A 72,089-nucleotide genomic window follows, 5' to 3' on the forward strand; every position below is an offset into this window, starting at 1 on the left:
GTAAATACTATTAGCTCAAACCATATAGCGGAAGTAACAACAAGGTTGTGGAGTCCCAACAACACCAATGGCAAAGTTGAGTGTAGACATCGTAACCCTAACTTATCACTTACTCGTCGTAAGAATCCTGCAACATGAGACATTGCAGCCATATAGGTCAGTACATTGAATGTACTGGCAAATTCACACCATAGAATAATGATGAATAATAACTATCTCTATATGCATATTTGGCTGGTGGAGGCTCTAAGTTTAATTTTGCATAAAGCTAATTTTTCCCTACTACAAAGGAATAAATTCTATTTACTACTAAGTTAAAATTAACCATATTGAGAAGGTAACCCCAACTCAATCCCAAAATCACCAAATCATTAATAACCCAACAATTTCATTAAATAGAGTGATGAGATCAACCAATAATTCAAATACCAGATACTCAAAATGTCCATAACCGGGGACACGGCTAATCGTGATTAGTTTGTACACTCAGCAGAGGTTTGCGCATTTCCCCCCACAAGACTCGATCTCCTCCGTTGAATTTCTCGGACTGCATGATGTTTGAGAAACGGATGATCGAGACACAGTCTATCCAAAGAGGTCCCCTTAACCGATAGATAGGCCGGTACACCTACAATCCCCTACATCTGCTAGCCTATCATGGAAAGGTTTCCCACAACTTACTCAACTATGCCAGAGCCCATAATGGCTTGTGGCTGCACACGTAAGTTTCTAGGCATGAAATATCATATTATCCCTTTGAGCCTGGGTGGCATTCCATAGGATGATCACACGGGTCCCCGGGATCTTCTAGGACAACACTGGATTCCCCAGGTGTCCGGGCAATCGACTGGTATCCCAAGGGTGGCCCAACCATTCCACCCAGATGTGTATTAAAGTAGCCACCTTAAGTTCCCCTTAGTTATTATCTCTCACAGCTTGCATGTTTCTCACATACCAATCCTCGTGTACGTGCATGGCTAAGAAATATGAGCATAACGTATATTCCCGGGATGATCAAAGGTATTTGGTTCCTACCTCATCCACTACATAGCAATAACCACATGTTCCCAATCCTACTCATGCAATATTTGATGGGTGTATCTAATGCAAGTAAAACTGGGTATAGGAGAAGTATGATCAAAGTGTGAACTTGCCTTGTACTGTTGATGAAGATTCTTCGCACTCATAATTCCTGATAGTTCTACTCGTCACACTCCGATCAATCTATCGTAAGCAAGCAATTGCATACATAAGCACTTAAAAATAAAATTCGAAGAAAAGATTTCGAAAAACTTCAAAAACAGGCAAATAACTCTTGCGAACATAAAACAATTTTCAACAGTATTAAAATTATGTGGATTCATTCTTAACAGAAAGTTTAGATCAAGAGCTCCAATTTGCAAAAATAATCAATTAAATCAGAGTTATAAAACTCAAGTTATGATCAAAAGAACTTCAAATTCAAATATGGTTGAAAGCAAGTATTAAACTTTCAAAAACATGTTTAAGTTGGTTATCTGGATAGAGAGGATCGTAACGGAGAATTTGGCGTTGGTTACGTTGGATTTGGATAAACGAGCAAAAAGTTGTGAGGGTTTAAAGATCAGGGACTAATCTGTGAAGAAAATAATTACGGATAGGTCCATGGCCGAAAATAAACAGAAAAAGAAAAATCTATCGGACGAACATCTGCTAACAGAGACTAACGAATCAAAATGTTCGTTGACAGATCTAAAAGAACGAACGTTCGCTAACTAAACTAACCTAATAATAAACCGGCTATTCTAAAAAACCGATAACGAAGAACCGGATTGGGGTTCGGTTTATACCGGTTCGGCGGTTTGGGCGGAGAAAACTGGCGGCGAGTCGAGACGGCGGACAGCGGGCGGCGGGCGGCGTCTCCGGCGACGGGCGGTGCGGCTGCGTCGGCGGGAGGCGGTGCGAGGCGGCAGCGGCGTGCGGCGGCGGCAGCGGCACGATTTGTGTGGAGAGGGGGGCGGGGCCTCGGCCTTATAAAGGGGCCGGGGAGGGCGGCTTGGAGGAGGGGCAAAGAGGGCGGTGGGAGGAGTCCGAGCCGGACTCGGGCGGCGGCGCGGGCGTGTGGCGGCCGGACTCCGACGGGAGTCGGTCGCGGGGGAAGGCGCGACGCTGGGCCGGCTGGGCTTTGGCCTAGTCGGCCCGAAGAAATGTTTTAAACACATAACAGAAATAAAAGAAATAACAAAATAATAAAAATGATATTTATACATATTATATATCAAAAAAATTAGAAAAAGATTTTCTATAACATGAACATTTTTCTAGCGTCAAGTAAAATCCACAAAAATTTAAATAAAGCAAACAGTGCTACTAATTTATTTAAAACCAACTAGAAATATTTTAAAATACCAAAATAATTTCAAATTTATTTCTCACCAATTTTCTAATGTAGGGAATCATTTTACCCTAATTTCCATATATTTTATTTTTGGAGAAAACTAATTTGAATAAAACCAAATAACTTCAAATTGAAAATAATTTCAAAGGGAATTTATATTTGATTCATTGAAACTTCCAACTCATATTTCATATGATTTGAAGAAGTCATTTTATCTTCTCTCATGAAAATCATTGAGTTGCATAAAGTTTCTGAATTTGAAATATTTCCAAATGAAATTGAAATATTCTCAAAACCCTTTTTCATTTAATTAAATGGAAGAAGTCATATAATCTTCACTCTAGGGTTTTATGATGAAATGAATTTGAATTCATGGATATTATAAATGCAAGGTGAAAGTTTGGGAAAGTCCTTTTATTCCCTCTCATTTAACTTTCAAAAAGTTCCAAATTTTACTCAGTTTCACACAAGCAACCACACCACAATCAAACAATCAATCAAAACTATGTATTTAATATAACATTCCAAAATTTAGAATTTTGGGATGTTACAAAAAATTGAATGATGCCCTAAAGAAATTCAAAGCTGCGGTGCTTATGCTAAGAAAGTGAACGTAGGCGCCGGTCGTTGGATAATAGTACCTGATTCTCAGCGGCGTATGGGTATCGATGTTATACTTGATAGCTAAGGATCGTCGATGGTGCTCGTGTTGCGGTTGAGTTTGGGCCGGCTGTCGCCATCGCTGAAGCGGCTCCGGTGCTTCGGTTGCGGCGCCTGTCGACATACAAGAAAGCTCATCTGTGGTAAGTGAACAGTTGCACGATAAAGAAGAGAAAAACCGAAGGAGTACAAATCGAAATAACCTGGTCAGGCTGCGGCGTCAATAAAGCAGGGCCGGTGGAGTTGAATATGGCGTCCGTGGAGCAGGTCCGGTGCAGTGGACGAAGGCTTCGGCGGGCGCGGGGTATAGTGCTTTCGGTGAGGCGGATCTGTTGCGGCAGATGATGGCTTGTATGAAGGGCCAGCGATGGGGCGGACGAGGGAGTCAATGAAGGGCAAGCCAGTCGCTGAAGTGGCTCCGATGAAGTGGTGAGTTGGCAGTTGGGGGTTCCAAGGTGCGGAAGGTAGATCCGGCGGGGTGTGAGGTCCACCGCTACGGTGGAGGACTAGATTCGGCGGCTTGTCGTGGTTGGGGGGTCAGGGAGGGGAAGGGGAGGGGAGGGGCTCTGGGGAAGAATGTTGGGGGCAAATAGGGGGAAACAATGGGGTTACCAAAGTAGCCCTTTTCCATACATGTAGCAGGGGTAAAACAGGAATATCACAGGGCTAAACTTTTGGGCACGAGATATTTCAATGTGAGTGGGAAGTTTGAAAGCTTTTGGCGCCTGAAATTATAAGTGTTCTGCTCTTTTACGGCCGACTATGACATCATGGTCGAGAATTTATTTGTTTTGCACGCAAAAAAAGTGCAAGTTTCGAAAATCAATGTCTCCAACTCGAAACTTAGATTGTCCATTCAATTCAAATATGGATCATTGAGCTAGTGCAAGCAAATACCATCATACGGTCCAATTCAAATGAAATTCCAAATGTGTTTATCCTAAATATGATGACAAAAGCAAAAATGTGTATGTGTATGAATAAAGTGGATGATTATATAGTTTGAACATGCCCATATGTGTATATCTCTAGGTTTGATATATGAATTTGAAATCACGAAATCCCGGCTTAAAAAATGTACCTCCGTTTAAATGAATTACAAAAGCTAATGATGGAGTCGAATTCCAAAATTCCAATCTTAGGTTTGTAATTTTGGTACATCAAGGTATATCACGCATGTTCAAAAGTATCGTTATCTCATAGTCCAAACTGTGAAACAAATTGATCAACCATGAGTGCACACACTATTGACCATATATATCTCAATGACTCTAAAGTCCCTCAAACATAGACACCTCACTCTTTATCTGAAGCCAACCCCCCCCCACCCCCCGGTCGTCCCCTCCCCAACCCCCCCCCCCACACACACACACACACATTCGTTCTCTCCCCCAGACACGAACACACGAGCACATTAACACCCCCCTCTCTTCTAAAGTCCGGACCCCAATATAGGTCTCTTATCACTTTGTCTCTCGGGCATGCACACATCTCTTCGCCCACTCTCTAGATCTCCCAGCATCTCTCTTTCCCAAGCACATGCACTATGTAGAGTGTATCTTTCCCATACACACAAAACGTCGCCCCCAAACGTCTATCTCCCTAGTTATGTGGTTCTCGCACACTCACCTCACACACCACCCCCACTGCAAGCAAGCACACTTTGTCTCCTTGTGCACCACTCTCCTCTTTCAATCTGTCCCACATGCGGACCCGCCCAGCTCCTTCCCTGTATACATATATGCCGTGACTCTTTCCATAGCTCCCTAATGTATCATCGTTCTCAATCTCGCATGTTGTTCTCTACACCATTTATTCGAGATCTCTCATGAAGTCCCTGTCACACACACGATGACTCGATTCCCTTGCGTCTCCGTACATAGGCCAATTTCGAACAACATCAACATTGTCTCCCTATCTATACGCCACTTATGGACACAAACGACCCCTCTCTTCCTCTCTCTCTCTCTTTCTCGCTCGCTCGCTCTCACACCCCTCTCCCACACACACTCAATGTCTCTTCCAAATAGTCTGCTCCCCGCCCTCACCCATGCTATCCCGCTACTACACATGCCTTTGTCTCTCTTTGACACACATGTCACACCATTCCCCCTTCCCTTATACTAGGTTTACATCATTAGTGTGGTCTCTCTACTCCACATACACACACTCCCTCTCACACACAAACGCGCGCACAAACACACACAGACACGCACAAACACCCATCTATCTGGATCCTTCTTTTAAGACACACACCCTTGCATATTCTCTCCAGCTCTAGATATTTATATATCCCCCCTCTCTCTAGCTTAGATACACACCAAGATTCTCCATCTCTCTAACTCAAACATCTCTCCCCATGTCCCCATGTGTATCCCACACACTCACTCTCTGATTATGTCTATGTGTCTCCACATTACACAACGCAAAGCCCCATGTACATCTCTCTCTATCCTCCACACACATAGACACAAAGAATCTCTTATCATTGCCTCAGTCTCTAGACATATCACACACGCACTCTCTCTCTCACACACAAACACGCTCAACAAGGGTTTCCCCGTGAATAACTTACCGTCTATTCATCAATAGTCGTGGAGTACGGCGAACACGAGACATGAAAAAGAATAAATCTACACGTGCGTAGACCACCTAGTATGACTACTAGGACTAGAGCAAGCCAAAAGCGCACCACCGTCACCCCCTCCTTATCGGCGACGGGAAAACCTTTGTTTTACACAGTCGACAAGTCATTGTGCTAAGGCCCCACATGCTGAGCCGTTTAATAGAATGTAGATCCTAGTTTACGGAAACAAGTATCGATACTACGTTTGTATCTCCATACTTATATTTCTTCTCTTACAAAAAAATCGAGTTGGTGATGATGGTATGCGTGCCATCTTGCAATATAGACCGTCCGTTCTATATCTGACCGATGGAAATTAAACTAAAAGATACCTGCACCTCTCTCCACATTTACAGACAAGGTCTTCCCTCGTTCATCCTTATCTCCAACAACCTCATTGTTGAGCAATTAAAAAAGGAAGCCTCTGGAACAAACTGGCCTGGTGGCCACTATAGGCGTCGTCCATCCCCATGCCTCCGCTCAGTCCGACCACCAATCACCACCACGCCCCACTCCTCTTCACCTTATCTCCTCTTTCTCGAGATATCATTAGTTTTTACACATGGGATTACTCCTGCATGGGTCAATCACAACAAGTGTTTTATAAAAAAAATGCATCTTAATGTTCCATGCAATGCACGGACATCTTGCTAGTACTCCAACAGAAGACTAAGTTGGTGATGATGGTGTGTCTGCCATCCATCATTTCTAACCATTAGATCTACATCTAACGACTATGAGGTAAGTTGTTGCCTTTTGTCACCAACATCCCACTTCTCCGCCAGTTTGCAGAAAAAATCCATAATTAGTATCTTAAAACCAACCAGACCCCTCCCCACCTCACCAAAACAGCCCCAAGGAATATTTTCTGATTGAAACATACACTGGTACCCGTCGGTGCTAAACAAACGGTTTTTAACCCCTTTCCGCGACGGCATTCGGAACCGTCGCCAAGTGAGTGTAGGCGATAGGGGGGTCCTTCCCACACGACCCAGAAACCGTTGGGGATATGCCCTCTTCGCACACACGCTCGGCAAAATGAGGTCGTGTGCGACCAGCAAGCACTCAAATACAGAAATACGTACAATAGTGCTAAAAATACAATTATACAGGCAAAATTATTTCCGGTCGTAAGTACATCCCACACAGTCAGTCACCGCTAAACGTTTCCGTTCGTATATACATCCCACACAGTTACTCCAAGGAAAATGTTTGTGCAAGGTGGCGTAATGCAAACAGTTTTCAAGAGAATGTCGTGTGTGATTGTTCATTGATCCAACACGGTTTATTCCTAGAAACTATGTGCGTTGCCTGAGGTCATTGGCCACGGTGTTTTCTCATTAACCGTTTGCAATAGGAAAAACCTATTAGCAAGCTAATTGGCCAATTAGCAGGCTAATTACCCTATTATTATTAATACATTTACTAATCTAATTGACATTCATATTAAGCACATAATATATTCCATTTCCATATTAAGGAAGCAGGATTTCATAATTGAAATACATCGGAGTACAACATGATATAGCTTCAGCACTCAGCTACCCCATTACACAACTGCATGAGCAACAAGTTTCACATGCAACATCTAGAACCTTTTGAAATTAGCATCATAGACGGTACATAGAGAGATGCATCTAATCTGGAAAACTGCTGAAGCGGAAGGCGAAAATTGAACCTTCATTCATGTTGAAGGTCTTTGCAACTTTAGGCCAGTGCCTGTGGATGATTGACCGTCCATCCTTCGACCTCTTCAGGAACACTTCAATATTGAACCGTGGGTGTTGTACGAAAACTTTCCTCACCTCCTAACCATAGAGGTGGTTTGAGAGGTAATCATCACTGAAGCCTGAAAACAAGGATGTGCATAAATATCTTCTCTATATTGGAAATAGGGCAAAGGAATAAAAAAAGGCAAGGTATAATTGTTAGTACCATCTTGTAAACCTCAGTGCTCCCCATTGTTTCCCTGCAACACATATAAGGTAGTCAGTCATCAGGTTAAGTAAGGGTTCGCATGCTATCAGTAAAATATGTTGATGAAAAATAAGCGCATTGCAGATTCATCAGATTAATTCAAGCCACATGGAAAACCCATTTATCCAAACCAAGCATGATTAAGAACTAGGAAATATAGCACTTGAATATGTTTCTCATGTATTAAGTGCAGCCAAATTCGATTTATTCCTCACATGGTATACAATAAGAGAATGCAGCCACGACAATTGAACATTGCATTGCAGAATTGAACCAAGTAGTTAACTGAAAACCACAACAAATGAACCAAACCTTAACTGAGCACCACATTGCACAATATAACATACTCCTAATAGAAGATCAGACAGTTAACCAAACCAAGCATGCTTAACAACTTGGAAATATAGCAATTGTATTTGTTTCTCATGTATTTAGTATAGCAAAATTCGATTTATTCCTCACATGGTATACAATAACATAATGCAGCCACAACAATTGAACATCGCATTGCAGAATTGAACCAAGCAGTTAACTAAACACCACAACAAATGAACCAAACGTTAACTGAGCACCACATTGCACAATATAACATACTCCTAATAGAAGATCAGACAGTTAAACAAACCAAGCATGCTTAACAACTTGGAAATATTTCACCCTGAAGAATTGAACATCACATTTGCAGAATTGAACCAAGCAGTTAACTGAACACCACATTGCACGACATATATAACATATACACTATAGCAAAAGATTGCATGGTAAAAGTAGATAGCACAATTCACTAGAATTTCTTAAGGAAAGGCAGTAGCTAGCAAACTGAACATGGGTCCTTATAGTGGGCTAATAAGACAAGCTACTCCTCATTGTCGGAGATATCGATGACGATTGGCTCCTTGGACATGGAAGAGGGTGAGGCCTCCGCATAGTGGGTGCCCTCGTTGTAGTGGTGAGTTGTCTGAGCCGCTCCGGGCACCAACCTGCTGGCTCTCGAGATGAGGTAAGCATGTGCACGCTGAGAAAACACCTCGTAGTCTTCATCGAAGGCACCGACGGTGGCCTCGAGAAAACACCACAAACTATCGTTTAAAGCAACCAACCGTGTTGCGGCGTCGGCGCGCGAGGCGTCAACGGTGGCCTTGACGGCGAGGTGCTCCTCCAAGATCTGGGAGTCGACACGAATGGAAGTCATCGCGACCTCATCCGCGCGTGCGGCCGCGATTTGCTTCTCCGCTGCCAAATGCTCCTTGAGGTCCTGGCTATACTACGTGCACCATGGCTTAGGCCGGCGCATATTTGGTGGAGGGGTCGGTGATTTGGGTGGAAGCTGTCGTGCTCGCGCCGGCGGTTGGGGCATGTGGGATGTGGAAGGAGGAGGAGGATGGGGGTCGGGTGTGGATTACCTGCCTGGATAGGCGAGGCCGAGCAGCGTGAAGGAGGGTTGCCGGCGAGAAGGCGGTGCTGCAAGCAAGGAGTGAAGGTTTCAGCTTGGAAAGGAAGGCGGAAAGAGGGGAAATGTGGCCTTTTGTAAGGGGGAGGGGGCGGGGAGGTAGATATTTCCGCGAAAGCTGAAAATTTGGAATCGCTTCAGCCAAAAAACTGGCGTGCAAAGTGTCATCAGACACGGTCCCTTATTCGGAGCGGGCTGTGGACTGTAGCCGTCGCACCTTCTCGCGTAAGCCGTATGCGTACTATACTCCGATGGTGCTCCAAGATATTTTGTGCTGCATCTCACACGGTTGGCTATAATAAACTGTGTGGGATCTACTTGATTTTCGTCTTGATTTGAGTTACATAATGGGGTCACAGCGGCCATGGACGGTGTTTGAATTGCTAGACCTTTTATCTGCAGTGATCATAAAAGAATTTGAATTATTCAGGGTTCGTTTGGACATTTTTATGCATTAGCTGAGTTTACAATGCATTTTTGTGCATAATTCAAATTTGAACTACATGCACATGCTCGAGTGCATATAAATTGGTTGAAAATCAAATCTTTGTCCTTAGGTCCATGCTTAGGTCCCATGCAAGAAATGGGAATGAATGTCAAACACCAGGGCACCGTTGATTGCCGACAAAACATTAAGATACCTGGTTTTTAAATTCTAGTAAATCCAAAACTCGTCTGAAATTCATGAAACTTGCCATGCTATCATAGAGCGGCATCAACATGTCGTGGTAAATTGTTTGTCCCATTTGGGGCAGGTTTGGGTATATGCTTCTCACAAACCAGAGCTTCTCACACCAAGCATGATGGTTTCGGTAGGGAACGCCCAACCTTTGGGGACGAAACGATATCCATTGCCTCTTATTGCATTCAAAAAAATTCTCGTGTCAACATAGAACAACAGGAGTGTTGTGTTATTTTTTGTGATTTTTCGGGGTTCGTTTGGACATTTTTATGCATTAACTGAGTTTTCAACGCATTTATGTGCATAATTCAAATTTGAACTACATGCACATGCTCCAGTGCATATAAATTCGTTGAAAAATAAAATTTGTGTCCTTGGGTGCATGCTTAGGTCCCATGCAAGAAATGGGAATGAATTTCAAACACCAGGGCACCGTTGATTGCCGGCAAAACATTGAGATGCCTGGTTTTTAAATTCTAGTAAATCCAAAACTCGTCTGAAATTCATGAAACTTGGCATGCTATCATGGAGCAGCATCAACATGTTGTGGTAAATTTTTGTCCCATTTGGGGCAGGTTTGGGTATATGCTTCTCACAAACCAGAGCTTTTCACAACAAGCATGATGGTTTCGGTAGGGAACGCCCCACCTTTGGGGACGAAACTATATCCATTGCCTCTTATTGCTTTCAAAATTTTCTCAGGTCAACGTAGAACAACAGGAGTGTTGTGTTATTTTTTGTGATTTTTCAGGGTTCGTTTGGACCTTTTTATGCATTAAGTGAGTTTTCAATGCATTTATGTGCATAATTCAAATTTGAACTACATGCACATGCTCCAGTGCATATAAATTGGTAGAAAAATCAAATCTTTGTCCTTGGGTGCATGCTTAGGTCCCATGCAAGAAATGGGAATGAATGTCAAACACCCTGCCACCGTCACTCGTCCGCAAACATTGAGATACCTTGTTTTTAAATTCTAGTAAATCCAAAACTCGTCTGAAATTCATGAAACTTGGCATGCTATCATGGAGCGGCATCAACATGCCGTGGTAAAAAATTCCCATTTGGGGCAGGTTTGGGTATATGCTTCTCACAAACTAGAGCTTCCCACAACAAGCATGATGGTTTCGATAGGGAACATCCCACCTTTGGGGACGAAATGATATCCATTGCCTCTTATTCCTTTCAATTTTTTCTCGTGTCAACATAGAAAAACAGGATTGTTGTGTCAATTTTTGTGATTTTTCAGGATTTGTTTGGACATTTTTATGCATTAATTGAGTTTTCAATGCATTTATGTGCATAATTCAAATTTGAACTACATGCACATGCTCCAGTGCATATAAATTGGTTGAAAAATCAAATCTGTCTCCTTGGGTGCATGCAAGATATGGGAATGAATTTCAAACACCAGGGCACCGTTGATTTCCGGCAAAACATTGAGATACTTTGTTTTTAAATTCTAGTAAATCTAAAACTCGTCTGAAATTCATAAAACTTGGCATGCTATCATGGAAGGGCACCCGACATGTTGTGGTATTTTCCGTGTCCAATTTGAGAGAAGGCGCACTCGAATAATGATAGCCAAGAAAGGCATTTTGAAAAAATAGCTGCCACTTGTGCAAGCTCATCGGGGAGCGTACAAGATGTTCAACGCAGGATCTGTGCATCTCTTCAACGCAAATGGTTCAGATTACGGTATGCAAATTAAAGCCAGACTTTGGCGCTAAGCCAAGAGACACTATGATTTGTCAAAATATGCAGCTAAAAATCAATAGCACTATCTATTTTTTGCAACTAAAATTCAGTAATTAAGCATAGATTTCATTCATACTAGAGATTAAGCAGTCGTTCTCACCGGGAAGCGAGACAGCCTTGGACCGCCGCCGGTCTTGCTCCCTCTAGTCTATATTAATGGCGCCGCCGAGCGGCCGCACCCCCCCATCCTCGCCACACACACAACTCCTCTCACTCCGCCCGCATCCTCGACGCCGCTCTGAGTCCTCAATGCCGTCAGTGTATGAGGATGCCGCCGAAGAGCCCCATCGGAGGGAGTGGTGACGCCGGGGCGGCTGAACCACCGGAGCACGGCGTGAATATGGAGACAGAGGTTTCCGTCACCGCCGACGAGGTGGAGAAAGAGGCTGCCAACAAGCGGAGCCGGGTCGAGAAAGGACCGCAAGCGACTCCAGCAGGCCTAGACTTCATCAACAACCTCCCCGATGGTATGTTGATAGTCATCATATCCCTCCTCCCAATCAAATATCGGGCAAGGATAGCCGCCCTTTCTCGGCGGTGGCGCCCCCTATGGCTCCGCACCCCTGTCGACCTCCTCGACGCCCACAAGCTCTGCCATGGCTATCACCAAAGCTTGGATGCGTTCTCCCAGATCCTCGGCAGTCATGATGGCCAAATCAAAGGCCTTATCACGGGCAAGTTCCGTTCCAATGGCAAGGACCGAGCCAAGCTTGACGAGTGGTTCCGATCCCCCGCCATAGATCAACTTGAGAAGCTAAGTTATAATGATGGGCATATGCACTTGCTGCCAACGTCCGTGCTCCGCTTCGCGCCCATGCTGCGCCTCGCCAACTTCATGAACTGCCATTCCCCCCCCCCCCCCCCCCCGCCCCCCCCCCCGAATGACGCGCCCGCTCTTTTTCTACCATGACTGAAGCACCTCAAGCTCGTCGTCGTTAGCATCCCAAAGGATGACATGGAGCGCCTGCTCCGCGGCTCTACTGCACTTGAGTTCCTTCGTCTTCAGGCGATGAATTGGTCGAGTACCTTGCACATCACCTCCAGGACTCTCCGGACTATTTATGTGTGTTGCTGGTGCTGCAACGAGAGATCACAAAAGGTGGACCACAATATGGTCATCCAGGACACACCTTCACTTGAGAGATTACTTGTAGTTGATCAACAAGGTCCAACAAGAATCAATGTCATTTCTGCGCCGAAATTGAAAGTGGTGGGCTACTCATCTGTCAAATACTACAACTTTCAGGTACAACAGTCGCCTTATATACCTCTCCTTCTTGATATCAATGTTATTTCTAGTTTCGAAGATGTATGTTCATCTATCATCCAGCGAATCTTCACGCGGACTCTGGGCAAAGTGAAGGTCTTGGCACTAGAATCTGTCGGCCCCAACCTGGACCAAGTTGTCAGTTGCCTGAGATGCTTTCCGTGCCTGAAGAAGCTGTATATCGAGGTGATGTTCCTTTCCTGTTAAATGTTAACCATAAGGGAGTTCAATTTTTTGCACCTTTTCCCAAGTTTACAATGACAATGTACTACGATTTCTGAAGGAATTTTGGAGGATTTTAAGACATACACCCCACCCCATATTGGTTGCTTCATTCATATGGTTACAATCGTCCATAAGCATTTCTCCTTTGGATTCATCTGTACTAGTTTTCTTAGGGAATTTTTCATCCAATCGAACCTCTTGTAAAGAAGGCTACATGTTTCTAGATTGTAATCAAATGCCCATGTTAATCATGCCAGATCGAAGATGGCACATTGGTGCATTTTACAAATCCTGCAAACCAAAAGGGCATGTAGCAGTGTTCAAAACTGCATGTAGGCACTAACACGTTCTCTTCTTTTGCAAATAATAATAGGCCCGGAGGTGGATAATGTTTATAACGACAATCACATCCAATGCCTGGATCTGCATCTCTCAAATATTACTTTGAACTCCTACCGAGGGACCTTACCGGAGATTACACTCGCCAGGTTCTTTCTTGCCAGAGCAAAGGTGCTGAGGGTACTGAGGTTGAACACACATTTAATTAGGAAAGATCAATGGTATGATTATCAGAGCTGGCAGGTACTGAGGAATGGAAGTGCCTCCAAAAATGCCAAACCTTGTATTGGAAGAGCATATGGCAAAGCAATTGGAAGTTATTGTGTCAAACCCATACATGACTTATCAGTGGTTGATCCCTTTTCAGAAATGACGCAGCTTGCAATGTTTGAATTTGGGCGTTGTAATCTTTGAATTTGAACCTTGCAATATTTTTGGTATTTTTTATATTGAACCGTTTCTGTTCCCTTGTCTCAATGCAAACAGTTCATCTGGGTGAATCGCATGTCGTACATCGCACATACCTTAATCTGGTTGACCGTTTCTTTTGTGTTGCCTAATCACAAACAGTTCATCCGAGTGAACTGTATGTTGTACATCGCACACACCTTGATCTGGCTGACTGTTTCTTTTGTGTTGCCTAATCACAAACAGCTCATCCGAGTGAACCGTATGCTGTACATCACACACACCTTCATCCGGCTGCCGTTTCTTTTGTTCCTCCTCATCGAAAACGGTTAATTGAACTGAACCGTATGCCCTGAATCGCACACGCAATTAAAATCTGAACCGTGTTTGATGCATCCGTCATCGCAAATGTTTTGCACCCTTTTTGACGTTTTTTTACACCACCGTTTGCGATTATTGCATCGCACACAGTTTCGTCGAAGGGTCTCTGATCATAGTGTCGCGTTAGCAGCATCCTGCAGTAGTGATAATATATCTCTAGTGATATATGTATATCAAAATTAGAGTGTTCTGTATCAAGTTTGTGAATAAGTATTATTCTAATTATGATCTGTTGCAACGAACGTGAACATTGCTAGTATTTCCAACCATGCCAAAAAAATGCTAGTATTTCCAGAGTTTCGAGTTTTCCATCAAGATATTAGTCACTCATGGTTGATATTTACTTTCAATCACTTACACATAGGCACTATGTAACTAGCATTGCTTATTGGCTTCCAAAGCTTAACTTTCACTCCTACTTACAATATGTAGAGTATTAACAAAAAACTACCACTTTCAACCAGCCCTAGGAAGAAACTATTGTACAAAAAATAGCAAAAACATACCCAAAATTTCTTAATCCGCAGCAAAAACTACTACTTAGTGCTGACTAGGCTCGTTTAAACCCGTTTATGACAGGGTTGGCCCACACGTCCGTGCTGACAAGGCAGCTTAAACCAACATATTTTGTTTGACCGTTGACACGAGGACCCACATCTGACCTTCTATCCTGTTATTCCCCCTCAAATCATTTTTTTCTGAACATTACTTCAAATAGTAGTGATGCGTGTTTGTCGGTGGCGCCGGTGATGAGCGAGTTGGTCGCCACTCCGCCGGACGGGCCGGACGCCGCGCTAGCCTCGGCACGGGTTGGCAGGCTGGCCTGAGCGTGACTCACGCGCGAGCAAGCCACCGTGCTGGCCTTCGCTCGAGCCAGATGGCTAGCCTTAGCGCGGCTCACGCGAGCAAGCCGCCGCGCCGTCGTGCCAATCTAGCTAGCAAAACTTGCAGACAAGCAGCTGGACGGAGCTATCTTGGCTAGCTAGCAGCCGCGAGCGCCGGATGGAGCTAGCATCCGGGCTGCCGCAAGATGGGCTCCGCACCGCCGGCGGTTTTGACCTCGCCTTCTGCCGGCGGCGGTAGCTGCGTCCCATGGCCGAGGATGACTAGGTGGACGGGCCGGAGGTAGGAGGTCACTCGGGGATTTTTGTGCAGACAGACATGTAGGTCCCACAAGTCATAACGCCTAAATTTCCGGTCGAATAGAAGGCGTTGACTTAAGGGGCGACATGGGTTGAAACGTGCCTAAAATGGCACTTTGTAGAGTAGTCGTTTCTTGGTAGGGCTGGTTGGTAAGGGCATGTACAATGGTTGATAAGGTAGTCTTATCTTAAGTCTGCCACGTATGCAAGTGGTAGTAGTTTCTTGGCATGATTAGTGGTTTCTTGTAAGGAACAATGTACTACTAGCGACGAAAGGCGATTGTACGTTGTGTTGTACTCCAACGAGTACTACTAGTGGTCGTGGGAGTGTATACCTCGTTTTGTGGGTTCGATCCCGGCCGAACGCACGTCGGCCTTTTTTTAAATAGTAACTTTGCTGCGAGCCAATATTGTACACGGGTAGTTTGAGTTTTGAAGTCGGACGGACATGTTGCACCACAATCTGGGTGCACTGGATAGCCTAGCCACGTGAACGGGTTTTCCTTCCCATCATCTCGTGGCTCGCGTGCTCGCCTTAGCCGCACCTCGCTTGCAGCTTCCTCGTCAGCTAGTAGCATATTTATACTAGCGCCTCCCAATTAAGCCCGAGGAGTCAGAAAAGCCTGGCACGGCATTGGGAAATGTGCAATATGGCTCTATATGTAAAGTGCTAGTACTCTACTACTCTGTAGCTTGTGGCGTTGCACGCATGGACTTCACTCTATTATCAGCTCTATAAAAGAAATTCCTCTTGACGTGATTTTTTTTGAAGCGGAGGCAAAAGCTTTGCCTCATCTCATTCATAAATAAGGAACTACTAACAAAGTTCGACGAGATCCATTACACCTGCACAAATGGAAGCGAAAAGCCTAGTCTTGCCATATCAAATAACTCAAATGTTCTGCCCCTGCAGTAACCGTCGCTGATAAACAGGCTGCTAGTGTGTGTGTGAGAGGAGCGGCTGAATAGGCCAGCTACATGCTTGAATAGACCACCGAGAGTACCCACTACGCAGGTGTACTTTCCCTGCATTGATAGTACGGCGATGGTTCTAGCGAACAGTACTAGCCTCCACTTCCAACTGTAGCTCCTTGGCCCCGAGATTCAAGAGTTCTAAACTGGCGCACTATACTAGAAGTACGGTACATCGCACTACTAGTTGAGATAGTAGTACTAGTACTGCTATAGTACGAGTACATAGTAAATAATAGCCGCACCCCTTCGCTAAGGAACGATCGAGGAGCTATAGTTGGAGGGGACGAGGCCCTACGGTTACTACGCTCTTATCTCCTCCTCGCCAGTTCCCCTCCCCCCGAAGAGAAGGCAATTCGTCGCTGCTCCCATGGATTTGCCAGGCGGTTCTCCTCCTCGTCGGGGCTAGGAGACCTTGGACGACGATCCTCTGGGAGAAATCGCATGCCGCTCTGACGTTCTCACCGCCGCAAGACTCGGTGCTTCCTGCACCAACTTTTTCAAGACGGTGCTTAAACAGGCCTGGGACAAGGCCGTGCTTGTTGGTCTTCCATGCATCCTTGAGGAGAAGGTTCTTCTATGGGACAATCCTTTGAACAGTCCACCGCTCCCAGGCCATGGTTGCACGTTGACTCCGCTAGAGTTGCTGACCTTGAGAGCTAGTCGGATTTTGTCCGATGAGCAGGTCAGTCATGGAGTTTGATCATGTAGTACTTAGTTATTCCATTCCCATCCCGTAATTTCTCCCCTACCCACCGTCTTATATATAGGTCTGGGTCGGTGCCAACGAAGATTAGCTAGGATACCTCCGGCCGGATACCACCATAATTTTGCACAACATCCACAGCAGTGCGGCCGTTCCCGTAGACCCCTTCTCCACCATTGGGATCGGCCTTCCGGACTGGCTGGGCTTGAATACGTATGATGATGCCTGCATGAGATTGAAGAAGATAGCAATTGCGGGCCCACCGACAAATCGACGCGGCTACGACAATTACTATCTCATTGTGGTGTTCGACATAAGGATTTCCATCAATACAAGAGGCAGTAACGGCGGACAGGGCAGAGGCTGGCGCATGTTGGCCGTTGAAGATTTGTACCCCTACACGTTCGAAGACGCCGTGTTCCATCTAGGCCGCATCTTCGTGGTGACAAGCCAGGGGACTTGTTTCATCTGGTTGCCATCCTATGATACGGGAGATTACAAACGGAATGCACAAACCATCATTTGCATCCCTAACGGTACTCCATTATTTTGCAGGGACCAGTCATCCCCCGATCAAAATAAGATCGCCGATCCTAGATGTGCATTTGCATCCGCGATTCGGTCTAACCTGGAACCTTGTAGCTAACTTTGGCATATTGGGATCAACTATCTTAGTAGTCGTTACCCATGGTACCACTAATGTGCAACATGGTCACACAATCTACCACGATCGGAGCGTCACCATCTACCCAGGTATTCCATTTAGTATTATATTTTTTAACTCTCTCGCCTTCTCTTTCATTGTTGTACTATTTACTAGTACTAGTAGGAGTACCTTTTACCTTGGAGGACGTGTATAGCTAGCTAGGCCCTTTAAGACTTGGACCCACTAGCTGCCACCATTTTTGTTTTTCCATGTCTTACTATCTCATCCATGTAGCCAAGAGTGGCTATATATAATAAGCCGGTTATTTTACTTCCTCTATACCGGAGTAGTACTATTTGCTGCACAGTATTACTAACCGCCATATTTGAGCACAACATTATTATGCATGGACCTTGACTATGTAAGTCACCATGTGTCCCGATCTGAGATGCCACGTGTACCAAATGAACGGTGCCGAGTTTGACCCTCGTGATGCTACGTGGGTGCCGAGGAACACTCTTGGAGAGTACTCTCTTTTCATTGGGGACAACTACCCCATTGTGAAGCGGATGCCACCTTCCGTGCACGACACCGAAGGCCTGCCGTTCATGAAGCATGGTTGTGTCTTCAATGCGCACCACCGGATGAATGACATGCTGGGACACGCTATCCCTGATTTATGCTGCTTCAGCTTGGATGAGTCTCCATCATGTGGAACCGGACTAGAAAGCTGCGACAATGATTCCCATTACCCACCGCTATGGATCGTGCCATCCATGAAGAACACCTGGGACTGGAACCTGGAGGAGGACATGTAGCCCATCTATAACGTGTAAGTGGAGTATGGTAAATTGTGAACGGTAGCGCTGTGAATATACGTAGACTAGTCGTGCACAAATTTATCACATGAATTGGAGATGAACTTGTGTGGCATACTGGCATTTTTCCTTTAGAATTTATTACTAGTAAATGTGTTATGTGTACGTGCAACTTGTGTGGTTGTTGCACGGGTTCCAACACGCTCTTTGAGAAAAAAGGTGGCACGGCTTTGGATATAGGTGACGTGGCGGCATCATATAGTAGCATCGTTTGCTATAGTTGTAGTATACCCCTACTAGGACGACAACTCCTATAAAACCTTGTGCTTGGCTCTTTGCCTCTTCGGGAGGTTCAACAGTTCGTACTCGTGTGAACCTTGCACATGGCTCTTCGCCTCTTCGTAAGGTCCAACAATGATGATACGGCAGTATAATATGCTTCTGGCAATCTGACACCGATTGAACTGCTGCACGTCCACCGCGAGGGCGAGCAAGAGGGAGAGGGAGAGGGCATTGTAGTCAAAACCCTCTCCTCGTCCTGCGAGCCACCGCGTGCGTGGGCGAGGGAGAGGCGTAGTAAGCAAGCTTCTCCTCGTTCGGCGAGTTGACGGGGCACATCAAAGCAGTACTAGTACTAGTCCATACTGCTTCCTTTCCAGTTAATATGGCTTAATTTGAAACGAGAAAAATACACATGCGGTCAACGTATGTAACAATACGCTCTTTACGGTCACTATATATAGTTTTGCGGTGATTATACGATCACTAGCTCATTGTAGAGCACCGTATTGCACCCTACTGACCTGCCACATAGTCGACGTGGCACTTTGTTGACTGGTTATATTGTCACCTGGTTTTTGGGTCCCACCTGTCAGTTGGCAGAGCAAAGAATTCAGTTAAAAAAACTTTACGCAGACGGGACAGGAGTGCAACCCTTGGGCGCGAACCACCCTCGCTGTGTATGTGAGTGCATGCACGTGTACTCCCTCGGTCTTCCAACAAAGAGTGTACATTGGCTAAAAAACAAAGAGTGTACATCTACACTTCCAATGCATTTAGCCTTTAATCTAAATCGATATTGATTGACTAATGCACCAACTTGTGCTCTAGCTATGGGCTACATGTCTATCCTTAATTACAGCATGCAATAACCTTCATTTAATCTTGTTCTCTCAATGGTCGCATGCACACATAAGTCTGCTACTTTTGGGCGTTAATTATGCCCTGGTGAATGTGTAAATCTCTATATGTACAGTCTTTCACGGACGTAGGGAGTAGGTTGAGCACTTGAGCGTGAGCGTGTGTGTTGCGTCGTGTGCTGTGTGCCGCATGGGTGCGTGAGTGTTGCGTGCGTCCATGTGTACGTGTGAGTGTTGCATGTTGCATGCATGCATGCATGAGGCTTTTACTCCCTCCCATTGACATGTTCATATTTCAAGCTTCCTCTGTTCCCTCCATATGGTGATACTCCCTCTGTTCCCAAATATGGAATAAAAGCCTCCCTCTGTTCCTAAATACAGAGTATTTGTCTTTCTAGAGATTTCAACAAGTGACTACGTACGGAGCAAAATGAGTGAATCTACACTCTAAAATATGTCTACATACATCCGTATGTTGTATTCCATTTGAATGTCTAAAAGGACTATATTTAGGAACGGAGGAGTAGCAAATAAATATTAAGTTCTCTTGTTTTTCCCTCCTTAGTCACGGTGCACAACCAAAGATGACTTATTCACCTGGATGGAGGGAGTAGATGGTCAAAGTTCGACACAAAATTAATGCATTGGTAAACATAATTTTCTGAGAAAAGCGAGTGCATTAATTGACTGTTTTTGCAAACTACAAAAATTATTCCACCACTCATCATCTACCTTGGTTGATGAGATTTTTGAATTGAGCCCTATAAACCGGAAAAGAGGTAGTACTAGTACTCCTACATTATTGGCGCCGGTGCCTTGGCCAATGTTTCATCTTGTTGGACAGGATGAGCGTACATGCATAGGGATACTGTAGATAGGAATTCTTCGCGATCCATTATTCCCCATCTCGGTCAGGGAGAACTATTCAACTAGTCTTCACAGTGAAGTGACAATACATGCTGTAGTAGATGGGACACTTAATTAATAAGCTCAACCAGCGTGTTGGTGTTACTAAATCAGCCTTACCCAGTACTGCCATCATGTTTGCCAGTGGAGCACGCTTCCGCAAATACGCCTACGCACCTCTCTCCTCCATTAACTGGCATATGGGCCCTCTTGAGGTAGACCCACATGTCATCGGTGTAACTATTTACACTCCGAAGGACGGTATATCCTGGTAGTAGTACTAGTAGAATTGAGATTTAATGCAATTTCTTCCCCATCATTCACTCTTCTTCCTCCTATCTTCTTCCTCCTCTCTTCTTCTTCCTCCTCTCTTCTTCCTCCTCTCTTCTTCTTCCTCCTCTCTTCCCCATCGTCGGCCGCACACAATTTCCCCCCGCTCACTGCTCGCCTGCCCGGGCCATCTTCCTTGGTAGCTCGCGCGTACCATATCCCCCCGCTCACTGCTCGGCCACACACGCCATCTTCTTCGCTCGCCCGCCCGAATCCACTTCCCAGCTGGCTCGCAAGCACCGAAAACCCCAATCACTCAGTTCCCTAAAAAAACCTAAGGCAGAACCGACTGACACGCAGATCGGCGATTGGAGTTCCCTCCTCGATGTTCTCTTGGAGCAGATCTGTAATCATATGGACCTGCTCAGCACCGTCCGTTTGGCCGCATGCTCGGTGTCTTTGTACCGTCTACTCGTCTGCAACCAGCCGACTCTTTTCAAGACACCCTGCTTGCTGATGCCCGATCCTCGCAGGTGGCCCACACACCGACTTGACGATCCTACAGAGGTTGCTGTGGTGCCCCTCGACATGCTACCACTTCCCGTCCACCTGTCCTTCATGCGCGGCCACTATTGGGCGGGCATGAAGGCCAACTGGATCGTCCTCATCCCCCAATCCGGTAGTCCATGGCGTCCCGTGGATATCTACACCCAGCAAGAGATCACCCTTCCATCGTTGGATGCCGTCGCCATCGAGCCTCGCGGCCCGCCGGACACTCCTGCCTACTACGCACGAGATGCGTCGAGCTTTTGGCTCGACCTCTGTTTGCTGAAGGTTGTAATCTGCGAAGTGCCCACACCATCAGAACAATATATGGATTACAAGCTCATTGCCTTGTTAAACATGGGATTAATCTATCTGGAATCCGGTCGCCATACATGGTTATGGCTCATCGTCAATCCTCTTCAGCGAATATTTATGTCTGATGCTATAGTGCATGATGGCATCGTTTACGCGGTCGACGCACAGATTGGCTGCTTATACTGGTGGAATCTATCATCGTGTAATTGTTCTATCTCATCTCATCTTTACCTTATGAATACGACTCCGTGTTCATTGTTACAAATTTGGAATAGATAGTATGTCTATAACCACATCATTGCTATATGTTCCTCTCATTTGCTAGATTTTTATGACCACACATGTTATTGTTAGAGTTGACATGAGAACAATTGGCATCTAATGATTGTTAGAATAGATATTATGAGTATAACCTCATGATTGCTATATGTTACTCTCATTTCCAAGATTTTTATAACAACGCATGTTATTGCTTAGAGTTGATATGAGAATAGTAGTAAGTACTATGGTAGAATATGAGTAAGCCCTGTCATAGCTGTGTTCCTCTCATTGTTACATGATGTTTGAACCATGATATATTGCTAGAATATGAAAGCCATTGGCTAATTTTTTTAACTTGGGGTATGATTATGACCACAGCATTGCAATTCTCTGTCTATGATATGTGTCACTGTTATAATAATCTTAATTCCATACATACTCTGAACATGATTTTTTATTTTTGTCCTTTTGGTCTCTTATTTGAATTGTTGCAGCAGATGCAAATGCGCTGGCCTTCATGATTCCAGGACCTGGAATCATACCAGCTGATGGGTGGTGGTTTATCGCTCGTTCAGCTGACGGCGGTCATTTGATGCTCATTTGCACTTACCAAATTGACCAAACCATTACATAAAACCACATGCAGTACAGTGCCTGGGGCGTTCGTGACATTGATGGCTATGGCTGCTTCGCGTTTGAGAAAGATCCCAGCTCCGTTGGGCCAGAAGTACTCAACTGGAGGCGGGTTTACAGCCTCGGCAACCACTCCATGTTCCTCGGGCTCAATTATCCGATCATCCAACCAATCATAGATCATGCTATGCAACTTCCATTCGCCAGGGTGAACTGTGTTTACACATCATACCATGGGTTTCATGAATCACCATATTCAGAGATTCGTTGACACAGCTTGTTGCCAGATAATCTTTAGTGTGTGAAAGGCATCAAGCTTCCATGCGATGGATGGCTTTTGCAAACCCGACATGCGGCGATGTGGTTCATGCCAACAGCAAATATGCACAACTTGATTCATACTGATATCTAGACTGAGCCATGTATCCTACTGCTGTAGCATGATCCTTTTTTGTTGGATATTATGTAATGTTGTTAGTTTGAAGCACTCCTCTGGTTTGAATGATAGATACCTTTCTAGGATCAAGTGCATCCTAACTCACCTGCGTAGGATGTACTGATAATGATGATGGAGATGTTGTGCAAAAGCCATATATATATATATATAGACACACACACACACACACATAAACACTATTCTGATCACGGGATCAGAATAATATTCTGATCACAACCTGAACTGCCTGAGTAACACGCCTGAACTTCCCTCTGTACGAACCCGACCTTTGGGTTATCTTCGCAACCGTGGCTTCCCCCGCGAATTATTCTGGTTATCGTGTTCTATATGATGTTAGTGTAATCTAGAAACGTTTTTAGCAACTAAATACCGGTTTTAAATAGGAATCTCGCTCATTGGCGGATTTTGTTCTCGGGTCGTGATGAAATTGCATTTTTTTGCAATTTTACTGCCTGAGTTGTTCGACCAGAACTTCTCCTAGTGCTAGGCTGAACTTCCACCAAATTGCCCAAATGGGGCTTGCGATATACCGTTGGAAAGCTATGGACACTAGTATAATGACCCAAGTTAAATTTTTTGCAAAATGTAAGTGGTTTAAGAGCAGTTTTGAAAACCGTTTTTTCTTCATACAAAAAACGTGAATCGTATTTTCGATCGCATTTCTAAACTGTTTATCGGAATGAGGCAAATAATCTGGCGTTGGAAAGTTGCTGTAAAACTGCTCCTTCCACATGTTGAAAGTTTTCTCTAATTCCTTATGGTTAAAGAGTAATTCGGAAAATTGTAAAATTTCACAAACCGAACAGCCGAGTTCGTATTTTCGATGTCATTTCTAAACGGCCAATCCAATTGAGGAAAATGATACGGCGTTGGAAAGCTTATGAAAATGTGCTACTTTCTCTTGTTGAAAGTTTTTTCTAATTTTGAACGGTTCAAAAGTAATTTAAAAAACGGTACAAGTTCCACCGAGTTCGTATTTTTGAGCAAATTTTTTAACCTTACGTCCGAATGCAGCAAATGATATGGCGTTGGAAAGCTTGAGGAAATTAAAAACTTTTTGGTATATATTATTTCTCCCAATTCATTACGGTTTTATGTCAATTTTCAAAATGTCTAAAAACATATTTTCGCTATAATTTTTACAACTTTTATCGGAACGGGGAAAATAATATACCGTTAAAAAGCTGCGAAAATGCGCAACTTTTTCATGTTGATGGTTTTCTCTAATTCCTAGCTGTTTTCAAGTAATTTTGAAAACGGCGGGATCATTTGTTCTGCCTTTATCGTGAAACATATTCTTCAAAAATGCACCGCGTGAAGAACTTGAACTTCTCGGCATGTGTACTTGAACTTCACTCTGTTTTTTCACGTGCTTTTCTTGCTCGTAACTCTTCATCCACTGCTCGTAGCTCTCCATCCACTCACTGGAATTGAGCAAGTGATATACTGATGGAGAGCTGTTGTAAACACGCAACTTTCCCGTGTTTATCATTTTTTCATACTCGTGACGATTTTAAAAGTTTTTCATCTGAAATTCATTTAGTGTAGTTGGTGAACTTCCTGCTGTTTTCACGTTGAACTTCTGTGACATATTTTCGTTTGTACTTTTGTCATACATTTCGTCAGTGTTACACAAATGATATTATTTTTGTACAAACCTCTCTCACAATATTTTTTTAACTTTCTCCGTCCGAGGACTTGAACTTACACAAATGATATTCCTGTCGTTTTGAAGTAAATTAGAAAATGACGAGATCATGATTTCTGCCTTCATCGTGAATGGAAATGCACTGCGTCAAGTAGTTGAACTTCTAGGCATGTCTGTTTGAACTTCACTTTGTTTCACTTTATTGTATTTTTCTTATATGAAATACACACCATGTAGTATGTGAACTTCCGGTTGTTATCACTTTGAAATTCTCTCTGGTTTGAGAGAATTATTTTGAAACACAAAAAACAACATATTTTTTATGTATTTTGGACATCTCAATACACGGTGAACCTCTCTCACAAGAATTTTTTGAACTTTTCCTCGCCGAGCACTTGAACTTCTAGCAACCATTTTTTTTTTGTTTATGAGTTGTTTTTAGAAGTGCAAAAAATGGCGTTGTGTTTTTTATTTTTTGAACATGTAAATCCTAGGTTTTAATAAACTCAGAACTTCTCTGTTATTTCAATTTGAACTTCACCTTTTTATATTTTGAGTAAAGAATAGTATTAGATTTTTATACGAAAAAAAATCGAACATGGAAACACAAGGTGAACTCTCTCGCGAGAAGTTTCGAACTTCCCCGGATAGAGCACTTGAACTTCTAGCAACAAAGTTTCCAGCCTTTGCTTTTTCATTATTTTTTTAATACAAAATGCACACCGTGTACTACGTGAACTTCTAGTAGTTATCAATCTGAACTTCTCTCGGTTACGTGAAAATATCTTAGTTTTTTCAATTTGTTGGTTTATCATTTAGTAACGAGGAAAATTTAGGTTCTTCATATACATCGAACTATTCTATTTTTAAAAATTCAAGTTCTTGGTTTTTACAATTTAGACTTCTTGGTGTTATTCATTTGTAACGGAAAAAATGGGGTAATATGTATTTTATAGAGTTTTTCAAGTGCTCTGTTATTTTAATATGACCTTTGCTTTTTTTTAACGTGTAAAGTGTGTTTTTTGTTACATTTGAGTTTATCTGTGATATAATTAAAAAAAATTGTCATCGCTTTTCTTCGTTACACTTTGATTTCTTCCTTGGTATAACATCGAACCTCTTTATTTTTTTAATATGAACTTCTCGATTTAATCTTTAGTGATGGAGAAATTTATATTCGAAATGCTTCTTTATATTCACACCCCAAAGATGTATATTTTTTCGAAATCAGACATTTCGAACTTTGTGCGGCACAAACTATGAATTTCTCATCCACTATTTTTTGTGTGTATCCACATATTTTTGAAGAGAACACATATACTAGGATTTCTAATTTGTATTTACAGAGAAGCATTTTGATCTCTGTCTAGAACAACACATAGAAGCAATGTTCAGGCCAAAGTGGTAATTAACAACCACTAGACACCAACTGCTAACATATATACATATTGGTGCTCAGTGACCTTCATGCAAACACAGTGCCCCATGTACATTCCCATACATACAAATTGAACCTTTACAAAGTATAAGGCTAAACTTCCTCGTGCAGACCGGAACAGGAGCACAAAACACAAGCTCCCACAAGGTGAGCACGCACACACACGAGACACCAGACCCAACACACATGCCCTAGGACATGATGCTCTTTTATTGACTTGGGGTCTTCCTTTTTTAATAAACACACGGAGAGAGAACCAGCTGCTGCTTACAAGTGTGGTTAGAGGAGCAGTGATGCACATGAAGAACGAGCTGGCCAGCATCCAGCATGGCAAACATGCATCTTGCAAGGCACACATGAACCAAGCACACCATACTGGCACCCGCACACACGAGCCCAAAGTGTCGCACAGCAGTAGTAGAACTTCACGGAACATCTCCGAAGAACATGACGTATAGATGTAGTGGGACTTCATGGAACGTCTCCGAAGCCGAGCACAAATTTGAGTGTCAAAAACAATAGTTACGCACAAAGTTGAACTGAACTTTTAACACCCGAATTGAAGCCATGAACAAACTTTAACAGAATTTTCTACCTATTCCCAGTAGCAGCAAGGGCAAGCCACGGTGCGAGACACATAGCTGCGCACAGATAAAAGCAGTGGACGGGAGGGCACACTGGTCCTGTGGTGGCACCAAGCGAGGGTGCGTCACAATTTCCCATGTAGCATCGTATCTGCCACAGCCACCAGTAGACAAACAAACAAATTGTATGAACTATGTACAAGTAGAACAACCAAAACTATGCATTTGTAGTGCCAAAATGGGCTAAATCAATGTTTGTACATACAAGCTATATACAAACACTAATTTTTGCAGAAACATTAGCTAGCTGATACACACATGAGGCACTGCACATATGGTATCCTGTCTTTGAAGTGAACATGAAGTGCAGCCCATGTGCAACAAGTCAAGGTTCTGCTATAGGTAGCGGTAGCCTAGTCGCTGAGTATATCTGAACCCATAGTTGCGGTCATAACTGAACCTTTTAAACAATTATACTTGAACGTCTCAGAGAAACAACAAGGTTAACTTCGATCAGATGTACTCACGCGCATGGGATGAGCAAAAGGTTGGGATCTAGCTGCGCGGTTAATTTCATTGTTCCAGTAGCAGAGAGTTCCCATCAGCTACACATAGAAGAACGCCACATCCAAGAGACATCTGCAGAGCTTGGGAGTCTCAAGTTGCTGCTCACAGAACAACAAAATTAAATTTTCCACCGCACAACAGAGCAAAAAAAAATTTATGATGAAGGTCAACATCATCAACTAAGAAGGTCATCTTTTGGTCTAAGGCCAAGGTGGGAAGGGGATGGCCGGAGATGCATCATGCACCTGACCTTCTCAACATCAGACCTTCATGGTCGGCCCTGTGACAATGGCTTTTTCAGTTTTCTTCTTAAAATGGTGCTATTTTTTTCCTTTTCATTCAAACTTTCAACTTCTGTTAATTTTTTTACATAATCATCAACATCAATATCTCTAAATTACAGGAGTAGAACCACTTGAACTTCTGTCCAAAACTTTTCTGTACTACAACCTAGACAATCAACAACAGCGCCACATTACCCAACTTCTTCTGTGACGAGGGAAAGTTTGAGGCTACTGTAGGGAGAGGAGGGTGGCCTCACCAGAGCGGTAGAGATAATTGGGAGTACCTCACCGGAGCATCGGAGAGCCACGGCGGCTTGCTCCCACTGGCCCTAGGTGGACGGCATCCTGTCGAGGAGGAGGGCCTCCAGCAGGGCTCCACGCAGAGGAGGGGACAAGATCCAGTAGCCCACCATGGATCCAGCATTGGGACTGGTGGAGCGCCGAGCTGTCTGCCAGTGGAGGCGCATTGGGTAGGCGGCGGCGGCGTGTGGGGATCCTTTGGCGCAGCGGCGGAGTGTGGGATCTAGGGCCGTGCGGTGGCGCACGGGAATCCATGGCCCCGTGGCGGCGCGCCGGGATCCTGGACCGGCGACGGCATCTGGGGTTCCAGGCCCCGGTGGCGGCGCGGGGATGCGCGTAGGATTTAGGGCGCTGCTGCGCTGATGAGAAGATGAGGAGAAGGAAGAAGGAGAGCTTAGGCGCGCGGCGGCGGAGGTCCGGCGGTCGCCGGCGAAGGATGATGGGAGGTCGGGGGATCGGAGGTCGGTCGAGCTGGGGTGAGGTCGGCGGTGCGCCGGAAGGAGGCGGCGTCGGTTGGGGCGGGGTGAGGTCGTCGGCGCGCCGGAAGGAGGTAGGTCGGTGGCGCTGGTTCTAGGAGGAGGCAGGGGAGGCGGCGCCAGAAAGCCGCGCGACAGCGGGATCTGGGAGGTCGCCGCGGCGGCAGGGCATCGGGGGGAAGGGGGGCGGGTGGAAGAGTGGGCAGTTCGTGGCCTAGTGTGTGGGTGTTTTTTCTTTTTTTTAGTTGTTTTTTTTTCTTTTTTTCTTTTTTTTAGTTGTTGGTTTTGCAAGTTCGGGAATATCAGATCGCTCTCTATATAGAGCCGGCCGTATATATATATATATATATATATATATATATATATATATATATATATATATATGTTAATATTATTTGCACCGTCCGATCAAAATAATAATGGCTGAGATTTAAAGGTTTTTCCGTAACATATTAGTGTGTACATACCAACATATTGAACTATCACGTTGTCACATATACAGCCCATCCAATGTAATTAGACTAGGCAAGGAAGCGTCAGCACATAAAAAACGACTAGGCAAGGAAGCGTCAGCACGTAAAAAAAGGTAGGAAGAGTTAGGTTCACGTACGAGCATCAATATGGTAAAAAAATCCTGACACGTTGCATACAAAAGAGATGTCCAGGTTTACGTCCTACAGTTCTACCGAAACCTCAAAGCCATATGCCTCTCGAGCAGTCCAGGTTTTAGGGTTTATGATGGTCTGCCCTAGGGCCGAGCTATTCCTCCTGTGCAACTGCAGCTCACCTCCTATAGATCCACCGAAACCCCAAAACTATGCCTCTCGAGCAGCCGAGTTCTAGGGTTTCTGATGGTCTACTCTAGGGCCACACTATTCATCCTGTCCTGTGGCTGCAGCTCACATCCTACAGCGCCACCAAAACCTCGAAGCCATGCCTTCTGTGTCCACTCTCCACAAGATCTTCTCCTCAATCGGTTAGGTGTTGAAGATTCCGCCTCCCGAGCAGCAACCAGTCGCGTCTCATCATCCTGTTCCTGTCCATAGGAAAACACTTGACAAGAATCATGTCGCAAAGTAGGAAGAATACTATCGTGCTATCTTGGAGTTGTGTCATACACAGGTCGATCAAGGCATGTAGGACTGTCTGCAAGAGGATAGATCAGCATGGTCTACAAGCATAGTAAGATGACCACCAAGGATGTGACTTACAAGTGGCATAAAGAGAACCAAATCGACCCCCAGATGCAGGTATTACTTGGCGTAATAAAAAATTGTTTGAAACATGGCCGTATCCTCTTTCTAGATTTAATCAACTCCTCGCCCTCCTCTGTCTAACAGTTAGTTAAAATTTGGACATGCTTGCCAAGTGTTTGACAAAATGTATAAAGACATGTATATCCAATGGTATTTTTAGCAGATCATTGTGCATATTAGATTTACAGTTTGAAAAAGGATAAATTTATGTATACAAGCTATCCTTAGGACTAATGCGTAAAGGTCCTGAATTCAGGATATAACAGATCACATATTATACAATGTGTTAGTAACAGCAACTACTATTGTTTGCAGAATTTTTATGATATACAAGATGCTATATGCAACTCTTATCGTTGAAAAATGAGCATAATAGATTATTTTTGTAGTCATTAAGTAATAAAAGCTATTGTATTGTGTGTAGATTTTTCCTAGAAGATGATATGTGTGTGAATCCTTATAAATTCAAGTGATTTCCATTAATTCTGAAATTTGAATGGTAAGTAAGAGTTGATCTCAGTAATCAGTTCATCCATTCGAGTTAAGATATTTTCCATAGGTCACCAATGTACAATTTGCATATTTGATCCCTGCATGCATTTTCTAATTACATTCATTTTTTTAATAATTCTAATTACATTCATGTTTACTATGGAAGGACTATTATACATTTATCCGGGTGGTCAGAGACAATCGTACTGTTGCATGTTGTTTCAGTTCTGCACCTGAAGGCTATATTCTACTAGATATGTTCCAATCAGTCTATGTTTCTATGACAATAACTGTAGTTTTTCAGTGTCTAATATAAGTGAAAGGCAACGCTACAATTCTATTGCACAATTTTTTTTCCTGTACAACATGCTATATGCTATTTCTTATCGCTGCAAAATGAGTCTAATAGATTATTTTGTAGCCCTAAAGTAACAGTAGCTATTTTGTTGTCTGCAGAGTACTTTTGTAGAAGATGACATATGCGACAAGTGATTCCCGTAAATTCTGAAATTTGAAAGGTTAGTAAGAGCTGTTCTAAATCATCAGTTCATCCATTCGGGTTCAGATATTTTCCATAGGTCATCAATGTACAATTTGCATATTTAATCCCTGCGTGCACTTTCTAATTACATTCATGGTTACTATGGAAGGTCTACTAAATTCAGACATGCACTTTAGTGAGTTTTATGTTCTTGGTAACAGCTCTTCTGTCTAGCCTTTTCAGTTGAGGAGAACAATGAAAAAAGCTCCAGTGTTATATGCATCACCTACAACACATGTGAAAACTCTATTGCATATCAATTAACACATATGGACCAAATTCAGTTAATAAATGCAAGCCTTTTTCTTTTGTCTTAAAGACACATATTATTAATATAACTTGCTAATACTATATGGTAACAACAAATAGAAAGAATACACCTTTTTATCAAACTACAGGGAGGAAGCATACCTGTGACGAATCAGCCGGTGTGCAGCAAGTAGTAATGATGCAAAGTTGTAGCACATTACATAGGTGGAAGCTGACAGCAGTAGCGAGCCCACAACACGCCTCCACCCATGGACTCTCTACAAGACAATGAAATATTGAACACTTTTTGCTATACGAAACTTCATATAATTAATATGGATGTGTTGAAGAGACACTAACCAAAGTTCGGCACAATGTTAACTAAAAAAATAGAATAAGCTCAATTCCCTAAAGCAACGCAAGGCACATTCAAGATAAATAATTCTACAATTTATATCCTAGAAATAGTCAGAATGTACGAGCTTATTGTCTGAATTATAATAAAACAGAAGAACTAAGTAACTCAACGTTATCTCTGAATAAATTTAACGGATCAACTAAGCAAACAAGCTTTTATAAAGTACATATATACTGTGCGCAAAAAAAGAAGAATGCAAAGGATGTTGGGAGAGTAGTAAGGCAGTCATTCCCATCCCTACTACTCTGCCATAGACGACGAGGAACACTATGAAGAACATGGCTGTCGAACCCGACGGCACAGCTCTCGGCCCAGTGGCACAAACAGGAGAGCAGCGCCACTCAGCAAAACGGATTTATCATATTCTCCAGTGGCCTCCCATGCGACCGCTTTGCCTCACGACTCGCTGCTAGGGGCGCAGAATCGGAGGCTGGAACGCGTGCCCCAGCGTCGGTCCGATCTGGCCTCAAGAGCATCTCCTTCGCAGCTTTAGTGATGCACGGGCAGGCCAGTGGATGGATTTGGTGCAGCCACTCGCTTTCACATGGACGAACAAATTTCTCATAGCCATAGAAAATCTCCATAAAAAACCAAAATCCGCGCCATTGTTGGAGCCTAGAAGACCAAGCATCTGGGAAGGGAGGAGAAGGAATGGGAAGAGGAGAGATTACCTGGAGGAGAGGAACCGCTCAGGTTCAAAGGGGCCCAACTCCACGGCCATCCAATTGACGGCGGCGGCGAGCAGCAGGCACGTGTGGTCGAGCTGGAGGACCTGCCGTCGCCGAGAGCATGCAGCCACCGCACTCCGCCGCAAATCCCCCTTCTCACCCCGTCCTCCTCCCTTGGCAGGATCTATCAACGAATGTGGATGAATCTATGGATCAGGCAAGGAACGGTGAAAAAGGAACGGGAGGAGAACGAGAATTTGGGTTTCTCTTTTTTTTTGGCTGGGAAGGGTAGCACGCTGAGTCGTTGACCCACGGTTAGCTGGCTGTAACTTACAGTGTACTATAATATATCACTTCGTTCTTAAATATAAGTCTTTGTAGAGATCTCATTATGAACCATATACGAATCTACAAAGATGCATTTTAGAGATAGATTCGCTTATTTTGCTCCGTATATAGTCCACAGTAAAATCTCTACAAAGACTTATATTTAGAAACGGGGTACTTATGAAGTGAAAACTAATATTTATTAGATTTTTCTATTTCATTTATTCACTCATATAGTTTCATTTCATTTCTCACACAATTGGGTATATTACGTACAGAATATATTGTGGGGAATTAGATCCAGAATTTTCTCACAGAAAAAAGAAACATAATTCAGTATTCCATGATGGATTAGGAACATGTAGTAAAGAAACAAAGAAAGAAAATGTTGGGCATTCACACAAAATAATTTTTTGGCAAACTAAAATAATAGACAGAGATAACTGAAACACAAAGGATAGTATGAAGAGGAAAAATGCATATAGAGGCGCTCAACTGAAACACAAAGAATAGTATGAAGAGGAAAATGCATATGAAGGTGTTCAACTAACAATAAATATAAACTTTTGAGCAATGTCAAAGAATAAAAAAATACATGTCCATATGAGTAAGAAAAACAACAAACACATCTCAATTATAAAAAATATAAAATGTACCAATCCTAGCTGCGCAATTAATGGCTGCGATATAAAAATAGATGCGCGATAAATATACTTCTGCGGACAAACAAAGATGGGTGTATCGATATAGGACGTACCGATTTGGACACGAAAAGCTATATGAGGCACACCATTGCCGTGGGCCAACAGCCCATCGCAGCAGCTCACGAGAGAAAAAAAACAGGCCAGGATAGAGTCTGGCTCGGAGACACCGCATATTCATGTCTACGCGATTCTGAAAAAAAAAATCATGTCTACACGTACGTGCTAATGAAGGGTAGTCTCATTTTAAAAAAAATGATGGTTTTTCCTCATACAAATCGGATTGGGTGTCAATAGTAAATAGGTGTATGAGAATCATGCCCTTGGCATTTAGAAAAAAACATCCATGCGAAAATAGCATAGTATGAATGCGATTTTCATGAGGTCAAATTGAGTTTTCTATTTGGCATCTGGTATTACAGCCCAACTAAGTTTACCGTGACACCTCAAGTGCATTGCAACCCGTTTTCATTTGGCGTGCAGGTTTGCTGCCGCTCGTAGAATCGAGCAGTGGACATTACGTGGCGCCGAAAGACCCCGAGAGAACATTCGGTCGGTAGAGTTTCCTTTTTCTTTGCATATTACTCAGATAGAGTTGAGTCTATATAGAAATGATTATGGTATTTTGACTCTCAGGAGTAATAAAATTATAACGACACACTTTTGTAAATTATAGAAAACAACATGCACAGAATTGTGGCATGCCATATTACCTCAAATTCTTTGTGATTAAAATTTGTATCTAATTTTATTTGATTTCAGCACAACAAAAGAAAATATTCTTTCGAAGATATTTGAGTCCCATGAAAAATAAATTTGTATAGCGAAAAATCCTTAAACGAACCAATCCTCCAAAATGTTAAGAAAAATATCCTACAAATCGAGGAGTCTGTACAGAAGACAACCATACTACCGGCGCCACACATTTAAACCTACAAAAGATAAAAATAGAAAAAAGAACATGTCGTGCAAGCAAACCGATATATAGATCACTAAAGTAGTGATCTAAACACTCTTATATTTCTATACTGAGGGAGTAGTTAGTTAAAGCAAACAAACTTCTATATAGATAATACATTTCCTATGCATAAACTTCTCACCATGATCGATCATATGCACATGAATTAAAAAAAATACGTGCACGTGGATTAATTTTAAAAGCAAATGAATAATGAGACGGATAAATCAATGCAAATTTCGTCACTATTTCAGTTATAAGGTATAGACGATTATTTGGTTATGTAATATAGCGATGTGGGCTGACTAAATCTAGAATAATACAAAATGCAACTCTTTCTACTCCGTGAGAAAAAACATTCTCAACATCACGATAGCTCATAGTATTTTAGAAGTGTCACTAGAGAAAAGAAAAACAAAGTTATTGCACTAAGAAAATATACTATACCCCGTCATATGCACCTGAATTAATATGGAAGAACATATGTATCCTAACCAAATATTGCAGTGTTCAGTACTATGGGTATTTCATCTATAAGTGATACATACATGTTTTTGGTTAATTCATACTATGATTAAATCTAGAAAGTACAAAACCAAAATATAAATTTGCTAGACATGTATTATTAAAATAATTGGAAGGGACAAAAAAATAATCGGCTAGGGAGACACTTCAAGAGTACCCATATAATGAGGCAAGTTACTAACCACATTATCGTCCTTTATATTAGTATCTCATGATCCTTACAAACAAACTAATACGGCTAATGAAAGGATTTTACTGAAGTTAGACATTTTTTTACAACATATACATGCTTTCTCTTTTTTTTGGGTAATCAGGTGGTTCTATTGAATGTTACCAGCATTACATTCAGTCAATATAAGCTCGGAGATATAACCTGGCCGACACTGCATCTAATAAGCCGTGCTACGGACCGTGCGAGCATAATTGGCCAGACAGTGTGTGGACCCTATTTTCATCTTTTTTTAAGCATCCGATTTTGATCTCTTAAAATCTTAAGAGGCTTAATCTCCCTAACCGCTATAAAATTCTTAATCTCCTTGACTAAATTACCAAACTCTGACTTGAGAAGCGTGATGTACAATATAGAACACAGTGCTACCATTGAATCAGATAGTACTAGAATCAGAACAATTGAGCATTTAAGAGCAAGGTTCATCCCTAGCATGATTTCTTGGAATTTGGCTTCCATGGCATTCTTGCAACTTTTCACAACATATACATGCTTTCTCAATCATTCTAATATATTGAGCGATAATTTATATGGTGCAAGTTTCCAAGGGTAAAAACCATTTTTCTATCAAATTGTAAATGTTTGCCAAAGGTATTACAAATCTAATAACTACGAAAACATAAATAACAACATACAAATCTAGCCGCGCAAATGCGCGGGTCACACCGCTAGTTTTGTATTACTCATGTAGCCTACCAAGTCTGTCGCACAGCCTTGTAACTTCTTACTCCATTGCTAAATTTGTACTAGTCCTGTATACCGTATAGTGCGCTACTCATACTACTACCTCCCCCACCCCCGGTTTATTGGCCCCCTTCGTAATTTGTGTCAAATTTTGACCATAAATTTCACTAACTAAATGTTAATGCATGTCACAAAAAAATATCGTTTTATTCGTATTTGAACATAGTTTCCAATGGAATAATTTTCGGTGACATGCATTAACATTTTGTTAGTTAAACCTATGGTTAAAATGTGACACTAAATACGACTAGTAAGTAGTACAATAGCTGTACTAGTATACGTCAGTCAAATTATTCATCATGTCCTCACATTGAATTGACGTGACAACACGCTGCGCGTGAGGTGACACAAGAATCCCGGCGGCGTGTTCGGGTATTGTGGACTTCAGATTTGGAGTACTACCTCTTATCTGTCGAAATCTTTCACCATTCATAAAACAGTCGATTGATCATACATTGAGTATCATATAACTGGAATTAATTGATGCAACTCCAATAAGGAGTGGTCGGTGCCGCCAGCTGGCGTCAAGTTCGATCCAACGGATCAGGAGCTGATCGAGCACCTTGAGGCCAAAGTGAGTGCTGACAGCGCGAGATCTCACCCTCTCATCGATTTGTTCATACCAACCATCGACAGCGAGCACGGCATATGCTACACCCATCCTCCGGGTAAGACACCGATCGACCGTCTACTTGCACAAACATATTCCATTGTTTATAGCTCTATTTTTCTTTTTAGACGCAGACCTAGTGAAGCAATTACAATTTGATAGTTAATAAAAAGTGAAACAAGTGACTGCAATATGCCAAAGATGTTATGAAAATGCCAACTACGTACACTAAAACTTGTATTCGACAATACTGCGGTTATCACACTGAGTGGCCGAAGCAAGCATTTCTTCCAGCGCAATTCGAGGGCGTTCAAAAGGGGCACGTGGACGCGTTGCAAGATACAGTCGGAGTGCGGCATGCATGCGATGTGGCACAAGACCGGCAATACCTTGCCGGTGATGGTCAACGGCCGGCAGATAGGCAGCAAAAAGGTTCTGGTGCTGCACACCAACAAGAACTTTGACTAGCAGAGGACCAACTGGATCATGCACCAGTACCACCTCGGGGACCTGGAGCAAGAGAAGGAGTGGGAGCTGGTCCTCTGCAAGATTTTCTACCAGACGAAAACTAGGGCCAGGACTAAAAAGATTATAAGTTACTTTGGTATTGATACTTGTACTACCTTGTCGTCCGCAAGTTGGTATTGTTGTTAACGATCTTTCGGTATGAACTTGGCATTTGCTTCCAACCATCATGCCGAGGGTCGACATGGATATAAAGCTAAATCATTTGATTCAAAACGAATTTTCAGGCACCTGATTTTTATTTGATGGGTAGCATAAGCACCCACCGTTCGAATTCACAGTTCTCCAAATTTTTCGAAACAAGTGCATGCACTTATTATCACGATGAAAAACAATAGACCTACTGCATCCCAGTTATCAGTCTGTACTTGCAGAATTCTCTTGTTTATTGAGCAGGTATATTGTTTTTTCAGGTCGAGCAAGTTTCAACTGGGCTGTAGACTGCCCAGGCTTGGTTTTGTTTTTTACAGGCCCAGCCTATGACGACAATGGGCCACAAAGATCCAATAGGTATCTACTGGCCTCTGGCCCGCCAACATTCGTTATATTTTGTCTTACAACATCCGTAGGCAGTTTTTTTACTGAATGAAACACACAACCCAGTTCTATTTTCCTATTGGAACGCCATGTCCTACTTCCGTTTTCTTATCAACGTATAGTTTTACTAGTTCATATACACGTATCATTATATTGAAAATACATAAAGTTCCCTTTTCATATTTACATCCTTATTTTTGTTGTTGTTTTCCCTCCCAGGGCTGATTTTTTACCATTGATTTTCCTTTAAACCAACTCAATTGCCCCACGTCTGGTTTGCTTACAAAAACAAAACAATTTTTTTGGCAAATCAATAAGTTCTTAAAAAATGTTTATCATTTCGGGATTACAATAGTCTGGACTCCACCGAAATATGCAAAATAAGGTTGAACTTTTTGACCGTGGTCCTGGGCAGAAAATGGGCTGTAATAAATTACTTAATAATTAGCAAATGGGCTGCAAATTATTAAAAAGTAGCAAATGGGCTCTATGTTGTCTGCCACAGATTTGGAGGCTGACTTGTGGGCCTACTAAGTTCATGCGTACACAAGGTTTCTGACTTTGTTGAGCATCACTTTAGTCACTCTGACTTTGTTCACTTGGACCCCACTTAACAGTGTGGTGGTTCCTATGACTCAACAAAGAAGAAAAGGAAACTACGAAACAACTATGTCTTCGCACTCCATAGTCTTCACGTGAATGTCTTCTCGAGTCATAATCTTCGTTGTGAATATCTTCACAGACCACCATTGTCTTTAATGTCTTCACACATTTTTAGGGGTCATCTCTGGTAGGTAAACCGAATCAATGAGGGACTACTACATGTGTTATCTTGCAATTCTCACAAACACATTAGTCCCTCAACCAAGTTTGTCGTCAATTCTCCAAAACCAACTAGGGGTGGCACTAGATGCACTTACAATCTCCCCCTTTTTGGTGATTGATGACAAACTGGTTGAAGTTTTCAACGGGGATAAAAGTATGTGAAAGTTTAAGGATTAAAGCATTGTCTTCATAAGTGGCAAAAGGCTCCCCCTGAAGATGTGCATATAAGTAGTTTGCTTTCGAATGCAAATGCACATGGCAGGTTTTACTTTGTGGAGATCCTCTTCAACTTATGAAGACAATTCATCATGCATATAAAGATATAACGAAGATAATGGCATGCATAATGAAAAATGGACGTCTGCGGAATGACTTCATGCGAAATTTATCATCGCATCACATAGTAGCAGAAAAAGTAGCAGGCGACCATCAAGTTTAAGTTTTACAACCCAAAGAACCAAATGTATCAAAAGACAAGAGTTGTAAACACTTGGCAAAATATAGCAACCACCCATAAGGACCCACTTGAAGACTATCAACTCATATGCTTCTCCCCCTTTTGTCAGTAAGGACAAAAAAGGTTTGAAGACGTAGAGTATCTACTCGTTCCCATCAGGAGTAGATGCAGGTGCAGGGTCGACGTTGGAGTTCGGTGGTGCAGAGGGGCCTGGTGCAGTGTTGAGACGCAGTGAAGCCATGGTTGGTGAAGTGCCATCGTCTTCTTCATCGACGACTCTCGCAACAACAGTTGCAGCCGAAGATCAATACTCAGAGTCTTCAATGGAAGGAGTCCGACGCCATCTTGCATTCTGGGGAGGCTTGGAGTCAAATTTGAAGCCCTCTGTGAAGTCGTCTTCGCGAAGATCGTCTTCAGAGCATAGCAGTGTGAGACTCTTCCAAACCCGCCGACAGGCTTCATGAGCTACGAATGAGTTCTTGGTGGCAAGATTGCGAATGCGATTGACATCCACCAGGATGCTCTACATCTGACGCTTTAACCAGTCATGGTGCCTATCATGTTTCTGATGTAAGGCCACAAGAAGCTCTCGGTCATTGAGTACATGAGATCGCTTCCGAGGCCTTTGAGCAATGGTGCTTTCAGTGGCTTCAGTGTTTGCACGATGAGGTGCACGCATATTTCCAGCCAGAGGATAGACTCGAGTTGCAGCAAGAAAACCCTCCATTGGTTGCGAGAAGCTTTGGTGATCAGCATTATGAAGATAAAGTGGCTCCTTGGCAGGCTCAGGGTAGATGGCTTCGACGGACATATCAACCTCAGGCAAAAAGACAAGATGGTTGCGCGCTGAGGGCTTATAGTCGACAGAGGAGTGAAGCTTGATTAGGCGCATTACCCATGGAGCATAAAACTTCAAGCCAAACAGATCAATTCCAGATGCAGCAAGTTGTGTGATGAAGAAATCCTAGGGATTGAATTTGATGCCATTGACAATATAGAATACCAAAGTCTTCATGGCTCCTTCAAGTTTGGCTTCAGCTGAGTGTCCCTTGATGGGCCAGAGAGTACGCCTCAGAATATGATAGACTGTGCGGGGCAGGTACTCAAGGTCCTTGACGAAGAATTCCTTGGGATAATCAGCATCTTGAGGCAATGGCTTCACCATGCTGAGCATCTGACTCATGTTTTGTTTAGGCCGCTGAAAGATACTCTGCAGTTCATTTTGGTGTAGCTGACAACCAGGCTCATACAAGTCACCTGGAGTGGGCAGGGAAGTAAACTCAATAATGTCTTGAGCTTTGGCTTCATGGTGCACATCGCCTGGCATCCACTCAAGGACCCATGTCTTCGGATCCCTATTGTAGCCACGAATGTGAAGTGTGGCGTCGAACTGCAGCAGGAGCTCTTCATTCCAGTGTTCTTTGTCAATGACGAACTGTAGAAGACCAACCTCCCTGAAGCAGTCAAGAGCTTCTTCCAGACAGGGCAGCCCAGCAATAGCTGTTGGGAATCGTAGCATAATTTTAAAATTTTCCTACGCTCACCAAGATGCATCTATGGAGTATACTAGCAACGAGGGGAAAGGAGTGCATCTACATACCCTTGTAGATCGCGAGCGGAAGCGTTCCAATGAACGTGGATGACGGAGTCGTACTCGCTGTGATTCAAATCACCGATGACCGAGTGCCGAACGGACGGCACCTCCGCGTTCAACACACGTACGGTGCAGCGACGTCTCCTCCTCCTTGATCCAGCAAGGGGGAAGGAGAGGTTGATGGAGATCCAGCAGCACGACGGCGTGGTGGTGGATGTAGCGGGTCTCCGGCAGGGCTTCGCCGAGCTTCTGCGAGAGAGAGAGGTGTTGCAGGGGGAGAGGGAGGCGCCCAAGGCTGTCTTTTTGCTGCCCTCCCTCCCCCTTTATATAGGCCCCCTGGGGGGCGCCGGCCCTGGAGATGGGATCTCAAGGGGGGGGGGGGCGGCGGCCAAAGGGGGGAAGGGGGTGCCTTGCCCCCCAAGGCAAGTGGGAAGCCCTCCCACCCTAGGGTTCCCAACCCTAGGCGCATGGGGGGAGGCCCATGGGGGGGCACCCAGCCCACTAGGGGCTGGTTCCCTTCCCACTTCAGCCCACGGGGCCCTCCGGGATAGGTGGCCCCACCCGGTGGACCCCCGGGACCCTTCCGGTGGTCCCGGTACAATACCGGTAACCCCCGAAATTTTCCCGGTGGCCGAAACTGGACTTCCCATATATAATTCTTCACCTCCGGACCATTCCGGAACCTCTCGTGACGTCCGGGATCTCATCCGGGACTCCGAACAACTTTCGGGTTTCCGCATACATATATCTCTACAACCCTAGCGTCACCGAACCTTAAGTGTGTAGACCCTACGGGTTCGGGAGACATGCAGACATGACCGAGACGCCTCTCCGGTCAATAACCAACAACGGGATCTGGATACCCATGTTGGCTCCCACATGTTCCACGATGATCTCATCGGATGAACCACGGTGTCGAGGATTCAATCAATCCCGTATGCAATTCCCTTTGTCAATCGGTATGTTACTTGCCCGAGATTCGATCGTCGGTATCCCAATACCTTGTTCAATCTCGTTACCGGCAAGTCTCTTTACTCGTACTGCAATGCATGATCCCGTGACTAACGCCTTAGTCACATTGAGCTCATTATGATGATGCATTACCGAGTGGGCCCAGAGATACCTCTCCGTCACACGGAGTGACAAATCCCAGTCTCGATCCGTGCCAACCCAACAGACACTTTCAGAGATACCCGTAGTGCACCTTTATAGTCACCCAGTTACGTTGTGACGTTTGGCACACCCAAAGCACTCCTACGGTATCCGGGAGTTGCACGATCTCATGGTCTAAGGAAAAGATACTTGACATTGGAAAAGCTCTAGCAAACGAAACTACACGACCTTTTATGCTATGCGTAGGATTGGGTCTTGTCCATCACATCATTCTCCTAATGATGTGATCCCGTTATCAACGACATCCAATGTCCATAGTCAGGAAACCATGACTATCGGTTGATCAACGAGCTAGTCAACTAGAGGCTTACTAGGGACACGTTGTGTTCTATATATTCACACATGTATTACGATTTCCGGATAACACAATTATAGCATGAATAATAGACAATTACCATGAACAAAGAAATATAATAATAACCATTTATTATTGCCTCTAGGGCATATTTCCAACAATAGCTTCACAATCAAGACGCATGTGTTGAAAGATTCGCTCTTGATTGTATAGGATGCAAGAGTGGTAGCTGCGCTGCTGATAGCTCCAGAAGCGATCAGAAGAGATCTTTGGCTTCGAGTAAGGATTCTTGGCGCTATCAAAGAAGGTGTTGTGGGCTATGAAGCTGTTCACACTGAACGATCCTGGGGAGGTTGCAGCACCTGGAAACATTGGTAGCCTGGGCTTTGGCTTCTGAACTTGTGGCCTCTGCTCCAGATGATAGTCATATTGAGGTCCGGGAGCAGTGGGAGGCACCATGATGGGCCACCGAACTGTGACAAGTTCACCACGATTATAGGCCTGTTCAATTGTGTGAGGCCTTGGGGCTGGAACAGTGGCATCAGCATCCACATGGGCTTCAGGTTGCACACGAGCTTCAGGCACAACATTGGCTTCAGGCTCCACATTATCTTCAGCCATGACAACATCATTGGCTTCAGTATCATTGTTGGTGGCAGCCTCAGTGTTCTCAACCTCCATGTCTTCAAGGACAGGAGGGTCGGGCACAGACACATTCTCCTCGAGAATGACTTCTTTAGTGGCAGGGGTGTGGCAACTCTTGCTTCTTCTTCTCTTGTTTCTTGATTTTCTTCGGTTGATGCAGTCGGAATGTCTTCAACAACTTTTGCTTCAGACACAGAGACATTCGCAGTAGGAGTGGCTTCAGGGAACACTTGGCGTGCTATTGAGCTTTGTTGCACTTCTCCTTCTGGAATGCTCGACATGGTGACCTGTGGCCTAGGGCATTTGCGAAGCCTGCGGAATGCGGGTGACGCCTGTGGTGATGGAGTGGTCTGCACCATGTAGTCATCGTCAAGCACCGGAGTGGTGACTTGAGGTGTTGGAGTTCTGGGAGTTTCATCATGAACGGGGGTGTCTTGTTGGGGGCGATCCGCCCACGAATCATCCTGTGCAATTGGCGTCAGAGGACGACCAATGCTGATGAGTTCGCTATTCGTAAGAACAGGCGATGATACCGGTTGGTGCTCTAGTTGAGGAAGGACTTCATCATCTTCTACATTGTCGCCACGACCAATGTCTTCAGCTGTGATGGGGTCAACAATTGGTACATCTTCATTTTCAGGAGCCTCTGTGAAATCAGGCTCGTGGACACAAGTTGACGCTCTTGGTTGGTGGAGGCAGGACGAGCAACAGAAATGGGCTCGACAACTAGAGGCTCAGAGGCCGCGGCACGCTCTTTCTTTGAAGACTTTTTCAGTTTCTTCTTTGATGGGGCATCATCAAAAACATTCTTGTGCTTGCGCTTCTTGGCTTTGGCTTCATCTGCCCTTGTCTTTTTGAGTTCTGAAGCTGCTGTGGGGACCTTAGGCTTCGAGCCTGTCATGCTGGCAGGGAAGACAATGCGAGGTGCTTCCTGCCTTGATGCTTCAACTTGGGCCACAACAGGCTTCTTCTTCTGTTTGGCAGCCATCTTGGGGTCAATGCCAGGACGCCCAAGTGCCTTGCGCTTCTCTGCCTCATTGTGTGCTTGAACACATTTCTCTGCGAAGTATTTCATCCGCTCTCTTGAACCTTTTGCTTCTTCACGTTTCTTGTGAAACTCTTCCTTGAGGTCATGCAGCATCTGCTTGAAGCTTTGAACATCAGCCACGCTGAGCTTGGCCAAGTTCTTCTTGAAGTGAGCCTTCTCATAATCGATTTTGTTTTTCAGCTCAACAATCTTCTGCGCCAAGGCCAACTCATTAGCAATGGCTCCATGGAAGGTGATGCTGATGGTCATTGGCAGCTGAAGATCATCAATGCTGAGGCTTGGATCATCAAACCATTCGTCGATGAAGTGGTTCAGAATATCCACATCAAAGAGGGGCAGATCGTTGAAGATCTCCGCCTCTTGCTTGCTCTTGCTCAGTAGCTCAAGGGCATCATCACCAAGATCATCATCGCTTGACAGATCAATGGTTTCATCTTCGTCCCGCAGAACGGCGGCTGGAGTAAGTTCATGCCCAGAAATCTTCATGGGCTTCTTCTTCTTGGGCTTCTCCGTCTTCTTGGAGACACGAGAAAGATCTTCTGATTGCACACTGAGTTCAGGAGGTGCAGTTGCCAATGGCTTTGCACGCGAAGCTTTCAGTGCGACAGAGGGCTTTGAAGCCTTTGATTTCTTCTGCCTCTGCGACTTAGGTGGAGCTGGCGCTTCATCAAAATCTGCATCGTCAGTTGAGTGCTCCATGGTGGCCCCCTGTACAGCTATGTGAGTGAGAAGGCCATCGAGGTTATAGAAGGGGTCGATGACATTTGGATTGGCATCACGGGTGCCATCAGCCCTTGGAGCAGATGAACCAGGGTTGAAGTTGAGTCCAAATGCCTTCTTTTTCTTAGCCGTGGACTTCTTTGCGAACTGAAAATTGCGCTTGAAGAGATTGTCTTCACGACACCATAACAGTGATGATGGGTCAGCATTCTCTGGCTGTGGTCCTCGGACCATGCAAGGTTAGAAGCCTTAAGCAATGGCTTCAGACTTGCACTTGGGCTGCAGACCTCTGTAGATGATGTCTCCCCATGGTCGCTTGATGGCGTTCTTTTCAGCATATTCAGCAGTTCCAAATCTGTACTTGAACCATTTTCTGCCCAATACCTTCGAATTCATTGGATTCGAGTCTTGCGCTGGTTGTAGCTTTCCTCAGGATCTGACTTGTATAGCTCAAACAGATCTGGTGGCAAGTCCTTGGCTGTATCCCCACGGCACTGCGTACCGCCCTTTCTAGCTGATTTCTTAGTGACCATTATATTCAAGCTGAATGGCTTCCTTTTGCTGGTCAGACAGGAACTGGCTTCAGGAGAGTTGATGTGGTGCTGTAAGAATTCTGCAAATGAATGCAGACTATGAGAACCAAGGGATTCCCCCACGGACATGTACATGTGACAGCATTAGAGTTGCGAGGGAAGGGGAAGAGGTCATATGCATTCTTAGAAGATTTTGAAGATAAATCAGTTTGAAGACATTGACCTCATAGTGCGAAGACATTCACTTATTCGATGAGAGTTGGTTCCAGATTTATACGAATCCATGAATAAGTACAAGTGAGGAATCTAACTAGTTGTGAAGCATAAGTGAATATACTTGGCATGATATGAGATACACGACAAGATAGATACAGATTTGGAAGTTTAGAAACCACTTTTGGTTGAAGTGGATGGATCTGACGGATCAAAAAGGCAGTAAAAAGTAAGTTTTAATTACCCTTGACGAACTGCTAGACGAGGCGAAGAGGGAGGCCGACCAGTTCAATCTCTCGTGCCCTAACGTGGCGACGGAAGACACCTACGGCGGCGGTGGAGAGGACGAGGTCCGCGGCCGGCGTGAGGACAACGTCGAAGAAGTCACGGCAGATAAGCGCTTCGTCTCTGGTGTCGACAAGAGCTAGCGGAGGCGCTAGGGTTTGTGCGAGGTGGCAAGGTGGGAGAAGAGATAATGATCGCGTTGAGTTGTGTATTTATAAGGAAAGGGACAGCACAACGTAATTACGCAGGTGCCCCTGGCGGTTCACATCTGAAGGACATGTGGCATGCATGCAACTCATTGGAAGTTGTTCAATGTTCCCACGCATGCCTGGATTGTCAGGTGGTCGTTCCGGCTTCTCCGGTTTTCAGGCAATAAGGATATAACATTAAAATAGATTTAACTTTTGTCTCTATGTCTTTTGCTGACAAGGACTCAGAGAAGACAATCGACAGTTTCTATAGAATCCATATGATTTGGATAGATATAATCTGAGGTAGAAGCATAGAAGGGGTTAGGGTCCGATCACATTCACTTAGATCAAGAAGATTCAAACATGAAGCCATAGCTATAAGTGAATGTTGTTGAGGACAAAACACGAATATATGTATATATCAGCATAAGACCAAATCAACATTGTGAAGATAAACATGAAGTCAAATCAAAGTTGAAGACAAACAACATGCGAAGATTATGCAAATGTGACACCAATAAAAACACTTCAAACAAGAGTTTGGTGGTGGCGTTACCCACCGTATAGGAAGTATTAGACCCAGACACGGCACACAATTATCGTGGCGCTCTGAAGTCAAATTCTGTGTTAATGTATTCACACTTAGAATGTATGTCTTCATTGATTGAAGATATACGTTACTTCGTGTGTTGCACATCTAAGTCATCAACATGCATCAGCGTTAGGATGTGTGTCCAATCACAGGACATTTGAGGATTCTAGGATATTTAGCTGACACCGCAACTTGCAAAACCTTTTCTCATCCAAGGGCTTTGTGAAGATATCTGCCAATTGCTCTTCAGTGTTGACGTGAATGATATCAATATCTTCCTTCATTACATGATCTCTAAGAAAGTGATGACGGATCTGAATGTGCTTTGTCTTCGAATGCTGAACTGGGTTGTTGGCAATCTTGATGGCACTTCCATTGTTGCAGTAGAGTGGCACTTGCTTCATATGGATGCCATAGTCTTTGAGAGTTTGCTTCATCCATAGAAGCTGAGCGCAGCAAGATCCAGCAGCAATGTATTCAGATTCAGCAGTGGAGAGAGACACACAGTTCTGCTTCTTTGAAGACCAACATACAAGAGATCGTCCAAGAAAGTGACATGTGCCAGATGTAGACTTGCGATCAACCTTGTTACCAGCATAATCAACATCTGAGAATCCAACTAGATCAAACTCTGAGCACTTTGGATACCATAATCCTAGTGTTGGGGTGTAAGCTAAATATCGAAGAATTTGCTTCACAGCTAGGTGATGCGACTCCTTTGGTGCCTCTTGGGATCGGGCACACATGCAAACGCCTAGATGAACATAAATAGAGTAAAGAACCAATCATGGAGCGGTATACCTTTTGATCGAACTATTTACCATTGTCGTCAGGACCCAATTGACCTTTGATTGGCATTGGCGTCGTGTACCCTTTGCAGTCTTGCATTCCAAACTTCTTCAGGCAATGTTTGAGGCATTTCTCTTGAGATATGAAGATGCCGTTGCTCTGCTGACGGATTTGAAGACCGAGGAAGAACTTCAGCTCACCCATCATGGACATCTGATATTGCTCTTGCATCATGTGTCCAAACTCATCACTGTATCTTTTGTCAGTGCAGCCAAAGATAATGTCATCCACATAGATCTGGCACACAAATAGTTCACCATCGTATGTCTTCGTGAAGAGAGTGGGATCCCGGGAACCAGGTTTGAAGCCTTTGCTCTTCAGGATGTCTTTGAGTGTGTCATACCAAGCACGAGGGGCTTGTTTGAGGCCATAGAGTGCCTTGTTGAGCTTGTATACCATATCAGGATGTTTTGGATCTTCAAAGCCAGGTGGTTGTGCAACATACACTTCTTATTCAATCTTGCCGTTGAGAAAGGCACTCTTCACATCCATTTGGTACAGGAGGATATTGTGATGGTTGGCATAGGCTACCAGTGTGCGAATGGCTTCAAGCCTAGCCACTGGAGCAAATGTTTCATTGAAGTCAATCCCTTCAACTTGAGTGTATCCTTGAGCAACGAGACGAGCCTTGTTTCTGACAACTTGACCATGCTCATGTTGTTTGTTGTGATAGATCCATTTGGTGCCAACGATATTGTGCTTGCGAGGGTCAGGACGCTTGACTAATTCCCACACATTGTTCAGCTCGAACTGTTGAAGCTCTTCTTGCATAGCTTGAATCCATTTAGGTTCCATGAAGGCTTCAGCAACTTTCTTGGGTTCAGATATAGAGAGAAATGCAAAGTGCCCACAGAAATTTGCTAGCTGTGTTGCTCTTGAACGAGTGAGGGGACTAGGTGCATTGATGCTATCAATTATCTTCTCAATCTGTACTTCATTTGCAACACGAGGATGAACTGGACGAAGATTTTTCCCTTGCTGACCATTGTCTTCTTCATCAACATTAGCTTCAGGCTGAGCAGCGTCTTCAGGTTGATTTGGTGTAGAAATGATAAGTTCCTCTTCAGGTTGTGCGGATTTCTGGTTCCGGCAAAACCCTTGAGGTTCGAACACTGGGGTGCGCACGAAGATCTCTCCCTACCTAATCGCGCCCTCACCCTCACCGCGATCTCAAAGCCTAGCTCGACGAACTCGCAACACAAGAGACACAAGATTTATACTGGTTCAGGCCACTGATGTGGTGTAATACCCTACTCCAGTGTGGTGTGGTGGATTGCCTCTTGGGCTGAGGATGAACAATACAAGGGAAGAACAGCCTCCTGAGGAGAGGTGCTCTTGTGCTTGGTGAGTGTGAGGATGGAATGGACCCAGTCCAAGATCCCTTCGCTCCTATGGTGGCGGCTAGTCCTATTTATAGAGGCCCTGGTCCTCTTCCCAAATATTGAGCGGGAAGGGAGCCAACAACAGCCAAATTCGAAGGGAGACAACTAGTACAAGTTATCCTGACTAAAGGTGGTCTTCTCCTGCCAAATGCTCTGGTGGTGACACCGTCTTGGGCTCCACGGTGACCTCCGTCTTGCCGTCCTGCTGGTCTTGGTCTCGTCGCACCGATATGGAAACCTTTGCCTGATGCCTCGGGACTCCTCGCATGCGCTTGCCCCTTTAGCACCAAAGAGGAAACAAGGACACTGCGCGCGCTGGCGCCCGCCTGGCTCCAGTCGTCATGGCTTGCGTCACAGGAACCTCGCGAGGTGTCCCTTGCCTTGATCTCTCCGCCCCTCGCGAGCCAGCCTGGTGAGGTCACTCCCGAGGAGGTCTTGTGTCGTCCGCCTCGCGAGGGTCTTGAGTGTTTGCTGGTGAAGATGGGCCGTACAGGGCCGCTGGTGGAGCCACGCCGTGGGCCGTAGGCAGTCAAGTCTGGGGACCCCCGTTCCTAGGATGCCGACAGTAGCCCCCGGTCCCAAGGCGCGCTTGGACTTGGCTTCGAGGCGAAGCCAAAGGGCAAGTGCGGAGCACCGCGGGCCACAACAGCCTGCGGCCTTGGTCGACGCGTGGCGATTGATGGGACGTGGGCGCCTCCGCTTCCCCTCGTTGCCTCCGCAACTGCCCGTTTGACAAAAGGCTGGCGCGGGCAACGCTCGCTATAAGAAATATGTCAACTAGTGACCTTCTGGCAGTGACCCTGGAAGAATTGGTCATAGATCTATGACCATTTGAGACCAATTGGTCAAAAGCTGTTCGGGGGGCTCCAAACGCTAAACTATATCGACCATTTTTGTCAGAAAGGTCATAATTTCCTTACACGAAATGGTCACAAAGCAGACAACACTGATCCGCTGCCTTATTTCTAGCTGGTCATAACCAATATAGATGGTCATAACCTTGTAAGTTGTGGTGGATTTCTATGACTAGGCGCCACCTCATCAGTTTTGCCTATGTGTCATGTCCATGTATCAATTTTTGGCCTAGGTTGTGAAGCAACCTATATTTTTGTCATTCCCAAAATTCCCAAAAAAAATTGGGCATTCTTTACTATCCAAATCATTGCCTCATGACAATATTCAACTCCATTTGCCTGGTAAATCTACCTCGGCAAATTTCCAAAGTTTTTGTTCAACTCGAACTGTTGTGAAGGAAGTACTAGCTAGGCATATCCTAATGAGCTGAATTTTTGCCACATCTTCTATATTCCCAAATCATTGCTCTCCACAAAATTTGAGCCCCATCTAACAATACATGTGAGTGTGGCTTCAACATCCATATTTCTGTCCAGTGTGGTACGTTGCAAAGCAAGTGACACCTAGGCTCCTCCATTTGAGCTGCAAATTTTCCAAGATAGTGTCCTTAGTAGATGATCATCCTCAGACAAAACTCAGGCCCATTGGCCATGTGCATTTCCCGTACCACTAATCAAACACTTGGGTGCTAATTCATGTTTGAGCATTGTTCGGTCTCCTCGTGAGATTCTTATGTTGTTATTTTCTTCCAAGAATGTACCTGGGGAGTGCCAAACCTACTAGACATGCCTAGGCTTCCCAGAACACATGGCAACGCCACGGTCACGCGGTGACCATGTGGCGGGCATGCGAGTCTACGCGCTTTGGAGTTGGGGCCCTGGCCCACCGTCCAAACCTCAATGTATCACCACCAAACCATGTATTTATGCTTAAATAGATACTTATGTACCTAGAAATGATTTTTGGAAAAAATAAAGAGCAAACTATAAGGCAGCTGCAGTTCAAATTTGACCCGCTTCTTGCTGAATCGGCGGAAATTTGTCTTTTCACCAGAGATGGATCAAAGCTTTTGACACCCAACCATTTTGTCAATTATGCATTAAATATGGCCTAGTATTTTATAAAATTGATTTGGTCCAATTTTGCAACAAATATATGGTAGGTCCTTCAAAAAAACTCATTTCGGGCACTCGAAAAATGGAAAATGAATTTTCCGTGCAAAGAAAATGAAAACTCCCTTAGGCAACATTGTTTGGAGTTCCAAGATGCACCCTTGTGCACATTATGAGATCATTTGAACAAACTATGCCATGAATGTGACCATAAGATTGATCATTTGGCTTGAAAGCCATGAATCTTCACGCATGATAGCTCGTTTCTGAGAACACATTTTTTAAATAATTGCCGTATTACAAGTTTATTATTTTTCCTGGAAACTTGGTCACATATAATGACACAATGCGAAGGTTTTCCAATTTTTTGATTTTTTTTGAATTTTTTATGCCCGTTTCAAAATGCGGTCAAAACGGCGGGCTTGACCGTTCCTAGCTAGTGGTTGAATCTTGGAATTTTTTTGATGTTTCTCTGATTAAATAGATACTTATGTACCTAGAAATAATTTTTGGAAAAAATAAATAGCAAACTATGAGGCAGCTACAGTTCAAATTTGACCCGCTTCCTACTAAATAGGCGGAAATTTGTCTTTTTCACCAGGGGTGGATCAAGGCTTTTGACACCCAACCATTGTGTCAATTGTGCATTAAACATGGCATAATATTTTATAAAATTGATTTGGTCCATTTTTGCAACAATTATTTGGTAGTTCCTTCACAAAAAAACCTCATTTCGGGCACTCGAAAAATGGAAAATGAATTTTCTGTGCAAAGAAAATGAAAACTCCCTTAGGAAACATTGTTTGGAATTCCAAGATGTACCCTTGTGCACAATATGAGATCATTTGAACAAACTATGCCATGAATGTGGCCATAAGATTGATCATTTGGCTTGAAAGCCATGAATCTTCACGCATGATAGCTCGTTTCTAAGAACATTTTTTTAAAATAATTGCCGTATTACATGTTTATTATTTTTCCTGGAAACTTGGTCACATATGATGACACAATGCGAAGGTTTTCCAATTTTTTTTTTAATTTTTTATACCCGTTTCAAAATGCGGTCAGAACGACGGGCTTGACCGTTCCTAGCTAGTTGTTGAATCATGGAAACCTTTTGACGTTTCTCTGATAAAATAGATAGTTATGTACCTAGAAATGATTTTTGTAAAAAATAAAGAGCAAACTACGAGGCAGCTACAGTTCAAATTTGACCCGCTTCCTACTGAATCGGCGGAAATTTGTCTTTTTCACCAGAGGTGGATCAAGGCTTTTGACACCCAACCATTGTGTCAATTGTGCATTAAACATGGCCTAGTATTTTATAAAAATGATCTGGTCCATTTTTACAACATTTATTTGGTAGTTACTTCACAAAAAAACCTCATTTCGGGCACTCAAAAAATGGAAAATGAATTTTCCGTGAAAATAAAATGAAAACTCCCTTAGGCAACATTGTTTGTCATCCCAAGATGCACCCTTGTGCACAATATGAGATTATTTGAACAAACTATGCCATGAATGTGGCCATAAGATTGATCATTTGGCTTGAAAGCCATTGATCTCCACACATGATAGCTCGTTTCTGAGAACACTTTTTAAAAATAATTATCGTATTACAAGTTTATTATTTTCCTGGTAACATGGTCACATATAATGACACAATGCGAAGGTTTCCTATTTTTTTTTATTTTTTTTGAATTTTTCATGCCCGTTTCAAAATGCGGTCAAAACGGCAGGCATGACCGTTCCTAGCTATTGGTTGAATCTTGGAAAACTTTTGGTGTTTCTCTAATTAAATAGATACTTATGTACCTAGAAATGATTTTTGGAAAAAATAAAGAGTAAACTATAAGGCAGCTGTAGTTCAAATTTGATCCGCTTCGAGCTGGATCAGCGGAAATTTGTCTTTTTTACCAGAGGTAGATAAAATCTTTTGACACCCAACTATTTGGTCATTTGTGCATTAAATATGGCCTAATAGTTCATAAAATTGATTTCATCCAATTTTGCAATAAATATATTGTAGGTCCTTCACAAAAAAAACTCATTTTGGGCACTCGAAAAAGGGAAAATGTTTTTTTTTTGCAAAAAACTCATTTTCGACGACACCTTTTTAAAGATATTTATCTTATTCCATGTTGTTATTTTTTCTGAAAACTTGTTCACATTTTGGTGACACAATGAGAAGGTTTTCCATTTTTTTAGAATTTCTCAGATCATAAAGTAGCTTAAATGATTTTAACACATTATTTTAAGTCAACCACGACCAATTTAGATGGTCATAACATCGTACTGCATTCTGATTGGTACGTGGACATATCACGCGGATCGTGCATCCAACACCGTCGGATGCTCGGGGATCCAACGGCTGTCCTCGACCCATCCACACCAACCCCGAAACCCTAGCTATGTCCTCCGGGTCAATTTCCATCCACCCCCCGCCTCCTTTCTTTCCCTCGCTCCCCGATCCCCTCCCTTCCTCACCCACGCAAACCCTAGCTCCTCTCGATCCCGTCCCCTTCCTCCCCGCCAGCTCCACCGATCCTCCCTCGCCCCGGCTCCCAGCTCTGCCTCGACCGGCCAGCGCGCCGCCATGACCGGCCAGCCCAAGCTCGCGTCGTCCGCGCCTGCGACGACCTCCTCGACGCCCTGCTCGTCTGCGGGCCGAGGTCCTTGCTGGCGGCCTCCGTCTCGTGCTCGAGCCGCCCTCCGCGCGCCCCCTTCCCCTCGGCTAGATCCGACCGCCTGCCGTCTCTGACCTTGCGGTCTCTCGTTGATCTGCTGCACGAACACAGTGGCATGCTCTTCCAGGACGGTTCATCTCCCTCCATCTCTCTCTCTTCCCTACTCTCTCTTTGTCATGATTTCTTTATCTAAATCTCTCTCTCTCTGCAGGCACCCATGAAGGCGAAGATGGATCCTCATCGGAGATGAGGACTACTCGGGTGGTAGCTGCCAAGGCCAAGGCCAGGGAGTACAACGATTTCGCCGCCCACGCCACCCAGCTCTTCCGCCCGAGGGATGTCCGCCGCGTCGATCTGACCGCCCCGTCCCCTCCGTCGTGGGTGCCTCCCATCTCGTGCACCCCCGCCACTCCTCCCCACCACACGCGAGGAGGGTGGCACCGCTGCCCCTGCCCCGCCGGTTGTACCCCCATCTTCTCTGCGCGGATCCGCCTCCGTGGTAGCCCTTCTTGGATTATCTCCCCTGGAAAAAATCACATCAGTTCGAGAGGCAATTAACGATGGATACGATCCAACATTTAACCCTGTTTTCTTCAGATCTCTAGCAAAGGACTGGGCTTATGCTTGTAGTGTATACGATGATGAGCACCTGGTGGAAGTTAGAACCTTACATTTTGTAGTATATTTCAGATGCATAGATAGATTCTTCGATGCTTCCTAGGCCTATACTGTTATGTTTGGCTTGAATATCTCTAGTTTGTATTTTTGCTGCTGGGTGCTAATTTTAGCTGCTGAACCATTGGTTGTGGTCTGTGGTGGTCTGCATGTGCTAGTGATACTAAGCATCCTATCTAAATTTAACCTTAGGTTGTACATTTGTTAATTTTTGAGTTTGGCTTCGTATTTTTTTATATGCATTTAGCCTCCACTGAATCTTTGTGTTCCAGTTTCATTGTGTCAATGCAACCTTAGTCCAGATACCATCGTTCCCAGAGAATCCAAATTTCAGTTAGTTCATGTCAACATGGCCTTATCAGCATGATTCGACCATGAATCCATGATATTATCTAGTGCAGCCAATGGGTTACTCGCGGTAGCGATTGCTCTTATGAAATGGACAGTGCCACGTGCAAATGAACTGAAACATTTTATTTTATTTTATTTTATTTTGTGGGTACTTTGAGTCTTGACCATCCCAGGTCTGAACCCTGCAACACAGCAAAGCACTGGTATAGTGCATGCATCCTGTTAATGCGGAAGGTTTCATATATAGACTGATAATCCACGTGACTTTGACTGAATTTTTAAGTTAGTATATACTTGACCGTCTTCGTCTGGCGCCCACACTCCCTCACACTACGCGTCTTCATCCACTGGGATGGACACGTGCTATGCATTTTACGTAGTATACATCTATGGTGAGCCAGTCAGTAATCGTGGCCGAGTCATTGATACTCACCTAGCAGCCACTTGTTGGCCACTTGATTCAGAGTTTCAAACCATATAACCCCAAGTCTACTTTCATCATAGAAATGAAAGATAAACGGATGAGGTCGATGGAGTGAGCAAGTAACCATGTGGTATCTCTTCTGTTCTGTTTTGTTTCTTCTTGCTTAAGACATGCTTCCTCTTGCTTAAGACATGTTGGATCTTCGCTTATACTTCAAAAAATTGAACGAATCATGCATGCATGTAAACAGAAATCATGCTGTAAATTTTCTAATCCGAATTTTGAATTTGAATCAGAGTTGATTGTTAACTCTGAATCTTTCAGACCTCATGGGTTACTCCCAAGTAAGTGTGAAGCCACAGTACGTGTTTAAAAATTTTACAGGTGCCAAGTTAACTTGAGTCAGAGCAGAAAGCTAACAGCAACCTTACAACAAAGTTTTTAAATGATACTGCCGATCTGTTGTCTTTCTACTGCTACTGGACTACTGGTAGAGAAAAATGTGCATAAAGGCCCTGTTCATGTGATTGACCAAATTTCCCACAAGTTTTAATGCTCACAGATTTTAGTTGGCTCTGTTCATTCTTTTCAAAATGTGCATACATGCCCTGCTCACATGTCCTTTTCCGTGCTGCCTCGATTAGGATGATTACCTTAGTTTTTTATGCTATTTTATATAGCATCAGAACAACCTAGTATTCTAAGGATGCCTCACTTTGAAAGGTATTCCATCATCCGGAGGACTCTGCATCATATATGATATTGATTAGTTAGATGGACTCTGCATCATCCTAGAACACCACGGTCTCTGTTAGTGGTATGCATGCATTAGAAACACAATATGTCTGTATGTAATCTAACTTGCAGTGTGTGTGTGGCATGCAGGGAGGTGGTGATCAGGTGAACAACATATGCCTGGAAGACCTCTGGCACAGTGGCGGTGTGCAAGCAACGTCCTGTTGCATTCTACATTGCATTCTATTGGTACTGTCTGTCATCTCGTGTCAGCGTCTCATTATCGTGTACAATCTAAATGAGTAATTCGGAGTCGCTTGTGTTTGATTTCAGTTCATAATTTTGTGATATGCTCTTGATCTTGTTCTGTTCCATACTAGGGAGCTTCTTCTCCTCTCATGTTGTTGCTGTCGTTTTGGTACTAGGTAGAATGAGTCCTTGAGCTTGATGATGACAGATTGTACACTGTCTTGCTCCAGTGTTACATAATTGTTATCACAGTACACACATACCTCGTTGTTGTCCATGGATCTTGTTCTCTGCTGCCAGCATTGACTGGTTGTAGTTGTTTCGGCAGATCACATCACATTCACATGGGCGCATGTGTAGCACTGACTGGTTGTACACACATAATGTTGGCTGGTTGTACACACATAATGTTGGCTGTTATGTATTGATTTTAGTATCAAAAATGGCTCAAACCTGAAGTACTTAAAATAGATTGGTGTTCCTTTCTTGTTTGTTTTGATACCCATATACCCATAAATCAGGGGGAAATTATTTCCTGGATAGGTGTTTTCTTTTGTGAAGTTAGTGGATGTTGATCAAGTCCCCCTTTCCGCTGTATGAAACGTTTCTCCTGTTGTACTTAAAAAGCTTTCCGCTGATGGCAGGAAGAAGAAGGCTGTTCACAAGAAGATGGCAGGAAGAAGCAGGCTGATTCAATTCGATCCTCAAGGTAGCCCTTCCCTTCCCCTTCTCTCTTCGATTCGATCCGATCTATGCACAAAGTTCACTAGTTTGGATGCATCATAGAACTTGTGGTGATGTTGTCTAGATTGCAGCAAGCAAAAATACTAGTGTTGAGGTTGTTAAGTGTTTTGTTACGGTGAAATCTGAACCATTTATTGAATAGTTGGATGGCTGACTTACTATGATTATCTCTTGTTGCTATGTTTGTCTTTTCCATATCCAAATCATGTTTATGAATTGGTGTGCTTGAAAACCAAGGAATGCTTATATTCCTTGTCGGTGTTCTTTTTTATTCTGGTATAAGATGAACCAGCTCGTTATTTTTTTGGTGGTTGGTTTGCATACATGTTCTTTTTCTGCAGAAATATGTTGTGGTTCCTTGCAGAGTAAATATGCTGTTAGATTTACTTTTATTTTGTTCCTAATCATTTTGTTCTATAACGTGCAGATGCTGGCCTTTCATGTTTCTTCACGAGCATCAGGACAAGGAAGTTGGAAGAAGCATAGTTCTAGCTCATTGGAGCTAGTTCTGGGAGCAATGAAACCCTTTAGGCTGATCCTATTTGTATGTGTGTTATATGATGTAGCAGAACTTGTAGGGCTCATGTGATAGACTCGTGTGGTAGACTGTACACTTGTAGAGCTGTTATCTAATTGTAAACTTGATGCTGATCACATTTGTATGTATGTTATATGATGTAGCAGATTGCTTCTTGCTGTTATTTGAAATATTGCGTCGGTTTTCTCTATTGGTATATTGAAATCTGAAGAACATGACCTTGACAAAACAAAGAAAAACAAAGGCTACAGCCCAAAAACAAAGGTGCATAAAAAAAAGAAAAACAAAGGCTACAGCCCAAAAATAAAAGGCTATAATGTTGGGCCTGGCCCATGTAGCTGATCAAAATTAATAGGGAAAAAATTTATATAAAAGGCTGAATTGTTGGGCTCGGCCCATGTAAAACACTGAATTGGACCGGGCTGAATCTTATCAACGACCTTTTCAATTGGTCGTTAATTTTAGTTTACGACTGCCAGCTTTTGACCATCTGTTTTTGGTCAAAAAAAGGTCGCAAATGAAAATCAATGACCTTTCAGTGACCAATAGTGAGGGTCGCAAGTTGACATATTTCTTATAGTGGCTTGCCTTCATTGCTTTCCTTCGCCTTGCTCCAGATCCCCTTTCTCGCTCCTTGCTTCCGAAATCTCAAGATCTGCTTCAATCCCCTTTCGAGCCTCCGACCAATGGCGGCCCGAAAGGCCAAGGCTGCTGCGCCGCCTGCTTGGAATGCTGCCCTGGAGAGGGTCGTCGGAGCGGCGCAGCGGCCAGCGCCGAGCTTGCCGCTGGATTTGCCTGCGGCTCGTCCAGCAGCAGCGGTGGCGCTGTGGAGTCCAGCGACTCTCTCGAGCCCTACGAGACCCCAGAGACGAGCGACGACAGCTACATGCCCCCGAGCTCTTGTCGGGCCCGGAGCAAGGCCGCAGTGTCCGGCCGCCGCCGTCACTGATCTGGATGGGGTTGGCGCCGGCCTCCCATGGCCCACTGTTGATGATGGCGCCGACTGCCCTGGCGTGTGTAGATAGGGCTCCTAGGGACTCCCTTCTTTTGTTCCCTGCGAGGAATCGAAACGGACCCCGTGGGGGGCATGTAAAGGATCTGTAATGTCTTTTGTTCATATTATCCTTATTATGAAAATTTGCGCGCACATGTCTTGTTTCGGCTCGGTCCCCCCTTTCCAACCCCACAGCAGCTTGGTGCCCTACGCCGACAGGCCCTGGTCCCCAGGCAGGCTGCAGCCGTCGCTGGTATGCCAGGTCACAATACCATGGTCAAGGCCAGGAGGTGAGCGGCCCGAGGTCCAGTAAGAGCTCATGAGGCGCGATGCTCAAGAGGTCCCCTTTAGTGCTCAAGCAACCGCCGAGAGCCAGGAAAGGGTGGCGACATTTCCGCAACAAGGCTGCCATAGGTGAGGATCCTATGCTGTAGCGCTGGGTTGGTCGAGGCGCGAGACTTATCTTGGCATTCCTAAGCTGGCTTCTTATGCCGCGCCAGACTTGTGCGTCGACTGCTGTAGGGTAGCTAGGTTAGGCCCGTGCGAGCCTCCCCCTCTTATCCAGGCTCTTCCGTGTGCTCTGCGTCCTCAGGTCCCGACCCTCGAGCGAGCTCAGCGGCCACTGGTATGCCAGGTCGTGATGCCATGGTCAAGGCTAGGGGGTGAGGCCTGGAGAGCCAGTAAGAGCTCCTGAGTCGCGATGCTCAGGAGCCCCCTTTTAACGCGCAAGCGAATCGCATGGGAGAAGAAGGAGCCCGTGGTACCGCCTGCTGTCGTTCTCGGGAGGTTCCTGCAGGTCAGCACGAGGAGAAACATAGATTGCCACGATGATTTCCGGTCTGCTGCAGGTCGCTCTGCAAGAAGACGAAGGCACTGAGGGCCTGGTGAGGTGACGTGCGCGGGGCATGCCACGGGCCAGAGCTCGACCACTCAGATTTGTCGACTTGCAGGGACGGACCCGAGCACAGGCGTCGTGCCAGAGTGTGTAGCTCCCGTGGTAGGTGACAATCAAGCAGGTGATAACCATAGATAGATTATGCATGGAAAGCGAACTAGCTCAGATAAATGCAAGAACGATACATGCCACTGGGCTGGACCCAAGCGGCTTGGGGATGATGCAGCCCGAGGGGCGCCCCCAGCAGAGTAAGCTAAAGTCATAAAAGGATACATGCCGCAGGAACAGGCCCATGCGGCTTGGGAATGATGCAGCCCGAGGGGCGCTCCCAGCTAAATAAACTTGGAAAATGTCGCCTGGTTCTGTTGTCGAAGGGGTGTTGGGGCAGCTAAAGATGCGTGGCGAAGGGGTAGTTCCTCACGAACCACCGGGTCCCTGAGCCTCGGGAGGCTCTGGGGGTCCGGGCAGTTCCTTGAGGACCGTCTCCATCTCCGTCAGGACTGCGTGGTGCCTGGTCTCCTGAGCCGCCAGGATGCCCCGCAGGTTGCGCTGGAAGGTGGATGCCACGCTCGGCAGGCCGAATGGCATGCGGACATAGCTGTGAGGTGGACCCTCGCAACGTCCCACGCGCGAAGGCCAGAAAAGCTCCTGAGATGCGACGCTGTTGAGCCCTAGGATGTCGATGCAGACACGCAGCCCACCATCCTCGCCTGGATGGGGAGCCGCGCCAGGTGAGCGGCGATCGCCGCGCATGGCCCTTGCATCCTGCAGCTCCTGAGTGGTCTTGGCAATGAACTCCTGAGCGCTGGGCGCCCCTCGCACGGTGTCCTCCGGAAGGAAACGTGCCGCAAAGCACGCCTCCATGTGGTGCCCGAGCGCCTCCCTCATGATGTTGGCAAGGTCTGAGGCCCTCTAGAATAGGGCCCCCGAACCCTGCCCGAGGAGGGCGCTGGGCACGCCTTCCTATGCGAGGGAGGGAGGCGCCCCAGGCGCGGGCGCCGATCCTGACGTGGCACCGCTCGAGGCGCCGTTCCCCTGAGGCCCTGTGCGGAGTAGCTGCTTCTTCTTCTTGGGGACGACATCAGGAGGGTACTGCGCTGCATTGTTGTCGGGGTCTTCGATGGATGCAGCTTGGAAGGCGCGCTCGAGGGAGCACATCGCATCTCTTTCTTCGCAGGGGACGGTGATGATCCCGCCGCTTCCTGCCATCTTGAGGATGTTGTAGCCGTGGTGTGTCACTGTCATGAACTTGGCCAGGGCTGGATACCCGAGGATGGCATTGTATGGCAGACGGATGTGGGCGATGTCGAAGTCGATGAGCTCGGTGCGGTAGTTGTCGCGCTGTCCGGAGGTGACAGGGAGGCGGACCTGCCCTATCGGGGTGGTGGAGCCGTCAGTCACTCCTGAGAAGGGCTTGGTAGGCTGAAGCTGATCGTATGGCACTTGCACACTGTCGAACGTCTCGACGGACAGGACGTTGAGCCCTGCACCGCCGTCGATGAGGGTCTTGGTGACTTGCACGTTGCTGATGACGGGTGAGCAGAGCATCGGGAGGGCGCCAGCGGTGGCCGCGCACTTGAGCTGATCTGCCGAACTGAAGGTGATGGCGCACTTGGACCACCTAAGCGGGCGCGTGGCCTCGAGCCTAGGGAGGACTGCGTTCACCTCGCGAGCAAACTGCTTGAAGATACGTTGAGATGCTGGGGCTTGAGCTCCGCCCAAGATGCAGGCGATAGCACGCGACTCCTGGAAGCCCCCAGCCCCCTCGTCCTGATGATGGTCGTCGTTCCTTCTTGGCAGTGGCGGCAGCGGAGGAAGTCCAGCATTGCCCTGAGGGCGGTCCTCGCGAGGCTGGTCCCTCTAGGCACCCTCGCGAGGCTGGTCCTGCCAGCGGTCGAGGCCGGTCGCGCCACTCCTGGCGGGGGCCACGGTCGTCCCAGCGTCCTCCGCCACGTCCTCCTCCTCGGCCGTAGCCCCGGTCGTTGCGCTTGGGGCGTCGACCGAGGCGTCCATCTCGTATGGCCCTGAGCTCTTGACAGTCGTTCGTGTTGTGGCTGTGTACATTGTGGATGTAACACCCCGCATGTAACTTGCCATATTTGTAACTCTGACTCTTGCCATTTCCGGCTATGTGTTATGATTTTCCCTCCGTTGTCGGTTTTTTTTTTCGTTTTGCATTTTGTCATGTCATGCATTTCATATCATGTCATCATGTGCATTGCATCTGCATACGTGTTCGTCTCATGCATCCGAGCATTTTCCCCATTGTCCGTTTTGCAATCCGGCGCTCCTATCTCCTCTGGCGCACCCCTCTTGTTTTCTTTCGTGTGCGGGTGTCAAACTTTCTCGGAATGGACCGAGGCTTGTCAAGTGGCCTCAATATACCACCCGGAGACTACCGGTCAAGTTTCGTTCCATTCGGAGGTCGTTTGGTACTCCAACGGTTAACCGGGCATTCGCAAAGTCCATTTGAGTGTCCAGCAAAAACCCCCTAAAAAACCAGCCCAAAACCCACCAAACTCTCTTCCATGCTCTAGGTCGTTCGATCACGATCGTGTGGGCGAAAACCGCACCTCATTTGGAGCCTCCTAGCTCCCTCTACCTATAAATATGTGGGCATCCCGAAATACATCTCCAGTCCAAACCCTACCTTCTTCCACCTCGCGCCCGGACAAAATCCCCCGCCGCCGGACGTGTCCGCGCCGCCGTCCCCGGCGAATCCCGTCGCGCCATCTGTCCCTGCCGCCACCGATCCCGCCGCGGGCCCGCGAGCCCAGATCCGGCCCGCGGGGCCCGAACCCCGCCGCCGCCCGAGGCGCCTGGCCCGCGCCGCGGCCGCGCCCGGTCGCCGGCGCCGCCACGGCCACCCGCCGCCCGCGTGCTCCGCCGCCACTCGCCGCCTCGGGCCGCGCCCCCTCCGCCGGAGCCCGAGCCCCGGCCGGCCTCCCTCTCCTCCGCCGGCGCCGCCACCCCGCCTCCTCTCCTTCCTCTCCGCCGGCGAGCAGCGCCACCGGAGCTCCGGCCGGCCCGAGCACCACGATCCCGATCCAGATCTCGGTAGCCCCGTTGACTTTCTCGTGCCCATATATTTTCTGTCACTGATTTTCTCAGCAATATGCCTCTGTTCGTGATGCTATAACTCCGTGCATGTAGCTCCGATTCGCGCGTGTAATATGTCAAATTGTTCGCCTCGTGATGCTCTTCATTTTGTTCAATTGATCCATGTTCATCAGAGGTCATCTTGATGCCCAAATCTCTGTTGGAAGAGGGCTAGTTGCTGTTATTCTCTGGTTCTTAGCAGAACTTGGAGATTTGTCATTTTTGTATCATTTAATGTGTGCATCTTATGAGCATGAGCTCTACATGTGTTTTGGAGTATGCCATGCCATCTTTCCAAAGGTGTATGCCATGTATTTTTGTGATCTCTGTGGTGACTAGCACAAGCATGCAAAGTAGGCTCCGTAATGTTTCTGATTTCAGGGACTTGGTGATTTCTCTTAAGTCTTTGTCTGCTGTTATTTTGTTGCCATGTAAACTTGATGCTACAGAGAGATCCATGCATATTTTGGAGATGTTCACTAAGGATGTTTTGTAGCTATAGTTGTAATTGATCCATTCCTACCCTTGTTTGCAATTATGGAGTGCCATAGCATGACTCAATCTTGCTCTAATTTTGCTATAAAATATTTCTGGCAGATTCTTAACATGATATGCAATTTTGCCAAGCTTATTGTAGTTGATCCATACATGATATGCAATTGTTCTTGCGATGTTTAGCTTCATAAACATGCCATTTTCCTGTAGGTATTATTGGTTTGTAGTGCATTGCTCTGTAGTGAGTGCATCAAGCTCACAAAGAGGCCTACATATTATTGTTTCTGCCATGCTCTGTTTTCTGCTAAGTCTGAAACCTGATAACGAAACTTGCTATGTTTACATGCTTGCCATCATATCTTCTGGTCCTTTTTGGCTTATGGTTAGTAAGGGACTTTTTTCATGTGCATTTAGTAGAACACTTCCATGCCTTGTTTTTCTATGTTAATTCCCTGTAGCATGCTGATTTCGTGCTCTGAACATTGCTACCTGATGCTGTTTACTGCCATGTCCTGTTTTTCACTAAGTCTGTGATCCTGTTATCTTTTGCATTTTTGCCATGCTTGTTTGAGCTTGATATGTTGTGATCTAGCCGTAGCTCAGTGTTCATCTTTTCTCAAGCATCTCCTGTAGATTACTGCCATGTGCTTTGTTGCTATGTTGGGGTGCTGTAGCATTGTTGCTTGTTGCATTTTAAGTGCTATCTTGCTGTTTATCGCAGATTCGTGTCATTCTTGTTTTGCTTGCCATTTGCAAACCGTGCATCCGTTTCCGGTGATCTTTATATCGATTTCGACCGAAATCATCTCATCTTTCCAGTGGCATGCTTGGTTTGCCAATTTATTGCCATGTTCATCATTTTCCTTCCGGAGCACGCATATGCACCGCATATCATATCTTGCATACCATACATGTTTTGCATCATGTTGCTTGCGCATTTCTCGTGGTTGATTGTGGTTCCGTTTGTTTGTGTTCTTGTCTTGGGTAGAGCCGGGAGACGAGTTCGTGAACGAGGAACCTGTTGAGTACGCTTACGAGGATGAAGCTTTCGACAACTCTAAGAACCTTGCAGGCAAGATGATCACCCCTCGAAATCACTTCTATCTTTGCTATGCTAGTTGTTCGCTCTATTGCCATGCTCCGCTACCTATCACTTGCTATATCATGTCTCCCATTTTGCCATGTCAGCCTCTAACCATCCTTTCCTAGCAAACCGTTGTTTGGCTAAGTTACCGCTTTTGCTCAGCCCTTCTTATAGCGTTGCTAGTTGCAGGTGAAGTTGAAGTTTGTTCCATGTCGGAACATGGATATGTTGGGATATCACAATATCTCTTATTTAATTAATGCATCTATATATTTGGTAAAGGGTGGAAGGCTCGGCCTTATGCCTCGTGTTTTGTTCCACTCTTGCCGCCCTAGTTACTGAGACACCGGGATTATGTTCCTTGAGTTTGCGTTCCTTACACGGTCGGGAGATTTATGGGACCCCCTTGACAGTTCGCCTTGAATAAAACTCCTCCAGCAAGGCCCAACCTTGGTTTTACCATTTGCCACCTAAGCCTTTTCCCCCGGGTTTTCGCGAGCCCGAGGGTCATCTTATTTTAACCCCCCCGGGCCAGTGCTCCTTCGAGTGTTGGTCCGAACCGAGCAGCCTGCGGGGCCACCTCGGGGAAACTCGAGGTCTGGTTTTACTCGTAGCTTGACTTATCCGGTGTGCCCTGAGAACGAGATATGTGCAGCTCCTATCGGGATTTGTCGGCACATTCGGGCGGCTTTGCTGGTCTTGTTTTACCATTGTCGAAATGTCTTGTAAACCGGGATTCCGAGACTGATCGGGTCTTTCCGGGAGAAGGTTTATCCTTCGTTGACCGTGAGAGCTTATGATGGGCTAAGTTGGGACACCCCTGCAGGGTATTATCTTTCGAAAGCCGTGCCCGCGGTTATGAGGCAGATGGGAATTTGTTAATATCCGGTTGTAGATAACCTGTCACTTGACCCGATTAAAATACATCAACTGCGTGTGTAGCCGTGATGGTCTCTCCTCGGCGGAGTCCGGGAAGTGAACACGGTCTGAGTTATGTATGACGTAAGTAGGAGTTCAGGATCACTTCTTGGTCATTGCTAGATGACGTCCGTTCTGTTGCTTCTCTTCTCGCTCTCATTTGCGCAAGTTAGCCACCATATATGCTTTTGCCGCTGCAGCTCCACCTCTTTACACCATCCTTTTCCTATAAGCTTAAATAGTCTTGATCTCACGGGTGTGAGATTGCTGAGTCCTCGTGACTCACAGATTCTACCAAAACAGTTGCAGGTGCCGACGATGCCAGTGCAGATGATGGCGTCGATCTCAAGTGGGAGTTCGACGAGGAACGTGGTCGTTACTATGTGTCTTTTCCTGATGATCAGTAGTGGAGCCCAGTTGGGACGTTCGGGGATCTAGCATTTGGGGTTGTCTTATTTTTTCTTCTGGATTTTGACCGTAGACGGTCTATATGTTTGTATTTTGGATGATGTATGAATAATATTTATGTATTGTGTGAAGTGGCGATTGTAAGCCAACTCTTTATCCCATTCTTGTTCATTACATGGGATTGTGTGAAGATGACCCTTCTTGCGACTAAACCACTATGCGGTTATGCCTCTAAGTCGTGCCTCGACACGTGGGAGATATAGCCGCATCGTGGGCGTTACAATGGAAGGCACAGAACGGTCGGCTGCTTTTGGATGACTCAGGCTGGTCCCGGCCGCGCTTAGTGTCTGGCTCTGCCGCGAGCACGGCCACTCCCTTGCGCTTCACGTCCTTGGTCTTGGCTTTCTTCTCCTCGGAGTCAGTTGCCGGGGCTCGAGGAGGGAAAGGCGCCCCTCCTCAGCTCTTGCGCACTTGGTTGCCAGGTCGAACAACTCCAAGGTCGTGCACATCTCCTCGTGGATGGCGAGCTCCTCCTTCATCTTGACATCGCGGACGCCATCAGAAAATGCGGAGATGATGGCCTCGTCCGTCACCTTGGGGATCTTGAGGCGAACGTTGTTGAAGCGCTGGATGTACTTCTGGAGGGTCTCTCCTGGCTACTGCTTGATGTGGTGCAGGTCACCCGTGGCCGGAGGGCGGTCGCGAGTGCCCTGGAAGTTGGCGGCGAAGCGGTCGCGCATCTCGTCCCAGGAGGAGATCGAGCCTGGAGGCAGGTTCAGGAGCCACGAGCGAGCACCATCCTTGAGAGCCATGGGGAACCAATTCGCCATTAGTTTTTCGTTGCTGCTGGCCGCCTCGATGATCAGCTCGTAGAGCTGCAAGAACTCCGCGGGGTCGGGGGTGCCGTCGTAGCGAGGAGGCAGGTCAGGCTTGAACTTGCCTGGCCTGGCGACGCTACGCAACTCACGAGGGAAGGCACGGCAGCCTGCCGTGGCCATCGGGGCCCTTTGCTGATGTGGAGCCTGCCCTTGATGCCCGCGCACCGCCGCCGCAGGCGGCACGCGGTCTTGTCGCAGTAGCGCTGGGAGCGCGGGAGCGTTCCCTTGCGGCTGGGGAACTTCTTGGCAGCTTCCTTCTTCGCGCACGGGTGCCCGACGCGGTGGGTCGCGCTGGGGGGCCGCGCTCCTTGGCGCCAGAACGCTGTCTTGGTGCGGAGGCGGTGGTGGTGGTGCTCCATGAGCCACGTCGCCCGTAGCTAGTGGAGGGCGAGGCAGCGAGAGGGATGGCGCGGGGGAGCCCCCTGCGGTGCTGACGAGCTCGGCGATGCGGTCTAGCCAGTCCTCGTAGAGGTCGTCGACGGGGCGATAGCGCAGGAGCTCGCGTGCCATGAGTAGCGCGGCCTGCGTGTCCGTCGGAGCGCGGCGAGCGTGAGACGACGAGCCGGCCGGGGTCAGCGACGGAGTGGCGGTGCGGCCGTCCCGCCGCACCGAGGGGTGCAGCGAGGATGCTTGCTGCTCGTTTCCCGCCGGGCCGGTGGCGGCATTGGCGGCGGGCGACGGAGAACGACGGGGAGGCCGATAAACCGGGGCGAGTTACCAGAGGATGAAACTTTGGCCAGGCAGATAACCCGGCGGTCCAAGTCCATGATTGTTATCAATGGAGAGTTACATCATTGCAGTGTGACAGGGGCGTTTCAACGCTATGTGTCTCCTGAGGAAGGCCGTGAAATTTTGCGTGAGATCCACGAAGGAGATTGTGGTCACCACGCCGGTTCAAAATCTTTGGTGGCCAAGGCGTTCCCTCACGGTTTCTATTGGTTGACAGCTCATGCTGATGCCGAGGACTTGGTCAGAAGATGTGATGGTTGTCAGAAATTCTCCAGGCGCGCTCATGTACCAGCTCAAGAATTGAGGATGATTCCAATCACCTGGCCGTTTGCAACTTGGGGGCTGGATATGGTTGGGCCTTTCAAGAGGTCCAAGGACAAGAAGACCCACCTTTTGGTGGCGGTTGATAAGTTCACCAAATGGGTAGAGGCAGAGCCAGTTAGTAAGTGTGACGCGGCCACGGCGGTTCAATTCATCAAAAAGGTGATCTTCCGGTTTGGCTTTCCACACAACATTATAACAGACAATGGTACCAATCTGTCAAAGGGTGCCATGAAGGAGTTCTGTCAATGTGAGCATATCCGGCTTGATGTATCATCAGTGGCTCACCCCCAGTCCAATGGTCAAGCGGAGAGGGCCAATCAAGAGATCTTGAGAGGCATCAAACCCCGGCTTATGGTTCCTTTGCAACGGACGCCGGGTTGTTGGGTTGAGGAGCTACCTTCAGTGTTATGGAGCATCAATACCACACCCAACCGATCGACAGGATACACACCGTTCTTCATGGTTTATGGAGCGGAAGCGGTTCTTCCTAGTGACATCCATCATGACTCACCTCGTGTAGCGGCATACGTTGAAGCTGACAACGAGAAGGCACGGCAGGAAGCTCTTGACCTGTTAGATGAGGAGCGTGACATGGCGGCAGCCCGTTCGGTGATTTATCAGCAAGATCTGCGTCATTATCATAGCCGCCGGGTTAGAACCAGAACCTTTCAAGAAGGAGATTTGGTGCTTCGACTCATCCAGGATCAGACAGATATGCACAAGCTATCCCCCCTTGGGAAGGACCTTTTGTGGTCTGCAAGAATCTGCACAACGGGTCATACTACCTAATCGATGTTCGAGAGCACAAAGACTCACGTAAATCGGAGGAGGAGACCAACCGGCCGTGGAATATTGCTCATCTTCGGCCCTACTATACTTGAGCTACAGGCTCTGCTTATGTACATATTATGACATTGTATATATTATGATCAGTATAATAAACCGGAACCTCAGCTCAAGCGGGGTATCTGTTGTTTTCTTACATCATGTGTGGTTACATGGAGCTTACAAAGCGGCGTCCGGTTTACCCCTTGATTCAGCTTCTCAAAGCTTGATATTAGATCACTTGGGGGCTTGGTCGAACCCGAACCATAGCTACGCCTCTTGATCATCGTAATGCCACAACATCACTTGGGGGCTTGGTCGAACCCGAACCATAGCAACACCTCTTGATCGGCGTAATGCCACAGCATCACTTGGGGGCTTGGTCGAACACGAACCATAGCAACACCTCTTGATCAGCGTAATGCCACATCATCACTTGGGGGCTTGGTCGAACCCAAACCATAGCAACACCTCTTGATCAAATTTGGGGCCTGGCAGCTCGTGAAAAGCCTCGACTACAACGGTTTTATTTGCCTTTTGCTATGTTTCTTTTTCTTTTGCTAAGATTTGTGATGTTTTTCAAACCGGTGTTTATCCACTCGGTTAGGCTGTCAACTACAAGTTATCAGTGCATGACCAAGTTATAATCCGGGGACTATCAGCCCGGTCTGGTTTTGACTCATAGTCACCAGTATGGAATAAACCGGTGTTTATCACAACCCGGAACAGTTTTATTGTAAACCAGCATTATATAACAGGAGGTACTTTTACTCCGGATTAGGGTTATTACCCTCATTACAAGGTTGGTCAGCCAACACTATGCCTAAAGGTCACATGTATCATATATTTCCATATTTGGTTATCTTTTACAACCTTGGTCATATATATAGTTGGGTATCATGACCCGCCTGGTGGTAAACCGCCAGGGCGCTTTAAGCTTCTTATCTGCAGGAACAACTTGAATAAATAGCTATGGATTATGAACATCATATCTCAAGCATGGCAGATTAACACGCATCCGTTGCAGATAAATATGCACGAAGGCATAACAGACCAAGTGTTTTAACTAGCCTATTACAAGGCGTTTCAGTGCCCAAAGGAATAATTGTTTCTCAAAAAACATTGCAGTATGGAAGATTAAACCGGCCCCCGGGTTATGATCGCTGAGTAGCTTGACCTGACGGCTATGGATCATCTTGCACCGGTTCATCTTCTTCGTCTCTACCCAGTGGCTGGAAGTCAACAGTTGTCCAATCGATCCCAGTTAAAGCTTGGAACACAGCTTCGTCGCTTATAAGGGTGGACGGTTCAATATCAGGGGCATAAGTGTGCTTACGGATTGGAGGGATTAGGTTTTGAGCCTCAGGAGTTAGTGCAGCAACCCACTTGTTATTGGTATCATAGCTCGCGTGGTAAAATGAAAGATCAGCCTCTTCAGCAAGTTGACAAGCCAGTGGACGTACTTCCCGGTTTATGGCGCGGAGATCATCAGTGCCAAACTCTGATCCGTCTTCTTTTAAGCTCGGGTAGCCTTTAGCCACGTCCATCGGATCAAGATCAGGCACCCATGCTTTTGCCCGGGTTAGTGCGGTCAGAGCGCCAGCCCTTGCAGCAGACCTCTTTAGCTCTTCTATCCGGGCAGGCAGCATAGATAGCCTGTCTAAGGTATCCTTGATCAATGTCGGGGGCGTCTTATTGTGAGAATCGGTGCAGATAATTCGTCGAGCGCCGGTATACAGTTGTTCTACCAGCGTGTAGGCAGCCTTCAGCTTCTTCTGAACATCAGAGCCCAGATGACTAATGCGAGTTCCTGCATCATTGCAAACATCAGTAAACCGGCAACGCATGGGAAGATATGTTAACAGTATTAAGGAAAAGATGCTTACCAAACACAACAGCGGTCATCGCATGTACTTGCCGCTTTACCCCAGTCAGCTCGTCTACCACCGGTTTGAGAGCTGCTTCTGCGTCTTCAGCTCTTTTTCGCAAAGCGGATTTCTCTGTGTTCCAATCCGCCCGCTCCTTGGCAAAGCTCTCCTTTAGCTTTTCCATAGCGGCTAAGGAGCTCGTCAGCTCATCTTTTGCTTTGGAAGTTTCGGCCTGTTGGGACTTGATGTTCTTTTGCAGATCAGCGGTTTGGCTTTCCTTCTTGCTCAGTTCAGCCTATACAGAGACAGATACATAGTGAGTTGACAGTACATATTTGAAGTACCAAGCACATAACAAGTTATCCCCTTGATACTTGGGGGCTAATGTGGGTTTGCTCAAAAAACTGTTGGTATGGGAATTCTTCTACAGTCCCGGTTCATCTTTATAAAGTTAAACCGGCCCTTGGGGGCTATACCGGCGAAAGAGCAGTATGGCAAATTTTAAGGAACCGGTTCATCTTAAAAAGGTAATCCGGTCCCTGGAGGCTAAATATGCAAAGTTAAGTTATGACAAAGGTCCCGGTTTAGATTGGTATCATAAACCGTCACTTGGGGGCTACTAGGAGTTGATAAACTGAATTTTTACAAAAGAGAAAAACAGTAGTTACCTCATATCGCTCCTTCATCAAGTTTACCAAACTAGCTTCATAGTCACGGCTGGTATACAGACGGTTCAAGAAGCCAAAGTGAATATGTTGAGCATTGAGATGAGCGTAGCTTGATAAATCGACATTCCATTTGCCTTTACCGATAGCAGAGAGATCATCCTTGGCAGTATGCTTTGACAAAGCTACAGGATTGCCAGGAGTGGTGTGGCTAGTACCGGTAATCATAACGTCATCATCTTGTTCATCAGCAGCCTTCACCGGAGTTGGCGGTTTATCAGTGTCCTTAGCTGGACTGACCGGTTTGTCATCAGTTCGGACAGGGCTGTTTGGCCGATCTGCATGGCTTGTAGTGTCAACTTGCACTTGTTCAGCAAGGAAATCATGGTCTTGAAGCGGCGGATCGTGAAGCATGGCGTCAGCATCGGTTTCTTCCAGATCTGGAGTTGTCTCCGGTTCAGCAGCTACATTATCATCAGCCAGTTTTGTTGAGGATATAGACCTTAGAGTCACCCGCCAGGTGGGGCCGGATTACTCGTATGGTATTTGCCAGAAGCCCGGAGACAAGCTTGAAGATGATGGGCCAGAGTGGGCTAAGACCCGGATACGGCTTAAGGCCCATAGTTATAATCATTATTATGGTAGAACTTGTAGTGTAAGGCAAGTATGATTGAGAGTCCGAGCCGGACACTCTTTTGAGCCGGCCGGGACTCTAAGGGCTGCTGGGCGTCTGCCTCCCTATATAAAGGGACGATCCGGCAGCGGTTCAGGGACAACAACAATCTCGTCGAGAGCCGGGCATAGCAGTTTAGCTCCCTGGTGATCGTAACCCTAATCAATACCACCTCAACTGGACGTAGGCTTTTACCTTCATCGTAAGGGGCCGAACCAGTATAAACCCTCGTGTTCCTTGTCCCACATAACCCCTTCAAGCTTCCTAGTTGCGATGGCTCCACGACTAAGTCCTAGCTCGAGGACATCTGCCGTGACAATTCCACGCCAGTTGGCGCCCACCGTGGGGCCAGCGCACGGTGGATTTGAGTTCTTGAAGGGCAGCTTCAAAGGGCTCAAGGGATACGCTGTGGGCCGGATGACCAAGAGTCGTCGCGGCAAGCTCTACATCGACGATGCAAACTGGGGCCCCGACGCCGGCTCAATTGAGTACGGGTACCGGGTCCCCTTCGACGGAATCCATGTCTTCATTGGCAAGATTGGTGAACCGGGACCTGAGCCGGATCTCTGCGCCGATCTCATCGAAACGGCTCAGCGCGCACGACCCGCCCGGGCCCGGCCTGCCGTAAAGCACACTTTTGTGGGATGCATCCATGGAGGGCCCTTTGATCCAGCTGGGTACGGTGATGAGACGGCCGCCGGCTCTGACGGCGAGTCGGCCACCGATGAGTCAAACTCATTGTACCAACTTCAGGATGACAGGCTCATGGGTTGTTCCGATGGTGACAGTATTCCGGACCTATTTGAGCCGCCAAATCAGGTTGGAATTTTTATGGCTGGTGCGCAGCCTGTTCAGAACCCTGCTGCTGGAGCGGGAACCCCGGTGCCTTCGCCGGCTCAGGTGCTAATGGATCTCACGGACAAGATGACGGCCCTGTTAACCGCCACGGTTGACCCGGCGGATCAAGCTCAGCATGATGCGGAGGTGGCACAGTTAAAATTGGATCTGATAAAAGCTAAAGAGGATCTTGCAGCGGAAGGGATCAGGCTGGCTACGGAGCGGGCTGCTCTCGATGCCCGGACTCAGCTGATTCAGGCGCAGTCCTTCCAACTCACGATGGATCAGAACGCGGCGAATGAGGTCATGAGAAGGAGGCATCAAAAGGCCCAATCTCGACTCCCACCGGTTTACGATCCACGCAACCTCTTCAACACGCCAGGTGCAGGGTCTAGTAACCCGCCAGGGGTCATAGCGCCCGGGTCTGGACCCCTTATTCAGCCACGAGTGATGGGGCCTCCCCAGGTGCCCCCTGCCCCGCCCCAGTATGTGCCAATATCCCCGGGTCATTATAATAACCCGCTGGAGAACATGGTCGCTGCGGCAGCACGGCTGGCGGCTCTCCCAGTTGACGGCGACTCTCCGACGGCTATTGAAACCCGCCGGGTCAGGGAACTCCTTCAGACAGCACTGGTGCAGCAAGAGGCATACTCCTACAGCCGGGACAGGATCCACTCGACCCCTCATCCAGGCCAGAGCCCGAGTTACAGCCGACACATGGTCTCAGCAACCGGCTCAAGTAACGTCCGACGCCATGACCCGCCCCCTGGCCATGGCCCGACTTATAATGGAGCCTTTTACGCAACAGACCAGGACAACGCGCGCCAAGAGGCGGAGCAAGTGCCTCCATTGACGGCTTACCAGACCCCCCCGGCTTATCCGACGACTTCCGTTCATGTGGGTATCCCTACCAGGACCGGGGGTGTCCCTTGTTTGGTGCCAGCTATCCATAATGAACGTCTACCTAAGGACTTCAAGGGCCCTAGGAAGGTGCCTAACTACACAGCTGACTTGCAACCCACAGCCTGCATTGAGAGTTATGAGATGGCTATGGAGCTGCTGGAGGTCAGTGAGGCGGCCATGGCCAAGTATTTCACCATGATGTTAGATGGAACTGCCCGCACTTGGTTGAAAGGGCTACCACCGAATTCCATTGGGTCTTGGGCTGAGCTGAAAGCCCGGTTCAT

The 72,089-nt window shown here is 45.9% G+C and overlaps 2 long non-coding RNA genes across 2 annotated transcripts; one reads left to right on the forward strand and one right to left on the reverse strand.

Moving 5' to 3' along the window:
- Positions 1-25,929: 25,929 nt before the first annotated feature.
- On the reverse strand, positions 25,930-30,952 carry LOC120962963 (uncharacterized). Its single transcript, XR_005754323.3, has 2 exons — positions 27,159-30,952; positions 25,930-26,782 (listed from the first exon to the last, which is right to left on the reverse strand). It is a non-coding gene; the product is annotated as an uncharacterized lncRNA (long non-coding RNA).
- Positions 30,953-53,440: 22,488 nt separating this feature from the next.
- Positions 53,441-56,527, forward strand: LOC120962499 (uncharacterized). The gene is made up of 2 exons (XR_005753256.3): positions 53,441-55,637; positions 56,100-56,527. It is a non-coding gene; the product is annotated as an uncharacterized lncRNA (long non-coding RNA).
- Positions 56,528-72,089: the final 15,562 nt, after the last annotated feature.

Source organism: Aegilops tauschii, chromosome 4 (assembly GCF_002575655.3).
Source record: "Aegilops tauschii subsp. strangulata cultivar AL8/78 chromosome 4, Aet v6.0, whole genome shotgun sequence".
NCBI lineage: Eukaryota > Viridiplantae > Streptophyta > Magnoliopsida > Poales > Poaceae > Aegilops > Aegilops tauschii.